Source organism: Cavia porcellus, unplaced genomic scaffold (assembly GCF_034190915.1).
Source record: "Cavia porcellus strain 051 isolate PalLab524CR breed Dunkin Hartley unplaced genomic scaffold, mCavPor4.1 scaffold_7, whole genome shotgun sequence".
In the NCBI taxonomy this organism is placed as follows: Eukaryota; Metazoa; Chordata; class Mammalia; order Rodentia; family Caviidae; genus Cavia; species Cavia porcellus.
Window position 1 is genome coordinate 77,117,683 of NW_026947490.1, and position 72,089 is coordinate 77,189,771.

The 72,089-nt window shown below is 35.9% G+C and overlaps 1 long non-coding RNA gene across 1 annotated transcript; it reads right to left on the bottom strand.

Annotated features, from left to right (window-relative positions):
* Positions 1-7,954: 7,954 nt before the first annotated feature.
* Positions 7,955-53,280, bottom strand: LOC134476743 (uncharacterized). The gene is made up of 4 exons (XR_010048549.1): positions 52,685-53,280; positions 51,483-51,649; positions 49,974-50,089; positions 7,955-8,071 (listed from the first exon to the last, which is right to left on the bottom strand). It is a non-coding gene; the product is annotated as an uncharacterized LOC134476743 (long non-coding RNA).
* Between the last annotated feature and the right edge of the window lie 18,809 nt (positions 53,281-72,089).

Genomic DNA, 72,089 nt, shown 5'->3' on the forward strand with positions numbered 1-72,089 from the left:
GATTTTGATGTCCCTGTTGTGCCTTTGTTACCTAGAATTGCCTTGCTGTTCTAACTCTTCACTGGTTCAAAATGGATTTTATATTTTTTCCCTAATTCTGTGAGAGATGCTGTTGGAATTTTGATTGGGATTGCATTAAATCTGTATAGCAATTTTGGAGTATAATCATTTTCATTATATTGTTTTTTTCTACCTAAGAACAAATGATACTTTTCCATTTTCTGATAGCCTTTGAAATTTCTTTTTTCAGAGTACTGTAGATTTCAATGTAGATATCTTTGACTTTCTTTGTTAAATTAATTCCCAATATTTCATTTTTTGATTCTGTTTTAAAAGGTGTTGTTTCCCTAATTTCTCTATCAATGAGTTCATTATTCATGTGTAGAAAGGCTACTGATTTTCATCACTCATTGATCTTGATGAATATTTTTCATACTAGACATTTACTTCAACTGTTTTCAATCAATTTTTCACATTTTTGGAAGTGTCCAGTTACTTTACATTTTCCTCCAAAGTTTTAATAGTAAAGAAGTACAATTTGGATATCTCCCCTTTATTTCTTAATAGAAGGAACACAGGGCTTCTTTATCTTTCTTAATATAAAGATTACTGCATAATTTCAAATTGTAATAAACCAATTAGAGATTGTGATACATATTTCTTCAAGAGAAGAGTGCTTTGCTGATGACTCAGGGTTAGCCTAATTTTCTTTTTCACCCTTGCCCCAAGAACTCCTTGGTCTAATTCTCCTATATTAGTATTTGGGCAGTCATTCATTATAATGGAGTCCCAAGACAGAAAGACAATTAGCTTTGTAAGTGAGCTTGTTTCTAATTAATGAAAAATAAGATTTCTAGCACCAAAATATGTATTTTCCATGCATTTCAATATACATGTATACTATTGTTTTAGTGTTCAGTCATGATTATGAGCATGATTTCTTTTCTCCTTTTGGTACTATGATCTAAAGTAATAATGGCACATTAAGAGCAAAGAAAACATCTATTGAGGTGGGCTAATAATAGAAATCCATGCCAGACTAGATGGCACTAGGAAACAAGCCAGCCCTCTGAGGGGAGTGAATTGCATTGCAGTCAGAATGATGCAGCACACAAAGTCAGGGTAAAGATTGATGAATGCACAGGCAGAAGACTAGAAAAGTAGGTGGTGTTGGGAATCAAGCTAAAAGCACTCAGCCAGGAGGTGGTCTACAAGGAGCCAAAATATTGAGTGACACAGGACTTCCACTATTCTGCATACTTCAAATCTAACTGTGCCCTGGATGTACTGCTCCAGGAGCTTTACAAGTGGTTGTTGAACAAGCCTACTGGGGAGAAGAACGCCTCAGGAGGGTGTGCTTGTGTTCAAAGAGTGAGTTTCTTCAAGGCCTACAGCTTTTAGTCTGCAAAAGCAGAACTCAGTTCGTTTGAGACTTTTACCCTACCAATAATCACTCACTCGCTCCCCATACTGCCGGTCTGTTCATTGCAGCCATGCACTCATATTTATAAGGACTTGAGTGTGGGCTTTCAGAACCTATGTTAGTTTTGCAGGAATATCTCAAACTTGTCCTCTCCTGCCAGAGAACTGCTTTATACAAGGAGTCAATGCAGGACAAAGGAATCAAATGCTAGCCCAACTATGGAAGGTGCTATGGGGACATGCCATGAGCCCTCAGCAGATCTGGCTTCTTTTCCACATTGCTTCTTCTATTATTATTTTCTAGCAAATTTGCCTTGGGTTTTCCATTTGTCTCTCGAATATCTGTTAGTCATCATGTTCCCAGTAGCTCATCACAGAACATGACTATGATACAGGGATGCGAGGAATTCACTGACTCCTCCAACCTGTAACCACCACTCCTTTCTGATTCCTTGTATACTGACCTTAGGATTCACATTCCAATTTTGTATTTATGTTTTATCTTCTGCTGAATAAAATATTTTTAAATATTTGTTGAACATAGAGTGATTAGACTATGCCAAGTGTGAGAAAAACAGGATTTGAAAAAGACATATTCCTATTTGTAGCTATCTCATGGTTTATAAAGAACACATCCCGCTCAAGCACCATCTCCACTTACCAGAAAACTACTTGAAAATAAACATCTATCTTACAAGAAAACAAGAGGATTTTAAATTCTGGAAATAGAAAAATACGTCAAGCAGCTTTACTGAAGACAATTATAAAATAATGAACTAAGGATTAAAAGTTGAAAAGTACAAACTAAAAATAAGCATAAATTTCCATAATACTGAATATATATGTGTGTGTAGATATAGCCTTAGAGTCCACAGCATGTATACATTAAAGAAACGTAAAGACATTGTCCGTTGGAACTATATAAAATTGCTTAGGCACATATGTGCAAACAATAGGTTGTCCAAACCATGTAGAAACCTGCAATTTAAGGTTTATGAATAGAAGAGGATTTTAAATGAGTCTGGCAGAGAAATAGGAAAGGAATTTGAAGAAGGCAATAATATACTCTTATTCGTTACTTGTGTATTCCTGATATTATGTGAGATACATTAGCATAATTTACTACAATTCTCCATATCCCAATACACCAGGAAGGTTCTCCTCAAAAGCTACCAAAAGAGTTTCACAAATCAATCTGTCTCTGTCTCTGTCTCTGTCTCTGTCTCTGTCTCTGTCTCTGTCTCTCTCCCCCCTTTCTCTTCATGCACACACATACATACAAGCACGCATATCAAATTAGGATGCCAAGTAAAAGGTCAAAGAAATGTTTTATACTGTAGATATGTTTGTGATATTTAACAAATAAGGTTTAACTCCAACAAGAAAATATAGTTTACAACAAATCCTATGCTAAATTCTTTTAAACAATAGAATTTATTTTTCTTGGAGCTTGTCAATGCCCTGAAAGTTTGCTATGGAAATTGTTGCAAAAATTATTGAGCACTGAGGAGAAAGAACTTGAGATTTAAAATAACTTACCATCACCATCCATTTGCATGAACCAAAATTTCAATAAAACCAAAGTTCAAACTTAGGAGGAATAGGAGAAGGAAACTTATCTACTCTGTACTAAAAATGACATCATTGGCATGTTTCATTAGCATTGCTATTACTTTCTTTCTAAAATTATTGCATTATTTTTATAAAACTGATATGACTTTCGTACAGTCAAACTTTTATATTTTACTATTACTTCTCAACTTTCTCAATCATAAATAATTTTACAATCAGGAGTTTTAGGAATTTAAATCACAGACTGAAAAAAATTGCTATAACAGTGATGAACAAAGTGATGTGAACAAATTAAGAGAAAGAGCAGATTCCTCCAGGAGGGGAGTTTTGAGAGACACTTCATTGTGATTGAAGCTGGTTTGCTTTCTTAGGTCCATAAAGTATTTGGGGAGAAAAAAACCTAAAGAAAGAGAGGATGAGCTAGGCCTTGGCTGCTAGAAAGTTTACAGTTAATGTTTTGATCTATTCACAACACACTGAAGGTCATTAGGGTTCACACACATTCTTAGTCATTCTCAGGGTTCTAGCTTACCTCCAATACAGAATGGCTGGTGTGGTGCAACTTCATTGTCATAACTCATTTAAATTTCCCCCATCCAACTCAAAATTTCATCTAAAGTAGCATTGCTACCAACCGTGGAAAAAGTCTTATTCAGCACAACTTTTCCAGTATTTGTAACTTTTTAAAAATTACAGACATTCTGATCTTGTATAACATGAAATACCAATCTAGTTTTGAATTAGATTCCCTAGTAGATAAAGATGTTTAGTAGTTTTCCACATTTTATTAATGATTCTTACTCCTTTTGAAAAATGTCTATTCAGAACACTTCTTGATTGAATTATTTTTCTTTTTTGTAAAGTTTTTTGAGTTCTTTATGGAATCTGAAAATTCTCTGTTATACGAATGTCTGGCATATGTGGGCTGTCTCTTTGCTCTGTTAATTATTTTCCTTTGCCTTGCAGGGATTTTTAATTTCTTGCAGTTTTGCATGTCAATTCTTGCTTTTATTTCATGAGCTACTGGAGTCCTCTTCAGGAAATTATTGCCTAGCGCCAGATTCGGCCTGATTCCAAATCCTGATAAAGACACAACAAAGAGAAAGCTGTAAGTCAATACATGTCAATGGAGGATAGATGCAAGACACCTCAAAAAAAATTCTTACAGAAAAAATTAACAGTACATTTAAAAATCATAAATCATAGAGCTACTTTTCAAAATATACTACAGAGCCATAGCAACAAAACAAAAATGGTACAGGTACAATAGTCACAGAGACCACTGAATGGAACAGAGAGCTCAAAAACAAACCCATGCAACTACAACCATCTGATAATTGAAAAAGTTGTTAAAAACATACATTGGAGAAAAGACAGCCTTACAAACAATGATAGATTTCCACATATGGAGGACTGAAAATTAATCCTCTATATCTTGTACAAAAATCAAATCAAAATGAATCACAGAGCTTAAAACAAGATCTCCAACTTAGATACAACTTGTGAAAAATACATGGGAAATACCTCAAGATACTGGCTCAGACAATGATTTCTTGAAGAGACTTCCAAGTGATAGTATTTTGGTTGATAGAATCCTAGTATTTTTGGAGATTGTTAAGCCTGAGATTTCATCTTAATTTTATGAATCAATCCACTATACTCTTGGCATTGTCTTCCAAATGCTCTTTCTTATTTTGTAAATCTTTGTGATTTGGGCAGCTTGGTAATTTTGGAATCTTTAACTACTGGTTCACTTTTGTTCAGCAAGCTTTTCTGTAATTCTCTTTTCTTTTCCAACATTTCACTCTAAGCAATCACGAGGAGCTAAGCCTCTCATTCAACCCTTTGCTTACAAATCTCAGTTAAATAACCAATTTCATTGCTCACAAATTCTACTTTCCAAAAGTCACTAGAACAGAAACAATTCCAGAGCTCTATGCAAATTGAAGTTTGCTTCTCTTCCAGTTTCAGTAGCATGTTCTTCCTTTCTGACTGAGATCCCTCCACAGTTGCTTTGCGATAGCCTGGTTATCTGTGTTCTTTCAAATTCATGTTAAACTAGTTCTCCTTATGATTGTATTAACAAATGGAATCTTTGGGAAATTCTTGAATCTCAAGGATCCTGCCCTAATGAATGGTATTAGTACTCTTATGGAAGAGATAACAGGTACAGTGAATCTTCTTCTGCTACCTGAGGCATAGCAACATGACAACATTTATGAAGCAAAAAACCCTCACTGAACACTGAATCTTATGGTACCTTGATCTTGGGCTTCCTAGACTCAATGATTATGGAAAAGAAGTTTCTTTTATGTATAAGTTACTCAGTCTGAGGTATTTTGTTATAGTATCAGGAATGGACTGAGATAGTCATTTACTATCCACACTTTTAGATACATATAATTCTTATGTGAAGTATTTTCTAAGAAGGTGAAACTTTACAGGTTTCCTCTTTTAAGTTTTTCTGAATTCTTACCAAAATCATGTCTGAAAATTTCTTTATGACCGTATCATATTTTTTTCTAGCATGTGTATTCTTATGGCTCATATCATAAAGTTCTCCCAAAGGTCCCATGAGCTTGCAGGCAGGGTTTGTGGAAGGTGACTAGACATTGGGAGCACTACAGTCATCAACAGAATCATGCAATGGTGAGTTTCACAGCTGAGTATGCTGCTCAAAGTAGAAATAGAAGATGCAGGGAACTTGGGGAAAGTGTCACCCCCACCGCCCAAGATTGCAGTGAGCTGTTAGCTAAGGCTGTGTTCTTGCCTGAAGAGTGGCCCGTGGAGGGTGTTTTTCCGACTTCCTCTATGTACTCTGGGCAGAATTAAATCCCTCCCAGATCGTTGCACTGAAGGGCTCAGTTCCTTAATGGTTAAAGGTTTCCTACAACTCTTTTTTTTTTTTTTTTTTTTTTTTTTTGGTACCAGGAATCAAACTCAGGACCTCTCAGTTGCCAGGCAGGCATTTATGCTTCTGAACTAAATCCCCGGCCCAGTTTCCCACAATTTCTTGATGTGTGAGCCTCTCCTCTGGAAAAAAAGTTCCTGGAAACTGGATTCCCTTAGATGTAAGAAGCAAATGAGAGAACTCCAAAGACAGAAGCCAGGATATTTTAAAATCCAATCTGAGAAGCGACATCCTTTTGCCTCTGTCCATTCACTAGACATGCATCATTACATGAAGGATACCAAATAGAGAAAGATCACACAAGGGCACGGAAAACAAGATGTGGATATCACAAAGAGTCATCTTTTGGCTTCTTTACAATAATAGCATAAGGTTTTTAAAACAGAATCTAAAAGATTCTACAGATTGTATTTGAAAAATGCCAGGAAAAGAGAGAAAATTTTCTGACAACGATAAGCTGGAGCCCAGTGTTTTTGTGCAGTCCTACAATCACAGCTACTCAGGAGACTGAGGTAGAGATTGAAAATTATATTGTAGGCAGGGCAACTTAGTAAGACCCTGTCTCAAAAAAAAAAAAAAAAAAAGATTTAAGCAATTGCCCCTTAAACTCACCGACAACAAAACACAATGCTATATACACAGTTACAATGAGGTACCCTAACTCTGGCTTCTCAATTCTGCATATGAAGTGGATTTTGAAGAACTCTAAGCATCTCTGCTTGTTCTTCAGAAATCACACTCTGACATCTGTCATTTTTCACTCTTAGGATACTATAGGTATCTTGGACTATGATACCTTTTGAACTTTGAGCTTATATCATGAAAATTTCAATCATCATGGCTTGAGAGGATAAAACTAAGGCAATGGTATTCAATAAACATTAAATTAAAAGAAATTTGAAGCAAAAAATCTGCAACCATATCACGGGACTGGTCTGAGCTGAAATGGAGCTGTTACATGGTTGATGAATTCTCAGAGTGGGAGAGGACTCGTAAACACAAATTTTCCATATCATAATGATCTACAGCATGTTTGGGAGCAAAAAGAATTTCATTCATTTGTGTATAGATTCTAAGAACCACACTTCCTTACATCTATGTAATATTTCAAAGCTTAAGGAAAAGTTCTAAAAATCCTAACTGTAATCAGTTCTCATCTGTGTTTAATTACCTGCAAAACCTAGACACATTGGAATCAACCAACCTACCAGTGTTTTCAGTGACCAATTGCTTCTAATAAATATATGTGATCAAAAGTAGATTTGCTTTTTAAGCTTCAGCAATTTGAAGAATCCGTAGAGAAGAAAGCAGTTCTAGAGAAAGCATAATGCATACCTTGAGGAGAGTTACAAGGTAATGTATTAATTAGATACTGCTTCTGATCCTTTCAATATTTTACTTCTAAAGACTATATAAAATTATAGCTTTTCTAGTATCACAATAAGCATAGATTTATTTGGTAGGTGTCTCTTTCCAGCCTCTTGCTGGTTTTTATATTTGATCCCTAAAATGTACTGAATGCTTATTTCCTCTAAATTTACATTGGTTTTACTCTTTCCAGGATAATCACACTTACATATATTCATGGTTTTTAAATGGTCCTCTATATTTAAATAATAAGTGTTCAATTCTATAACATTAAAAAATAATTTGCTGATAATATAATTGAACAACAGTTAGAAAATCATTAGTCACAAATAGATACTGATGAGTTCTTCAGAAATCAAGGTGACATGAATTATTTGTAATCTGTAGCTATGTGGAAAATAAAAACCTGATGTGAAGAAAACCCTTCCCATATCAATGCTCTACAATGAAAATTATAGAGAAAACACCACAAGTCTGTAACAATAGAAGCAAGAGTCCTTGATCTACTAAATATCTTTCAGAAATGTGCATAGTATAAACAAACAAAACTGAAATCAATGAATATGAAATGCATTTAAGGGCAACATTTCTCATCTAAAGTATTGCTACAACAAAAGGATGATTTTTGGACTGGCCACTTGGATTTTTAAAAATACACCAATACTTAGGTGAGACAATCCTTTTGATCTTGCCATAGAAAGGAAGTTTGATTCTTCATTAACCCAGGCCGTTATGTGGACTAAAAATACAGAATCTGTCCCACCCTGCAGATCTTATGCTCTTCAGGCTTTTAAACCACTGAAAAAGATCACAGGTCAGTAATATAAATAGAGCGATATTATGAGATATTCACAATTAGATAAACATACAAAATGTGGCACCTGCACAAGTGAGGAAAATTCTTGTACATTAATTTCTTGCTATTTTGTTTCCATCAGGTGAGTATATAATAAGAACTTAAGCAGAAAAGTTGGTCCAATCCCACAGGAAATGCTTTTTCCAACTTTTGATGATGAATAACCTTTAAACTGCTGTCCTACCATCTTTAAAAGTTCAGGTAACATAGCTTTTAGAGATCACAGTAGAGATTAGAATAGTCTGACGGGGAAATAAAATCAAAGGTTTAGATCCCCAAGGCCTTAACTATATTTTTAAAATTAATTTAGTCTTTCAGCTGAATTATTTTTAATTTTAAGAATATTTATTGTTACAAAAGCATTACATGTGCATGCATGTTGAGACATTGGTGATGAAAATTTATTGTAGATAATCATTTACTTTTGAATACACATTATTTCACATATGAATTACATGAAAATTAAATGACACATATTATTTTGTTGTTGGATATCAATTACTCTTGATTGTCCTCAAATTACATTTTTTAATACCAAAAAACAGTTAGGCATGATGTTACATGACTGTAATTCCAGCATTTGGGAGGCTGAGGCTGGAGAAGCACCATGAGTTCAAGGACAGCTTGAGTTATGTAAGTGAAGTTCAAGGACAACCTGCACTACGTAGCAAGACCTTGACTATAAATAAATTAATTAGTTAAAAATGAAAGCACAGAGCATAAATGATCAGCTGCCTACTAGTTTCACAGGACACAGGCCACCCTTCCTGCTCTAAATGTGTATATATTGTTCATTTATATTCTGTGAAGCTTTTGGTTGAAGTACATGTTTCAGTCACAGGAAAGCTATAAAATTTTATGAAATTCCATCCAGAAACTACTTGCCATGAGAAGTTTGCTTTCAAATATGCATTTCTAATCTATCTGGTATGGATGGAGATAGATGGGTAGATAGATGATAGATAGATAAATAGATAGATAGATAGATAGACAGAAAACTACATATAAAACTTTGCCTCCTCAGCATTTACCTGTATATGTCTAAAAGTTGATGTTACATTCAAACTAACAAGGAATAGTTGTAATTTTTCAAAATGTATCACAAGAGCTAACTTTAATGATATATAGTCACAAATAATTACGTATTTAGTGTATCAGCTTCTTTTTAATTACTTTTAGCTTTTCAATAAAAGGTAAAAATTTTTAAAAATCTGTCATACATTTATAATGACTTCTGATACATAAAATAACTTTTGTGTTCTGAGGTCTTAATAAGTGTACAAAATTGTATGTAAGCAACTATCATTATGTACACACAAAATTAAAAAGGTTAAAGTTGGCCAAGCAGTCATTAAATTTCATTAAGTTGCCAATGATCTTTTAGAATCCCTCTTTTTAACTGTGCAACATGGCTTTATGTTATTAGTCACAGATCAAAATTAAACATCTTTGAACTTTCCAAAGTTGGCATAAGTGCCCAAACAAAATAGCTTATAGTTTGCACCAAACACTTCAGCCAACAGCATCAATGAGAGCGTGTTAATAGGCAAACAAGTTGGAAAAATGATCATCTTTAAACTAACAAAAGATCACAAAAATTTACTGCATGGGGAATCGATAGATCTTATCTGAGAAAAGCCCTATATGTAGTCTATTACCAACATCATATTAAATGAGAAAAAGCTGAAAGTCTTCTACTCCTAAGATTAGGAGCAAGACAGGGATGTCTATTACTACCATGCCTGTTCAACTCAAACCTCAAAATATTAGCTAGAGCAATCAAGCAAGAGAAAGAATAAAAGGGTATATAAAGAAAAAAGACAAAGTATCATTATTTTCAGGTTACATGATTTTATACTTACAAGAATTTAAAAACTCCACCACCTGTAAACTCATAATGAATTTATTGCTCTTGCCTGGCAAGTGTGGGGTTGTGAGTTCGATCCCTGGTACCAAAAAAAAAAAAAAAAAAAAAAAAAAAAAACTTTGAAAAAGAAATTAAGAAAACAATACCATTTGTGATAGCATAAAAAAATAAATACATAGAAATTAACTCAACCAAGGACATGAAAGCCTAAAGAAAAAAATTACATTATACAGAAAAAAAAATTAAGAAAGTCATCAGAAAATGGAGACATATCCCATGTTCCTACTAAGTAGGAATTAGCAACATATACAAAATGGCTATATTTCCAAAACTGGCACACAGATTTAATGTAATCTCAATCAAAATACCAATAGCATTTCTCACAGAGGTACAGAAAAAAAAACCCACAATTTTTATGGAATCAGGAGACTTAGAATAGCTAAAGCTATCTTTGGTAACAAATGCAAAATAGATGACAACACAGTCCCAGACTAGTAGTTATACTATAAAGCCCCAGTGATTAAAACAGCATGGCACTGGCACAAAAGGTATGTGGCTAAATGGAACAGAATAAAACAACCACTACCACATCCAGCTATTTGCTGTTTGACAAAAGTGTCAGAATAATACAGTGGAGGGAAGACAGGCTCTTTAATAAATAGTACTAGCAAAAGAGAACGTCCATGTGCAGAAGACTGAGTCTAGACCCATGTATCTCACTATGCATTAAACTAAAATTAAAATTAGCCAAAGATCTCAGCGTTAAAACAGAAACACTTAATTTGCTGGAAGGTACAACCGGTCCAGCACTGGAAGGCATGGACACAAGCCAGGACTTTCTGAATGGAACCACCATGGCACAGACACATGAAAGTAATACCCAGAATCAACAAATGGGATCACAGCAAATTGAGGTCTTTTGCACAGCAAAGGAAACAACCCACAGAGTGAATGAAGGTAGTCTAAAAATAGTCTAAAAAAATTCCCTTGTATTCCTTGGACAGAGTGTTAAAATGTAGAAATATAAAGAACTCAAAAAAGAATAGATTCCTCAAAACAAAAGACCCAATCAAAAACTGGGCAACAGAAATGAATAGACACTTCACAGAAGAAGTACAAATGGCAAATAAATACTTTAAAATGTTCAACGTCACTGGCCATTAAAGAAATGGAAATTAAAACTATAATTGAGATACCACCCCAGGAAGATCAACTATCAGCAAATAGCTATCATGAATGCTTGTGCATAAGTGAGGAACATGGAATTCTTCCATTTTTAGTAGTAATGTAGAGTAGTGCAAAAACTATAAAATCCAGTGTGGGGATTCCTCAAAAAACTGAAAATGGAAAGTCCACTTAACCCATGGGTCCTCCTATTAGTTATCTTCCCAAAGGGCTTAAAATCATCACACTACAAAGACATACACATAACCACGTTTACATGAGCATGATTTACAATATTTAGATCTTAGAAGCCACACGTATGCCCATCAACAAATGAATGGAAGAGAAAAATATGGTTCAATGTAATGGACTACTACTCTGCTGTAAAGATAGATAAATTTGAAATTGTAGATAAATGGATACAACATGAAAACATAAGCTTAAGTGAAATAGAACAAGCACAAAAGTTTAAATGTCATGAGTTTTCTTATATCATATGAGAGAGAGGGGGAAGAGAGAGAGAAAGACAGGGAGAGAGAGAAAGAGAACCAATGATAAGATACATAAATGCCAAGGAGAGAAGGAGAAGATCAAATAATTCCCCAAATTATTACCTTATTTCAAATATATTTTGCTATATGTGCTAATTGATTCACTGATACTATTTTCTTTTAATTCACTTAAGAGTTCTGTGAAAGAATTTTTTGTTTATGTCTTTTACCCTGAATGACCACTTTTAAAATTGTGCAACATAGTGTGTTACTTATGCTTGCCCCTTTATTTTATTATAAAACGTTTTAATTTTTTCTTAAAAGAATCCCCCCCCATAGTGGCACTTGCCTGCAATTCTCAACATGCCAGGAGCATAAAACAGAACAGAAACTGCAAGCACAGTCTATCAACTTAGCAAGACTTTCTGAATATTTTAAAAGTTTTACAAGGGATTGGTGATGTAGCTCAGTGTGAAGAAGCTGGGTCCCACCTCCAAAAAAATCTACCTCTACTATCAAACTTCGTTAGAGATTCCTACTCTGAACTTCTACTGTTTTCATTAAGTCCCACAAGCCAGAGACAGACAGACAGACAGACAGACAGACAGACAGAGAGGAAAAGAGGCAGACACAGGGACAGACAAAGAACTTAGTGTAGCTGCTACTCTGGTCCCTTCAGTGTTTGCTGAGTGGAGCCCAAAGCCCATCTTAAAAAAAGCTCTCTAAGTCACTCCCCTTTCTTTCTTTTCTGGTCTCCTTATACTGTTGGTTTCTTTATAAATATCACGCCATTTTCTTACAGGGATGTTTAATTAAGTTTTTTCAAAGATGAGAAAAATGCAGTAAAAAGGTCTTAGTGTATACCCTGTAGTGTCCCCTGAATGCGTCATTAATCATAAACATGGTCAAGTAGCATATAAGAATTTCCTTTCTCTTCTGTGAAGAGCAGAAGTTATTATTCAAGTGACTGTCCATGTCCACCAATGATGCTTTTTGGGTGCCCCAATTCAGTAGTTCCTTGTGGGCAATTCTATTTCAGAGTATTTCTAACTGATAGTATTGGTCTTTTAAAAAATTTTTCTCTAGGTATTCTGTTGGCAGTTGGGGAGCTAAATTAGGGTTTAATAGAGGTAGAAGATGCAGTGACGTATATAGCTTTGGATGAGATGTTTTTTCCTCTTTCTTTTATTCTTTCTTTCTTTCTTTCTTTCTTTCTTTCTTTCTTTCTTTCTTTCTTTCTTCTGTCTCTGTTCATATTGCTGTCGGGCTAGGACTATTTCTTAATCAGCTGGGGAAAATTTCTAACTGGTCTCATTTGGACAATTTCATGAAGTGCTCTGTATAATACCACTGAGTGTTATATCTCAGTTGCTGTTGAATAATTTAATTCCCCATTGCATGTCAGTTACATTTGCAGAATGTGTTTTAAAAATTTATAAAATTAGAACATCTTTGGGGTGGAAGAAGACAAGCTTTGCAATCAACTGGAGAGTGTGGCCTCAAAGCTAACCCTGGGACCCAGGGAAAGTTATGGATTTCTCTGATTTTCTCATCTCTATAATACTATCACAGCTACCTCTGCTAACGAGCAATGGTGACTTAGACACAATAAACCTGCAAATAAGATCAGGCATGAGGGAAACACTGTGATGAAGTTAGCTTTTATTATTATTATAAAATTTATTATGGAACAGGTCTGTGAGAAAAGCTTTTGCTTAGCACCTTATTTTAGAGGGCGACAGAGGCTTGGTCACAGAGGGTGGACCGAGGTTTCCTGACCTCAAGTCCAGGGTCCCTTCTCGTTCATCAGTTCCTTGCTTTATCATATCAAGCCCTGTATTATTTGATGTACTGATGCTCCTAAGGAAGTAGGCCCAATGATTTTTCTTTTTACTTTCCATAAATCAGAATATTCCATAGTCAATATACTTTATTTGTTGGTTGCATATTAATTAACCATTGGTGTTTCAACTACAGTAAAATAATTTAAATTTTTCTTACAAAATATGTCACATGGATGTCTGTGATACAATACCAGACTAGTGTCCTTACTTTCCTGATCTGCTTGGGGAATCCTTAAACAAAAAACTTTAAGCAAAGCTATGGCTCTACATGTTCTTAAAATGCTGCTTTGTTTCAGATAACGGAAGACTTGTGCCACAGATACTGTAGTAAATGTTAGTATCTATTACATTCAGTAAAATAAAACTCCACCTTAATTTCCAGGAAGTATTTGGAGTCTCTCTCTTGCTCAATAAGAACATTTGTATTATTTGAAATAAGAACATTTGTATTATTATAGCATTACATGTCTGAAAAATAAGAGATGCTAGCATTAAGATTAAAATACAATATTTTGGTGGTTTAGAGATGTATAGGAAAATCAGGAGCTGATCATACAAAAACTACTGAAGTCACTAATAGATAAATTTCCTGCAACAGTTACAGAATGTTTAAACAAGTTATTTTCGAAAAAGACTTTTATGTCTAACGCAATTTAATGTCTGGGACTGCCAGCTCCAGTAACATGCCTTGAAAGATACCTTTTTTTCTGCAGAAACAAAAGAAAGAGATAAATTGCATCAAGATCAACTCTCATTTCTGGTTTCTTTACAACATAGAGTGCCTGAGGGTGAAAGCAAGATGCAGATTTAAGTATTTCTATGATAAGTTCCAAACAAATAAATTAAAACAAAATGAAATGTCAGTAACAGATTCACAAGCATAGGAAGGCTTGATCCTCTTTCTGTTTATCTCTAACATTTTTAACTGCATTTAGTTTCCTTCCTTTCTTAATTGCTTAGTTAAAAGCAAAGCTTTTCATGGATGCACTGATGGTACAAAATTAAGCCTCCAAAATAATGTCTAGTGGGTATGCCTCGATTTGTAAAACATCTCTGCTTATGCTTTTTCTATACTTCACCTCATCAATGAGACCTTTGTGGCATGACATATTCTTTTCTCCAGCCCTCTTTCCCTGCTTTCTCTCATTCTCTAAAGCGTTCATCCTCTCTAATACATTGTAGAGCCAATTAACTTTATGCACTGAACACACACATACACAATTATAAACTCGGTAAGAGAAAGACTTTAGTTCTCTTTTCTATACCAGCAAACCTCAGAGGTTTCCAGTGATTGTTAATAATCTAACTTTGAGTGGGTTCTCCAGACCTGGGATTGCTGGGGTGAATAAGAAAAGGGGTACTTGGGTTGTAGAGGTGAAAGTGTGGCAAATGTGATTCCTGCAGAGATTTTCCTTACTGCATCAGAGTGAAGAACAGATCTGCCTTTCAGAGTCGACTTTGTTTATCTTTAACTTAACTCCTTCTGCCTTTTTTCTCAGTCCTGAGACCTGCAGTGCTTTTCCGGCCCACTGTCCCACTGTACCTTAGGAAGGTAATAAAAGTTTCCCTTGTTTTAAGAATGTAGAGTGCCCTCGACTCCGTTTACTTCTATTTTACCCAAATGCCCATTCCCTTTGAGTTTGGAGCAATTAGCTTCTATGGTGAGAGCCATAATCTAAACTAATTTATTTTAACTGTTTACACACCTGATTCTGTTTGTTCATTTGTTTTTGTGTTATGCATTTATTAGAAAAGAAGAAAGTCAAAAAAAAAAAGAAAAGAAAAGAAGAAAGTCACAAAATAGCCTATCTTTCCTTAATAAATTAAAAATAAAAGAATAAAACCAAAAATGAGAAGAAAAATAATAATCAGAAAACACAATCCTTTATCAAAATGCCAGCATCATTTTCATAAAAATTAACATTTTCATTCTTACATTTCTGTAGAAACACAAAAGGCTCAGAATAGTCTAGACAACTTTGATAAAGGAACAAAATTAGAGCTCCAACCCTCCCCAATCCCAGGACTTTCACAAAGCTACACCAGTCATGACAAAACAGCTTTGATACTAAGATAGAAAAGCCACCAAAGTGCCAATATGAAGTCCCCAAATAGATACTCACATAATGGACTGATTGCTGGCAGGGTCTCTCTAGGGAGCTCTGGCTGGCCTTTAACTTTGTAGCCCAGACTGACTTCGAACTCAGCCACCCTCCTGCCTCAGTCTCCGGAATGCTTGGATTACAGGTGTTTGCCACCATCCCATCCCCAGCTGATACCCAAATTCTGTTTGTCATTTTATCTGTTTTGACAAACTCAAAAATAGGAAAGTTTTATAATAAAAGTTTCTCAAAGCCAAGTGAGATATTCTTGACAGTTTTATGTATCTTTGTAGACAAATCTAGAATGGCCAACATGTTCCATGTGCCCCCACCAAGTTTAACCCTAGAAATGCCTCAGCTACAGGCAAACTGAAAAGTGGTCACCCTAACTATGGCTGGGTGTGCAGGCAATGTTCCCTGCCCTGTGCACTGAACTCACATTTTCACATCTCCTCCTCTGCCTTCTGCTCCTCAAAGAATTCCAGTTTTGCGCAGTAGCTGCCATGCCATTGGCAGTGCTGGCTTTGCTGATAGTGAAGTGGAGAGGAAGAGCTGGTGGGAACCGGATGTCTGTACCACTCCAGTTTCCTGGATATCAGGAACTTCTATGCTGATCAGGTATAATGGGTGTCAACTGCGACGACTCCCTAAAATTATTGATGTACCCCAAAACAAATACAATGAGCCTCAAGTTGAATTCAAATGTTACTGTATAGTTATTAAGAAAATTTTCCTGGAAATATATCCCAGTCTATACAATATATCCTACTTTCTAAGTGGTATGTCTTCTGTGAAAAGGGTGATTTGACAGGCTGTATTTGAAGGCCACAGCAAAGTTGGTTGCTTCTCAGTTTGCAGCACAGAGGAGTAAACATCTCTATTCATTCAGAAAGTGTCACACTGGAAAGTTTTCAGAGACAACATTCCACCAAAGACTTAGACCTAATCAAAGAGTGACAGAAAGCTTCTCTTCTCCCCACATTGGACTATAAGATTATTAAATGCTTTTTTCCTGTAGTTCATTTGACGCAGTACATCATGATTTTTTAAAAAACACATACACTTCAAAATAAGAAGCACAGACTGAACAGACCAAGCAAACATCACAAGCACTGTGAGATATGGTGGTGATGCTAGAATTATCAGACTGGGGAGTTAGAAAGCTGTCGTTAATATGCTGACATTTTAGTGGCAAAAGTGGCCAACATGCAAGAACAAATGGCGATGAACACAGAGAGGTACATATTCTAGGAACTCTATAAAAAGAAATGCTAAAACTTAAAAAATACACTGTGATATAATTGAACCACTTTGGTCAACTCCTTTGGTAGACACACCCAGCTCGGAAAGAAGGTGAGCTTGAAAATGGCAATACAAACTTCCAAGAGGGAAAAGAAGAGAAAATACTGTTAAAAAATCAACAGAACATTAAAAACTGTAAAACAATTACGTGGATATAAATACATTGAATAAAAATACAAAAAATAAATAGTAAAGGAAAGGGCAACAATATTTAAATGAAAAAATGACAGAATTTCCCACAAATTAATGTCTGATACAAAGCGACACATGAGATGAGCTCCAAAAACTCAAGTAGGAAGCATAAGTAAGTGAAAACAAAACTTACACATAGACACGTAATAGTCAAGTTACAGAATGCCAAGACACCACAACTGGAAAGAAGACAGAGGGGGAGAGTAATCTCCTACTTCCCTGAGTTTCAGACAAGAGAAACTCAGAAACCATGCAAGTCACGAGTGTGAGTGGTGAAGTATTTCAAGTTTTGAAGGCTGGGGATTTAGCTCAGCAGTAAAAGTGCCTGCCTTGCAAGCAGACAGTTGTGGGTTCAATCCTTGGTACCGGTAAAAAAGGAAAAAGATAAATAAATAAATAAATAAATAAACAAACAAGGTTGAGGGGCTGGGGATTTAGCTCAGCGGCATAAGCACCTGCCTTGCAAGCAGGCGGTCGTGAGTTCGATCCCTGGTACCGGTAAAAATGAAAAAGACAAAAAAAAAAAAAAAAAGGTTTTGAGAAAAAAGGAAGAACCATTGAACTGGAATTCTGTGTACCCTGCTAAATGATCTTTCAAATGTAAAGGAAAAATAAATGACTTTTTCAGGAAAAACACTGAAAGAATTTGTTGCCAGTACATATAACTTTCAATATATGTTAAAATTCCACAGGCAAAATAAAGGGATACATAGATCAGAAATTTATAAGTACACATACATAAAGAAGAACAGCAGAGAATCAATAAGCAAAGGGAAAAAAAAACTTTGATTTTTTTTTTCATTCTACAGCACATTGAAAGTAACAACAGTAAATTGGAGTTTACCTGGGTATGCTTTTGTATCTAGATATGGCCGTGTGTGCTTATGTACTGGGCAAAGCAGTGACAGCAAAAATAAAAAGGACCTCAGTAAATAATTTAGAATGTTATTTTATAGTATTTGCATAATCCACTAAACAGTGTAGTATTATTTGAAAGTAGCTTAATTTTAGTTGTATATTGTAAATTCTAGGACAACTGCTAAAAATGAGAAAAAATGTTGAAATAATACACTAAGAAATGAAAGAAAATGAAAACAAAATACTCAAAACTACAAAACACAAAAAAGTGTCAAAATCAAAAATAAAACTGAAGACCAAGGATGACGAGTGAAGCATAGCAACAAATATGACAGATATGAAGTCATCAATATCAATATTCACTTGAAATAATAAATGGAAACTTGTAATATTGGTATAAATACTGCAAAAGTAAAATGACTGAAAATCAATCTTTTATTCCAGAGTAAGTAAAATAAGAACAAATTATATATAAAATAATTAGAAGAAAAGAAAAAAACTTAAAAATAGAAATTAAGAAAATTTAAAACAAGAATTCACCAGAAAAAAAAATAAAAATAAAGTTGGTCTTTCAGGAGATCACTCAATTCAGTAAACCTCTAGTCAAGTTAACTCAGAAGTAAGAAGAAATAAGTGCTGGATATAAATAATAAAAGGGGAGACTAGGGGAAGGGGATTTAGCACAGCAGCATAAACGCCTGCCTTGCAAATGTGTGGTCCTGAGTTCGATCCCTGGTACTGATAAAAAAGAAAAAGAAAAAAAAAAGGAGAGACTATTCCCACAGACTCTAAGGACATGAAAAAACAAAGTATGACCATGAACAAGTATGCCAAAAATTTTATAACTTAGATGAAAGGATATTTTTGAAAGACACACTGCTCCACAACTCACATAAGAAGAAACAGAGGGGTGAAGGGAGCAGGGAGAAGAGATGAAGGTGTTATATACCAACCCCACATAAAGAATGTAAATAATATGCATTACCTACATGTAGTAATGATATCTGATACCTACATGTCCCAGTTTCTTACAATGAATGTATTGCAAATGTGCACTAATAAAAATGGAATTAAATTAGTCTAAGTCATTTTAGTCTGTAAAAAAGCATAAATAGTCTGACTAGGTTTACATGTATTAAAAAAATTTTGTGGGGGATAAGTATTTTGTTTTGTCTTTCAATGAATCCTAGACCTCAAATATGTAAGCCAAGTACTCTACCATAGACTTGCATATCTAGTGGTTAAATAAGTTGAATCAATAATTAATAGCTTTCCAGACAAAAAGAATGAGTCAACATGGGTTCACTGGTGCACACTACAAATATCTAGAGAAGACACTACAAAAATTATCTATGGTCTATTCCAGAAGATAAAGCAGAGAGAGTACTCTCCAGCTGATCCAGTGATACCAGTGTTACCCTAACACCAAAAACAGACAGAGATAATACAAGAAAACTACACAGCAACATCCGTGGAGAGTATTCATGTAAAAGTCCTCAACGAAATACTAGCAATATGAATCCAATAATGTGTGAAAAGAGTTACACAAGGCAAAGTAGAACTTATCTCAAGTCCAGGAGGTTGATTATCTATTTCAGTATCACTGTCACATCAACATTGTAAAGAAAATTTATGCAATCATATCAATAGGTACGGGAAAAAGGCATTTAAAAAATTCCAACACCCATTTAGGTAAGAACCCTGAACAAACTAAGGCTAGATCTTTTTCAATTTGATGAAGCATGCCTACAAAAATATCTAATGCTGATGTCTTATTTTGTAGTGAGAGATGATTTTCTGATGTGATCAAGACCGAACTGGAAATCTTAAGCACTAAATATGACATGAAAACAGAATTAACAATAAATAAATTGAGCAGGAAGAAACGATTAACCACCATGAGAAAACAAATGAACTACCAAGCAATTAAAGGCATGCAGGAAACTTGAATCCATATTACTAAGTAAAAGGAACCAATCTGAAACCCCGACATACCACGCAATTCCTGCTATATCACATCTGGAAAGTACAAAATTATTGAGGTCATAAATAGATTAGTGGTTACCCAGAATGAGTGGAGATGAAGGGATGAACAGGCAAAGCACAGGATTTTTGGGAGAGTGAAGTTATTCTGTACTCATTTTAGATTAGAAAAAGCCCAGAGAATTATAACAGGGGCTGCAGATTGGGGTGATGACGAGGAAGTAATGTGGATTCATCTTGAAAACAAACACCTTGCTCTGCCCTGGTGCAGAATTTTGGCAGTGAGTGAGGTTGTGCCAGAGCAGAGTTAGGAGATGCTTGGAGACTGAACTAGCTGTTCAATTATGCTGCGAAAGTAAAACTCATCTTAAAAAATGAAGCCCATAAATTTGGAAAAATGAAGCATATAGCATATTATGACAACTGTTCCTTGAAATAGTTGTCATGTATGTGTGCACATGTATGTGTCCATATGCACACACTGGGCCACAATGTAAAATACATTTCTTTTCACAGTTCATGGTCACAGCCTCTTTCTAATCCTGTTTTTCATTGATTCCACCGTAACTTCTGTGATTTTAAGATTAAGAAGATCATCACGTAGATTTTAGTTATTTTCATACTTGGTTTATAAGCTTACAACCAATTCTTAAGTTTCTTTACTTCTCTTTATTTTTAGCTTTCCTCCTACTCCTGCTCAGAAATAATTCAAAATTTAAGGATAATCGTATTACATATACTTTATCTAATTTTACATGAAGTATAGTAATATTTTGCATTTAAATGTAGATTCATGAAAACATACTATACTTTGTAGGTTTGTATAAATATTCCACATAGTATTTTACAATTTAATATTCTACATTTTTTCTTTACTGTTATTAATTAAGGACCAGCAACAGTTCTAAAATACATAAATTCAGTATTTTAAATGTCCCTTTCAGTAAAATACTTTTAGAAAAGGAGAGATATAACTTGAGAAATAAAAGTGAGCTACAAATCTAGCCAGTCATCACAAGCCAGGATCAGAAAAATAAAATCTCTCTCTCTCTCTTACACACACACACACACACACACACACACACACACACACACACACATTCAGATGAACTAAACGTACACATATTTCAATTACAAGCCAAATTTTCTTGAGAGACAAGTGGCAGGGAGCATTGAAGCCAAAAGCAATGTGACAACACGGTGGCATACGATGGTGAGAAACAACTCAACCCTGTAATTAGTTTCTATCATTAAAGTTCCATCAATATCACTTAGCTGGGTGGCTGTGACAGGACCGGGATATTACCTGCAGACGGATTTCCTACCTCAAAGGCTAGAGCACTGTTTGCATATGTAGTTTAGAATAAATTATGAAAAGGTGAAAAATATGGAAAGCGTCACATGTAACTCGCAAATAAGTTGCTGAAGCAGAAATGTATTTGCTCAGTACTGTCTGTGGTAAATATAAAGTACTGTATTATTTTTGCTCTTCGAATGAGAGTGAAAGTTAAGATGTTTAGTGTTTAGGACTCAAAGTTGAACTGAGAAAACAATGCACATTTTAGACCAATTTTTGCAAAAATCCTGACTTGTTACTTGCTATTATTGATTGATAACAATGAAGTATATATAAAGTTTCCTCGAATTGAGGCCATTGTTAAACAGTAAGAAAATGAGTTATGGGATCAGATGTAGCTAGCTGATAAAAAGATACTTAACTAAGAAGCTATGGAAAGCAGGAATACACAGGAACACATCCTGTGAGCTGTACCAACATGGCTAAATAAGGCACAATTATCTCTAGAATTAGTGGATGTCATAACAGAAGATATGTGAAGAGATTTAAATTCTTCCCTCGAGCTAAAAATGAAGTTTTCCTCATGCTAACTAAAATCTAGCAAGCAATAGCTTCAAAAGACAAATCTGAACTCCCCCAACTGAGAAATACTATAGCACATAACACCATGCCGAAATATATTCATGTATCAGGTGTTTTGTGTCTTTAAAATTCAGGTACATCTCTTAAAATGACTTCCAATTCCCAACCCAAATGTCCCTTTTTTTTTTTTTTTCTTTCTTGGTTTGAAAATCTGAGTCAGGGTCAGTAATGAAATGAAAATGATTGTATGCTAGTTTGTGAAACACTACCATATGCTGGACTTAAAAGTATTTTAATATATGAACTATATTAAGATTTTAAATCTTTCCTCCATAACTAATTAATTTAAATGGCAAAATGCCTCTTTTTCAGACATGCCTTTCAAATTAAATTGATAGCTTGACAAGCATAGCTTATACACACTTCGGGCATATGTGTAAATGGTTATGTTTTCTTCATCTTAGCATCTGAAAAAAACGGTAAGATATATAAAATGCAAAAGACTGTGATGAAGAGATTTATGTTTCTTCTTAACTTTGCTTCAGAAAGCTCATCTTAATTACCCCTGAATTATTTCATGGTGAAACTAAAAAATCAGCTGATGTTGAGTTGGTGGGATTCAAATTCCATGTGAGTAGATATATTTCAGAGCTCAGTTCTACAGCTTATGCACCAGATGTGGTAATGCTGATGTTTGCTCAACAAATATCCTTAAACGTCTAAAATACACACACAGCTATCATGTCAGACACTGTGGGAAGCACTAGAAACATAATAATTACTGAGAAAAAGGAAAATGAATACACATAAATAGAAAAGATAAGTGCAAAGAAAGAAATAAGTAAGAATCTGTAAAGAAAGTTTACAAGATCAGATTTATGAGTGAAAGTCAAAATCCCTGAAAGAGGTTACATTTAGGCTAACCCATTGTGAATCAAGAAGCCAAAGAAAGACCAAAGCCTGCGCTTTCTCAAAGTAGAAGAGTAGTTTATATACACTCTTGATTCAGGAGAGAGTTTATGATATTTTAAAAACTGAAAAGCCAATCATTTAGAAGTCAAAGCTAGTTCTTAATATTTCTGTTAAATCACAGAGAAAAGTTGATATCTTTTTTTTTTGTTTTTTTTTTTTTGTTTTGTTTTTTTATCGGTACCAGGGATCGAACTCACGACTGCCTGCTTGCAAGGCAGGTGCTTATGCCGCTGAGCTAAATCCCCAGCCCCGAAAAGTTGATATCTTATAATGTAATGGAAGTAGAGGCCGGTGAAAGGATTTTGAGATATTTTTCAGGTGAAGTTACTACCTAAAACAGTTTATTTAAAGACCAGTCATTTCAGAATAAATTGAAGGACACATAATTGAGGGACAAAAGCAAATTGGAGGCTATAATAAAATCATATAAATTAACACCCTAAATATCGGTCGCATTATGTTTTGTGTAGGAAAGGTATTAGCATCTATAGAAATAGAGTCATTCAAATGAACTCTAAGATCTACTTGTTTCCTACCATTTCCCTTTTTGCCACTGCCATGGTGATTAAAACATATAATAAATTTATGAATAATGAAACAGAACACAGTGGTTAGTAGATAAACACACTTGTGTTTACTGCAGAAATTTTCACAGTACTGTATGGACCTGGCCATACTAGAGGTTCCCAGGTTATTCAATAACAATATCAAGGGTCCCTGCTTTTGGTCTTACAGTTCAGCAAAACTAAGTTCAGAAAGATAAAAACACTTCACCATGTATAAATTCACCCTGAGCTCAGTGGCAGAATGAGACCATAATTTAGGGCTTCTGATAACCAGCTTTTGAAACTATGGTTATGAATTTTAAGTACAAAAATCACTTCTAGCTTATGTGGAGATTCCTCTAAAAGTGAAAACTAGAAGTTGCATTTGCCCAGAATATTCCCCTTTTTGGTATTTTCTGGAAAAAAATAAACGCATCATATCACAGTAATATATGCACATACATGTTTATGCAAAAGCACGTTTTATAATAGTGAACTTTTGGAAACAGTTGAAATGCCCATTAATCAATGAAGGAATAAAAAATGTGGTTTTTTTTATTTAAAGAGAAAAAAGAAAGGACATAAAAAACAAAGCAGTAAAAGGGTACAAGTAACACAGAATTTCAAGAAAAAATTTACAGTAAGAAATCACTAATTAATAGGTTACATATTGTCTTCTTGGAAACAGTTGTCAAATTATAAAATTAAAGCATGTAAAGTGGCCATTCATACAGTGATATAGGAGACAGTTCCACTCAGTGATCCAACAAAAGCTCAGTAATATGGTTTTCCATCCTTCACACTCAAACATACCTGCAGTTATATCCCTTAGTCCACCTTACTTTCCTCTCTTTTTTACAATAACAATTAGACTTTTTGGGTTTTATTACTCCCACGGTTCTTATTACTTTTTTTGAAGAGGATAAAACCAAACGTGACTAAGCAAAACAGAGTCAGTTAGAACAGAAGGATGGGCATAGCACATGATACAAAAATAGAATACCAGGTGATCAAAAGTGGTTACCATTGTGCCTCTTGCTATTTTTAAATTGAGTTGCCTATATCATCAGGTATAATAGAATTGATCAAAACAGTACAGAACAAGACCAATACAACCTACACTGGATACCTTACAGGACTTCAAAAAAATCTAATAGTCAAACCATAATGGGCATCATAGTATATCTTATTGCCTTCAAAGTGGTTGCCTCTACCCTCAAAATTGATGCTATCAAACAAAATAGAATATAGTGTAATCAGACAGAACAAGATGGGGAGAGCAATACTGGGGTTCAAATCAGGTGAATAGGAAAACAAAAAAGTTACTATAATATATCCCACTATTTTTTAATATGGTTTTCCATTAATTAAAAAATGAGAAAAAAATAGATTAATTTTAAAAAGGGGGGAGATTGAGATAAAAGAGGACATTTGAACAGAACAACGCTGGTCAGAACCGAACAATTTAAGCATCATTGTGTTTCACCACCAGATAATCTAATATAATAGTAGTCACCATAGTGCCTCTTTCCTTGTATTATTTGAGTATAAATTTGTATGATATAGCATCAAGCATATCAAGACAGTGTGAAGCCATTCAAGAGAATGAAAGAATTACAGGGTATTTAGAACCAGCTAATAGAAAACAAACAGCCGTTTCTATATTATCTCTTTGTGTATAAAAAATTCTGTTTATACTATTGCATATATATTAAAATACAGTAAGATACAACATGTTAAAACCAGTGGAAACAGATGTACAACAGCTTGATGGGACTTCAAAACAAGATGATATTAAACCAGCACTAGCTTTGATGTCGTGTTATTTTCTTCAAAATAGCTATTCATACTATCACAGATACTAAAAAAGAACAACTCAGGTTAAAACGATTGCAATTAATGAGTGAAAACCTTATATGGCTTCAAACCAATATGATTGGGAATCATGATTACCAAATACTTTTATGTATTCTTATCATTTCTTACACTAGGGAAACTATCCAGTATTTATACATGTGAGTTTGATTCATTTCATTTATGAGTATGGTCTCAAGCTGCATCCATTTATTTATAAATGTCTCAATGTGATCATTCTTTATAGCTGAGCAGTACTCCATTGTATAAAAATACCACAACTTTTTATCCATTCTTCAGTTGATGGACACTTAGGTTGTTTCCAAGATCTGGCTAATATAAAGACTCCTAGATATAATAAATAAATTCAAGAATATAGCCGGATATAAAATCAATACTCAAAAATCAGTAGCATTCCTATATGCTAACAACAAAGTCACAGAGAGAGAAATAAAAGAAGCCACACCCTTCACACTAGCAACCAAAAAAATGAAATATTTAGGAAATACTCTCATGAAAGAAGTGAATGACTTATACAGGGAAAATTATAGTACACTGAAGAATGAAATTGAAGATCTCAGAAAATGGAAAGACATTCCTTACCCATGGATAGGAAGAAAAAATATTGTCAACATGGCCATTCTGCCAAAACTTTTGTACAGATTTAATGCAATCCCAACAAAATTACCATCAACATACCTCATAGAACTCAATCCTAAAATTGAGAAATCAATCCTAAAATTCATCTGGAGTCAGAAGAAACTAGAATAGCAAGGACAGTTCTAAGCAGCAAAGGCAAGGCAGGAGGTATCACAATCCCTGACTTGAAGTTATACTACAAAGCAACCATAGTAAAGTCAACATGGTACTGGAACCAAAACAGAGCTGAAGATCAGTGGAATAGATTAGAACTACAACCACACTCCAGGGTTTTACCAATTTGTCTTCCAATAGATTCAGTGTTTCTGTTTTAATATTCAGATCTTTGATCCATTTAGATTTTATTTTAGTACATGGTGGTAGGCAGCTTTAGTCTTTGGCAAACGGAGAGCCAGTTTTGCCAACACCATTTATTAAAGAGACTATCATTCTTCCAGTGAACCTGCTTGGCTCCTTTATCAAATATAAGGTGGTTGAGTGTGTTTGTAGTTGCGGTTGTATCCTCTAATCTATTCCATTGATCTTTGGCTCTGTTTTAATTCCAGTACCATGTTGATTTTACTACTGCTGCTTCGTAGTATAACTTCAAGTCAGGGATTGTGATGCCTCCTGCCTTGGTTTTGCTGCTTAGAATTGCCTTTGCTATTCTAGGTTTCTTCTGGTTCCAGATGAATTTTAGGAGTGATTTCTCTAGATCTATAAGGTAAATTGATGGTGTTTTTATTGGGATTGCATTGAATCTGTATAACAGCTTTGGAGAATGGCCATTTTTACAATATTTATTCTTCCTACCCACGAGCAAGGGATGTCTTTCCATTTTCTGAGATCATCTTCAATTTCTTTTTTTCAGTGTATTATAGTTTTCCCTTTATAGGTCTTTCACTTCTTTCATAAGAGGAATTCCTAAATATTTCATCTTTCTGCTTACTAGTGTGAAGAGTGTGGTTTCTCTTATTTCCCTCTCTGTGATTTTGTTGTTAGTGTATAGGAATGCTATTGATTTCTGAGTATTGATTTTGTATCCAGCTACATTACTGAATTCATTTATTATATCTAAGAGTCTTTCAATGGAATTCAGGGGATCTTCTATGTAGAGTATCATGTCATCTGCAAACAATGATAATTTAACTTCTTCTTTTCCTATCTTTACCACTTTTATTTCTCTCTCTTGCAAAATTGCTCTGGCTAGTACTTCCAGTACTATATTAAATAGGAGTGGTGATAAAGGACATCCTTGTCTTGCACCTGATTTTAAAGTAAAGGCTTTCAGTTTTTGGCCATTTAGTATGATGCTGGCTGTGGTTTGTCATAAATGGCCTTTATTATAATGAGGTAAAGACCATCTATTCCAATTTTCTGTAAAGTTCTTATCATGAATGAATGTTTAACCTTATCAAAGGCTTTTTCTGCATCTATAGAAATGATCATGTGATTCTTACTTTTGGCTTTATTGATATGGTGGATTACATTTATTGATTTATGTATGTTGAACCATCCCTGCATTCCTGGGATGAATCCCACTTGGTCATGGTGTATAATCTTCTTGATGATTTGCTGCATCCTCTTTGCCAATATTGTATTGAGAATTTTTGCTTCTGTGTTCATTAGGGAGATTGGTCTATACTTCTCTTTTTTAGATGGGTCTTTCTCAGGTTTTTGTGCTAGAGTAATATTTGCTTCCAGGAATGACTTAGGGAGGATTGCTTCCCTTTCAATTTCATTGAATAGTTTGAGGAGTGTTGGCATTAGGTCTTCTTTGTATTTCTTGTAGAATTCTGCAGTGAATCCATCTGGGCCTGGGCTCTTCTTTCTAGGTAAGGACTTAATTACATTTTCAATTTCATTAATAGACATTGGGTTATTCAGCAGTTTTACATCCTCTTGATCTAGTTTTGGTACTTCATATGTTTCTAGGAATCTATTTCTTCTATGTTATCAAACCTTTGAGAGTAGAGATATTTGAAATAAGTGTTGATGATCTTTTGTATTTCTGTAGAGTCTGTAGTGATTTCACCTTTTTCATTTCTTATTGCATGAATTTGAGCTTTTTATTCCCTTTTTTAAATAAGGTTGGCTAGGGGTTTATAGATTTTATTTATTCTTTCAAAGAACCAACTCTTTGATTCGAACCAACTCTTTGGATTGTTTTCTTAGTCTCTATTGCGTTGTTTTCTGCTCTAATTTTTATAATTTCCTCCCTTCTTTTGGCTTTGGGCTTGACTTGCTCTTCTTTTTCTAGCTGTTTGAGGTGTAGCATCAGGTTTTTTATTTGTATTCATTCTGTTTTCCTGATGTGGGAACTCAGTGTAATAAATTTTCCTCTAAGGACGGCTTTCATTGCATCCCAGAGATTCCGATAAGTTGTATCTGTATTTTCATTTTCTTGTAGGTATTGTTTAATTTCTTCTTTAATTTCCTCTGTGACCCACTGATTACTCAATAGTGTGTTATTCAGTTTGCATGTGTTTTGGGGATTTTTGCAGTATCTTTTATCATTAATTTCTAATTTCAAAGCGCTATGATCCGATAACATGCAAGGGATGTTTTCAACTCCTTTGCATTTGTTTAAATATGTTCTGTGAGCTAATATATGGTCTATTTTAGAGAATGACCCATGTACTGCTGAGAAGAATGTGTATTCTGATGTTGTTGGGTGGAACATTCTGTGTATGTCTATCAAGTCCATTTGTATACATGTGTGATTCAGTTCTGTTATTTCTTTGCTCATTTTCTGTCTGCTTAATCTGTCCCCTTGGTGTCAAAGTCATGTTAAGGTCTCTTGTTACAGTTGTGTTACTGATAATTTGAATTTTCATTTCTGTTAATAGCTGTTTTATATAACTTGGTGCTCTGGAGTTTGGTGCATATATATTTAAGATAGTTATCTCTTCCTCTTGGAGTTTTCACCTAACGAGTACGTAGTGACCTTCTTTGTCCTTTAGGATCATTGTTGGTTTAAAGTTCACATTGTCTGCAAACAGAATGGCTGCTCCTGCTTTTTTTTTTTTTTTGATTCCTGTTGTGTGAAGTATTGTTTTCCATACTTTGACTTTCAGTCTGTGAGTATCCTTCTGGGTTAGATGGATTTCCTGTAAACAGCATATGGTTGGATTTTGTTTCTTGATCCATTCTGCTAATCTGTTCCTTTTGATTGGTGCATTGAGACCATTTACATTAATGATTATAACTGTTACATGCTGGTTTATTGTTGACATGTTATCTCTCTGCTGTTGCATCTTTATCTTTCTGTTCTGTTTAATTATCTGCTTTGCTTAGTGTTTTTTTCCTTTGTGTATGTAAACTGTCTCTCAGTATTTTTTGCAGTGTTGACTTGGTGTTCATGAAGTTCTTCAGCTGTTCTTTGCCATGGAAGTATCATATTTCACCATCGATTTTGAATGATAGTTTTGCAGGGTACATCAGTCTAGGTTGGAAATCATTTTGCTTTAGGATTTGGAATACTTCACTCCTGCTCTTCTTGACTTTATTGTTTGTGCTGAGAAGTCTGCTGTGATTCTGATAGGTTTCCCTTTATAAGTGATTTGTCTTTTCTCTCTGACAGCTTTGAATAATCTATTCTTGTGTTGGATTTCTGGGATGGTGATTATTATATGTCTGGGTGTAGTTTTATTTTGGTTATGACTATTTGGAGTTCTATAGGCTTCACTGAACCTGATGTTGGTTTCTGATCTCATGCTTGGGAAATTTTCAGCTATTACTTCCCTAAATATCTTCTTGACATCCTTTATGTTGTCCCCTTCTTTTTCATTAATCCCTATCAATCTTATGCTGTTTTTCTTTGCATCATCTAGCAGTTGTTGAATTGTTATTTCCTTATTCCTTGTTATTTTTGAAAGATCTTTCCTTTCCTGTTCACTAGCTGCAATCCTGTCTTCAAGGTCTGAAATTCTATCTTCACTTTCATTGAGGTGGTTTTTACAGCTTTCAGCAGAGTTTTTTATTTCCTGCATATCTCTGTGCATCTGCTTTATGTATTCTGTTTGTTTCTTATATTGCTAATCCAGGCATTCTACCTTTTTGTTTATTTCCTCCAATTTTTAATTGTGTTTTCTTTAGATATATTCAGAATCTCTTTCATTTCTTTTATCAGTCTTCTTTTACCTGGGAGATTGTTTTGAGTTTGAATTCCTGTAAAGCTTCCTGAAGTTGCTTGTTTATTTCAGTAGCTATTATGTCCGATATTTGAGATGTATGGCATACATTTTCTTCTATATACATCGCTCCTAGGGTTTCTTGAGATGGGGTAGAGGTTTGAGGTTGTAATTTGGTCTTTCGTTTTGTCATTTTCCTATATTTCTGTGTTTCAAGTGTTATTTGAAAGCTTCCTCAGTGTCTGTTGGAAATCCACTTCTATGTTCACAGCTCCTGGGACTCTGGCACCCAGTTCCCCCAGGTCGCTGGGCCTCTGGAACCAGTGGCCCTCTTCTGCCTGTTTAGAACTCCATAGTCCCTAATAGGCTGGGCTCCAAGGATACTGTGCGCCAGCCTGCTTGCTGGAAACTCCACAGTTCTCCGAGCACAGGCAGAATGGTAAGGCGGATGTAGGCACCTCAGACCCACTTAGCCACTTCACTGCACCCAGAAGCCTGGAGGGTCCTGAACAGTCTGGGCTCGGGCAGAGTACTCTGGGCACTTACTGAAGGCCATGGGCCTCTGGAACTGGTGATGCTCGCCTGTTTGCTGAGAAATCCACAGTCCTCCAGACACACAGGGTGGCAGATGCAGGTGCCCCAGGATTGCTGCTAGTGAACAGGAAAGGAAAGATCTTTTTAAAATAACAAGGAATCAGGAAATAACAATTCAACAGCCCTCACTCTGCACCCAGAGGGTGCAAGAGTCCCAAATAGGCTGGGGTCCGAGGATAGTGTGCACCTGCCTGCTTGCTGCAAACTCCACAGTTCTCTGAGTGCAGCTGGAATGGGGAGGCAGATGTCGGTGCCTCAGACCCACTTAGCCACTTCACTGCACCCAGAAGCCTGGAGGGTCCTAAACAGTCTGGGCTTCGGGCAGAGTGCTCTGGGCACTTACCAAAGGCTGTTGGCCTCTGGAGCTGGTGAGGCTCACCTGCTTGCTGAGAAATCCACAGTCGTCCAGACACATGGGAAGGCACCCCAGACCCGGCCAGCCCTCACTCTGCACCCAGAGGGTGCAGGAGTCCCAAATAGGCTGGGCTCTGGGGATAGTGTGCGCCTGCCTGCTTGCTGGAAACACCACAGTTCTCCGAGCACAGCCAGAATCGTAGGTAAAGATTTAATTACATTTTAGATTTCATTAATAGAAATTGGGTTATTCAGCAGTTTTACATCTTCATGATCTAGCTTTGGTACCTCGTATGCTTTTAGGAATCTGTCTATTTCCTCTGTGTTATCAAACCTTTGAGAGTAGAGGTTTTCAAAATAGGTGTTGATGGTCTGTATTTCTATAGAGTCTGTAGTGATTTCTCCCCTTTCATTCCTTACTGCATGAAATTGAGCTTATTCTTCCTTTTTTTAATAAGGTTGACTAGGGGCTTGTCAATTTTATTTATTCTTTCAAAGAACCAGCTCTTTGATTCATTGATTTTTTGGATTTTTTTTTTTTAGTCTCTATTGCATTGATTTCTGCTCTGATTTTTATAATTTCTTCTATTTTTTTGGCTTTGGGCTTGACTTGCTCTTCTTTTTCTAGATGTTTGAGGTGTAACATCAGGTTATTTATTTGTATTTGTTCTGTTTTCCTGATGTGTGAACTCAGTGCAATAAATTTTCCACTGAGCATGACTTTCATTGCATCCCACAAAATCTGGTAAGTTGTATTTGTGTTTTTATTTGTTTATAGGTATTGTTTAATTTCTTCTTTAATTTCCTCTGTGACCCACTGATTACTAGAGTGTGTTATTCTGTTTCCATATGTTTGTGGGAATTTTGCCGTATGTTTTATCATAAATTTCTAATTTCATAGCGCAATGGTCCGATAGTATGCAAGGGGTAATTTCAACCCTTTTGCATTTATTTAAATAAATAATTTTGTTTTGTGAATTAACACATGATCTATTTTAGAGAATGACTCGTGTACTGCTGAGAAGAATGTGTATTGTGTTGTTGTTGGGTGGAATACTCTGTATATGTCTATTAATTCCGTTTGTTCACAGGTGCGATTCAGTTCTTTTATTTCTTTGCTCATTTTCTGTCTGGTTGATCTGTCCATTGGTGTCAATGGTGTGTTAAGATCTCCTGTTACTGCTAAATTAGTTTTTCATTTCTGTTAGTACTTGTTTTATATGACTGGGTGCTCTGGTATTTGGTGCCTATATAGTTAAGGTAGTTATCTCTTCCTCTTGAAGTTTTTCCCTGACCAGTATGTAGTGACCTTCTTTATCTCTTCTGATCACTATTGGTTTAAAGTTCACATTGTCTGCAAACAGAATGGCTACTCCTGCTTTTTTGGGTTTCTGTTGTATGAAGTACTGTTTTCCGTCCTTTGACTTTCAGTCTGTAAGTATCCTTTTGGGTTAGATGTGTTTCTTGTAGACAGCATATGGTTGGATTTTGTTTCTTGATCCATTCTGCCAGTCTGTTTCTTTTAATTGGTGCATTGAGACCATTTGCATTAATGGTTATAACTGTTATATGTTGGTTTATTGTTGACATGTTATCTTTCTGTTGTTGCATCTTTGTCTTTCTGTTCTAATTGTTTGCTTTGTTTAGTGGTTTTTTTTTTTTTTTCCTAAATGTATCTAAGCTGTCTTTCAGTATTCTTTGCAGGGTTGACTTGGTGATCGTGTAGTTTTTCAGCTTTTCTTTGTCATGGAAGTATCTTATTTCTCCATTGATTTTAAAAGACAGTTTTGCAGGGTACATTGGTCTAGGTTGGAAATCGTTTTCCTTTAGGATCTGAAATACTTCACTCCATGCTCTTCTTGACTTTATTGTTTGTGCTGAGAAGTCTGCTGTGATTCTGATAGGTTTTCCTTTATAGGTAATCTGTCTTTTCTCTCTGACAGCTTTTAATATTCTATTCTTTTGTTCAGTTTCTGGGATGGCTATCATTATGTGTCTGGGTGTAGTTTTATTTTGGTTATGGCTATTTGGAGTTCTATACGCTTCACTGATCTTGATATCAGTTTCCAATCTCATCTTTGAGAAATTTGCAGCTATTACTTCTCTAAATATCCTCTTGACATCCTTTATGTTGTCCCCTTCTTTTTCATTTATCCCTATCAAACTTATGTTGTTCCTCTTTGCGTCATCTTGCAGGTGTTGAATTGTTATTTCCTGATTTCTTGTTATTTTTAGAAGATCTTTCCTTTCCTGTTCACTGGCTGCAATCTTGTCTTCAAGGTCTGAAATTCTATCTTCACATTCATTGAGCTGGTTTTTACAACTTTCGATGGAGTTTTTGATTTTCTGTATATCTCTTTGCATCTGCTTTATATATTCTGTTTTTTTTTTTCTTATATTGATCATCCAGGGATTCTATTTTTTTGTTTAATTCCTCCAATTTTTGAACTGTGTCTTCTTTAGATATGTTCAGCGTCTCCTTCATTTCTTTTATCATTTCTTCTTTTACCTGAAAGATTATTTCTAGTTTGAATTCCTTTAAGGCTTCCCAGAGTTGCTTCTTTATTTCGGTTGCTATTATTTCAGGTATGTGGCAAGTATTTTCTTCTATGCACATTGCTCCTGGGCTTTCTTGGGATGGGCTGGATATCTGAGATTGCATTTTGGTCTTTTGTTTTGTCATTTTTGTATATTTTTGAGCTTCAAGTGTTGTCCCAAGTGAGGGAGAGGGATCCACCAGGCTGGGACTGGTTCTGTGGCTTGCCCGGACTCACTGCTTCTGACAGGAAGCTGCAACCTGGCCCCCAGGCAAGGAAGAGAGTTCTGCCAGGCTCGGACAGGTTTCCCTGCCTCCATTCGACTTACTTGTTCCAACTGGAAGCCTCGACCTGCTCCCCCGGCTTCTTGTCTGGATCAGTAAGTCTAGCGCAGGCAGGGAATCCCATCCTACCCTGGTGGAGGATTTAGCTCAGCACCCTAAGCACCTGCCTGGCAAGCACAAGGTCATGAGTTCGATCTCTGTTACCAAAAAAAAAAAAAAAATAGAATAGAAAAAGCAATCCTGGGTAAGAAAGGCAAGGCAGGAGGCACCGTAATTCTGGACTTGAAATTAAACTAAGAAGCTACTATGATAAAATCAGTGTGGTAATGTCAGAAAAAAAAAACAGACATAAGTATCAATGAAACAGATTAAAAGATGTAGACAGAACTACAAAGACTGTCAGTCACCTTTCTTTGACAAAGGAGCCAAACATATTCCTTGGAAGAAAGATAGCCTCTTTAATAAATACTGCTGGAAATATTGACTTCCCCACACTAAAGAATAAAACTAGACACATTGATCACCATGCAATAAAGTCAAAGTGGATCAAAGGTTTAAATATTAAAACAGAAATACTAAATCTACCATAAGACGAGGTAGGCAAAAATCTTGAAGACACAGGGGTAAGCAAAGAATTCATGAACAAAACCCAGACTGAATGAGGTTTACTTCAAAGAATCAACAACTGAGATCTCATCTTATTAAAAAGCTTTGGCACAGCAAAAGAAATTGCCAACAAAATGAGAAGACAGCGTATAGAGTGGGAAAAATTTTAGCTAATTGTACCTCAGACAAAGGACTTCTATCTAGAACACACAAAGAACTAAAAAAAAATTCAGAACTCCCAATACAAAACCCAATACAAAATTCAAAAATGAGCATCTGAGATGAATACACACTTCTCAGATGAAGAAGTACAAATGGCAAATAAATGAACAGTATGCAAAAATATAGATATGTGAATTCTGCAGGAACAGGCAAAATTAAATGATAAATAATTACAGCAAATCTAAAAAGATCAAAATACTTACAACATAGGAAGTTCAATGGCCAGGCTATTTCACATATAAATAGTATTAATATCTAAAGAAATATGTAGGTCTGTTTCTAAGAATTAAACTAATAGGTTCACTGTATAACATTGATATCATAATGTTATTGTATTTATTAATTAATTTTACTTATGGGTGTATCTGTAAATCATAATATGAACCTGTGGAAAATGCTTATAAATTTTGAAGGACATTAAAGAACACTTACATGATGGAAAATTTCTGTGAAGAAACAATGAGAATTTAATATTTCTTTCGTTAATCTATGATTGCAAAGAAAACAAATTACTGTTAAATTCTGAAAATTTTTCTTAATACATTTTAATTATGCTAAAGCATTTCTGTAAACAGTAAAAGTGTAGAACATTAATAAAATAATTATTTTCTTGCTAAGCAGAAACATTTTTAATGATTTGTCAATGATTTAAAGATATGCTATCTTTAATGCTCACAAAAATTCTGTCAGGTGAGAATTTTTATTTCTCATTTGACAGCTAAGAAAAGCAGAGAGGCATTGTGTTACTTGTTCACAACATAGTTAGTGAAAGGCAGTTAAGGAGCTGGACCCAAATCTGTCACATCTATGAATACCTCTATGTTATACGCACGTCCCATGCCTTCAAAGCTGTACCATTTAGAGTGCTACTGGCCTCAAAGTAAAAGTCTGCAGAACTGATCAGAAATCTGAGCAATGGATTCACAAGGATCAGTGGAGCTACATTCACGAAATCTATCATCAGAAAAATTACCTTTTTTAAAAGTTCATACTTTTGACCTTTCCCTTTTCTGTTCCACTAACAGCCAATCATGTTCCACCCAAAGCCTATGTCCTGACCTGTCCCTCTGCCTGACACTGGCTCCTGTTTCCATTGCTGATGACTTCTCACTTATATCTTAAATATCACTTTCTCAGAAAGATCTTTTTAAGCACCTAGATAAAATGAAGTGTGAAAACTGGAAGGTAAAAATGAAGCATCTTCCCTCAGTTATTCTTCTAAGTTTGTCTTGATCCCATTATTGTGTTTTTGTTCTTACAGTAACATTATTTTCGGAAACCAAGCTTGCTTCTTTCTGTATTTAGCTGTTAATGGTCCCCACTCTCTTTCCCCTCAGGCTCCTGATGAAGAGCCTCTATCATGGCACCTCTAGTGTTTCCAGTGGTAGATGGTGCATGGTAGGAGCGCAAGAATCTTCCCGAAATGACTCAGTCATCTAAAATGAATTCATAAAGAACAAAGATCTCTTGGTGCAGGGGGAGCATGGAAGCTAGAAGCATCGTGTAGTAAACAGGGAAATTAAAATTTTCATTTATTTAGTAGCATTTTATACTATTTTAATATTTTCTTAAACAACAGAAATGCATCATATGCATTCTTGCAAAAAAAAAAAGCTTATTGTCTCAACTAAAGTTCTTTTTCTGACTGTATGCACAAAATAAAGTCCAGAAAATTAAAGCTGAAAGGAACAGGAAGGGGTGGGGATTGTAGAAAGAAATACAGAACAAGAAACTGTGATCTCTGACTTAGAAAGGATTTTCTTAGCATTAAAAATGAATTATTTTCTGAAGAAAAACACAGATATATAGAAGCACATGCTTATCTAAAAACTTCAAGACACAGAAAACATCAGAAAGTCATTAATAAATAATGGCTATACTTTTAACTAGCATAATGAATGAATTTTAACACTTATGTGCTCACAGAGAAACTGAAGGGGAGAAAGGACGTAAATAAAACAACTTAGAGAAGCAAATATAAAATAGCTATGATGCAATACATGTGTTTTATACTTAAACTGGCTAGTAATCAAATAAATGTAATTTAAAACAAGAAGATTCCATTTTTGTCCTGCAGAATTTGCACTGAACTTGATGCTGACTAGTCTCAAGAGTGTGTGGCAAATGAAGTATTCCTTTTCACTGTTGCTGAGAATGTCAATTGGCCCATCTTTCCCAGAGAAGAGTTTGCTGATGTATACTAAATCTGAAAAATATTCAAAACTTTTAACTTAGAAATTCACATTCTGAAATAAGAAGTACAAACTAATGAAGAAAGTATGAAAATCCTTTAATTCAGTGATGCTCATTTTGATATTTATTTAATGAAAACTGAAAACAAGATAATAGGAATTACACAGAGTGTAAGAATGGAGGAGAATTACATTTGAATCATGTCAAGCAATAATTAAAACCATTAAAATTGTACATACTAGAATTATATATAGAATTCTCAGTGAGATTAGGAAATATCAATGGTATGTAATTTGGGGTAAAAAAAAAAAAAACAGTAGGATAAGCAAGCAAATTCAGAATCCTGAAAAAACAGAATTATATCCTAAAGAAAATACACAAAAATATTCTCAGTTGTCATATGTGTCATTGTCTATAGGTAAATTTATTACATGCTCTTTATTCTCTACATCTTCCCATATTTCACTTTTTTGTGCATTATGCCACGAAAAATGATATTCTGATGATAAATAAAATAACTACAAAGACAAGTTTTGTTTTTATGATCTTTAAATATGCTACAGGCATGCTCTTTGTTTAAAAGTAATTACCAAAGTATTATAAAAGTGGCATTTCTCTTTGACAATGAAGAAAATGAAATGTATCATGTTTTTCATAAATATTTTATCAATCAAACTCCAGTTGACATATTATCATAAATATTTTATTGATGTTTTATGATATTTTAAGACAATTGAACGAGGAACTCACTGTGTGTTTTTTAAAAGTTTGAAAATGTTCTTGTAAAATTTTAAGCATTAAAATAGAAGTGACACTTGTATAAATTTTTTTACCTTTTTAAATAAAATAAATGCCCTACATGAAGAACACATAATAGGCAAAACAAGAAAAAGTCTGCCAGCCTGAGAAGAATACCAAGAGGAAATGATGACTCTAAAGAATGAAAATAAATTGGATTTCTGAAAGTCTTTTAGTTCTAATAATCTGCAATGTTATTAGTATCAGGGAAAATTAAAACACAAACTTTATATTGTCAGAGCAGCATCACTTTAATTGGTTTGCTTTTAGTATAATGGACACTGAAATCACATTCTCAGGATTTGTTTTTTCTGAAGACTAGAAATCTGACCTGAAGCAGAATTTGTTTCGTGAATTACATTATTCTAAATTACTTGTTTCCTGTGAGAATCTGTTTTAATTTACTAATAAGGTAGAGACCATAAAATAACATTTACACTCAGATTCTAGAATGTATTTATCTTATTTTTCAGTTACCTCTGAACCTCCTAGGTTGATTAGTATTCTAGTAAAAATGTATTATTTTCTTTATTATTCCAAATGATAATAACCTAACAACCTGCTATCCCCAAGGAAAAAATATCTATATATAAAAACAATGATATGACCAATGAATTTTAAAATGTTATTTAAAACTCTTTGAATATGACAAAATTGAGACATGCTTAGAAAATAAAAACATGTAATTCACAAGTTAAGAAGAATTCATGGAATAAAATGTGAAAGGGTTTTGGCCCCAGCCGGATACTGTAGCCGGTAAAGCCAAGGAGCTCCTATCTCCCCCTCCCTTAAAAATCTACCTCTGGCGCCAAACTAAGACCAATGGGCTACCTGTGCATCCCTAATGCCCTCTTAGGTTCCACCCCAAGCCAAGGTTACTTATGTGCCTCACTCCACGTGTTCCACAGAGAGATCCCGGCCGTGGGTGGAGATGCCACGCCCCTGGGGATCGGGCGTGTCTCTCCCCGCATTCCCAAAATAAAGGTCATTTATATTTCGTACTTCTTATCTTTTCAGCCACCACTGGTCCTCCTCCCCCCACAGTTCTATCAAAATATTCTCCTAAAACAGAGATGTAGTCTTAAATATTCTCCAAAACTGTGTCTTTAGTCTCAATAAGGAGATGGGGAATTGTGGACCTTTAGATGACATTTTGTCTCTGCAGTCACAGTGTCTGTGTCACACATGACTGTCCTCCACAGCCTCTTCACACCACCATGCTGATCCCCAGAAATGTGACCAAGACCCACGGACATGGCAACAATGCATTGATATACTAGAGTAGGAAGCCAAACAACAAAATCAGAACAAAGATCTTTATTTCAAATGTTCTATTTCATTCTCCATTAAAATTTTGCATTTCTTATTTTTAAACATTTTAATTGGCAAAAACTGAACATGTCTACTGTGTGCAACATGATGCTTTGAAATACCTACACCTTCTAGAAGGAACTAGTTTACATCTGCTTTACCACTTGTTGTGATTTTTGTAGGGAGAAGTCTTAAATTCTACTCCCTGAGCTATTGCTAAGTATTTTGCTAATTATCCTGTAAAAAATATTGCCCATCCTAACTACTGAGCTCTTTCTGCATTCTGTTAAATTTTACACCTCACCCTGTTCCCAATTCTCAATGATAACTTCTCTTACACTGTGAATTGACTTTATTTGCCAAATTAACCCTAACATTGTTTTATTGTCATTTGATTTTGTGGAAAGAAAGCACCATTAATTTCAAAAGATGTACATTGACTAACTAGGGTCAACCAATGAGATTTGCCAGCTGTTGGTGACTGACAGGGCTCTGTTAATGTGGGGCAGGGTGGAGGGCATGCTGTTTGGCTTTCCTTTGTCCTTTGGTCTTCACTACCTGAGTAACTGTTCCAGGCAGCTTCAAGATCTGTGCTCTGAGCCTCCACAATCCAGCCTCAGAAGCTGAGCTGGTTAGTATAGGTTTGGCTACACTAGGGGCTTTGGTCTCCACACTCAGACTTCCAGTGGACAATGACATTCACCTCCTCAGGAACACAGCTGCTCTAAGATTCTGGCTGGTCTTAGTCTGTGTGGAAACCGAGAAGTGGAAAGTTATTTAGAATGAACATCACAAGAACTGGTCACAAGAGGTGGTCACTATCGTGCTTTATTAGTGATCCCAGACAAAATTCACCCTAAGCAAACCTCTCTGCAGGTCTAGGCATTGTGGTGTGTTGGGATGAGATGGTGCAGAACCTTACTCCTGGCCGTCATGCCCTTTGATACTGTGGCTGCTACACATCTCCATTAGTGCTCAGCTCTGGGAAGGAAATCACCAGAATATCTCTGAGCGATCACCTGGATCCCCAAATGATGTGACAATGTCCATACCACATTCTATAGAGTGAATTACTCTTAGCAGGTCCACTCTTCCTCTTACCTCATTATCTCTAAGCAGAAACCCAAAGAGTAAGAAAGGCCCATAGCTTAAAATTTAATGGGAATTTCACTGTCCCAAATTAGACGCATTTTCTCGCAGAGAAATATCATTGTAGGCCAGAGAGATTAAAATTATGGTAAGAGAAACCAAAAGTTATTTCCACTGCAGAGTGATGATAAGCAAGACCACTTCAGCTGTGCCTGTGTTTCGGATGCTGGTTTATTCCTAACGGGAACACAGAACCCTTGACTCAGGGGTGTCACTGAGGGGGAAGGCATCAGCAATGCTTTCCAAGATCTAATCTGACCCCAACATTGAATTGGTCAGAACGATTGGGAAATGTGAGAGGCTACTGTTTATTTTAGAGATGAAATAAAGAAAATGAGAAGCATGAGAAAATTGCTCAGGGACAAAAGGTGGCTTTGAAGGGAAAAGAAAGGCTATGTCCTGCGAGCAGAATGGGCCACTGCCAGAAGACAACATTGGCTCCAGAGTCACTTGCTACCATCCTTCTGTGTTTTGTTGTTGTTGTTGTTGTTGTTGTTGTTTGTTTTATTTTGTTTCATATGGGGAACTGAACTCAGGACCTTGTGCTTGCCAGGCAGGCACTTTCTTTGATAGTTGATCCAGGTGGTCCCACTTTATCTCACAGTCAAAGGTTGATATCAAGTGCTGGGTTTGGCGCTTTCTCTTTGCAGGAGACTGGTACCAAGTACAAGGCTTGGCTTGATCCCTCGTCAGGCTCAGGTGCTGCTGTTGTGTGCTTGCAATTGGTAAGTCCCCTCAATTGATGGGTGGTGTATAACTGTTCCGGCCACATCTCCCCAGCTGCTTCCTGAAGGCACATATTCTACTTCACAACAATTAGTGCTCCATCTCTGCAGGGTCTGATCTCATTGCATCTTCAAGAGCATAATCCATTTTACTATTATTCCAGAAGCTTCCAGACAGGACAGCATTACCCTGTTCAGTGATGCTGAAGATTCATTCTCAGAATCTTAGGCAGCATGTCTATGATTTGTGCCCCTGGATTCCTTGAGATGCCAAGTGAATCTCACTTTGGGGAATGGAACAGAGTGAAAATGCTTGGATTGTGTTGCAGCCAGGAGAGATAAATATATATTCAAAATTCAAGTCAGTTCCACTAAAGAATCACATCAACTTTTAGGACAGAAAATGACTGAGTTTATCAGCCTGAGAGCAAATGGCTGCTTGATTTCAATAAGAAAAACAAAAAACAAAAAAACACCCAATGCTTAATGGTTTCTTTTGCCATTGGGATGGATGCCTGACAGTGTAATGACTCGAACTGGAGTTGTCTCACTTGTTCTGGAAAGCAGAGGTCGAGGCAATGTTAGGAGTGAGTAGAGGATTACTTCGTGGTGGGAGTGGGGAAAGATAAGCCTGCAACATAGACAGGGCAAGAAGTGGGATCAGGCTAGAAAATGCCACTAAAATTAACACAGCCCTGATACCTGTGAATGGGAAGCAAAAGAGGAAGCAGAATTTTTTAAGGAATGCCTCAGACCACAGCACAAATCTGACTTCCAGCCAGTCTGACAGGGTGCCCCAGAGAAAAGCGTCTTGTAGAGGAACTCAGGATTTGGCCCAGGCTCTGCAATCATGCTGTGGTCAGTAATTGGCTGGAAGATGGTGAAAGAAGACTCTAGTCTCAGCCAAAAGCTAACGTAAGTGCCCATACTGAGCTAAAATGGTCACCTGAGGAGAGCATTCCTCAATGCTCACCAGCACCTTTCTTCCAAACGGGAGAATCAGGCGATGCATCTCCAGGCTGCTACGGTCCTCTCTTGCCCCATGCAAACCTGCTTTTCCACCCACAGAAGACCAGCACTCAGTTTTCAGGGACTTTCCTCCTGAGGGGTGTGCAGCCCACAGGAGGCTTTGCAGATGCTTCCCGTAGCACAACTGATGCTCATCACTGCCCATCTACAAAAATCATTCCCACTATCCTTCCTCCTCATCTACTGTTTCGACTTTCAGGGAAGTTAGCCACTGTTGGGTCCCAGATATGCATTCTCATAAGCAATTTGAGTTTGTCTTCCAAGACAGGCTGATCCATAGTTGACTCCATCCTCTATAACATCTGTCAGGTGTGAGTCCAAGAACAAGTTATATACATTCTGTGAAACTGTTTCCTCATGAATGAAATGTGAGAAAACACAAAGGATATTTGAAAGAGTACGTGAAATATGGTTAAAAACAAAACAACCCTGTTTCTGACATGTAAATAGCACCTGATAAAATATTTTGATTATGATAATTACCATGTTAAAAGATGCCTATATATTTAAAGGTTTCTCTCCTCTCATAAAAACAGAAAGAAAAAAAGAAAGAAAGAAAGAGAGAGAGAAAAGAAAGAAAGAAAGAAAATCTATAACTAGTATGAATTGAAAACAAACCTACTTCAAAAATTAGCAAAAAAGTAATATCCTTGATAAAGTCATTTCTTTACATTATAAGAAGGAAAAATAAACCATGTAAGGAGGAAATAAAATTCAGAATTCCTTGGACACACTATTGAATCAGATTTTGACTGCAAACCCACTGTAAGAACACCCAGCTTCGAGAACAGAGTTCTAATTGCAACCCCACCTCAAGCACTGCCAACTGTCACTGATTTCCCTGTTCACATGCTTTTGTACTATGGTCTATATGGGTGCCCACTTGTCTGTCTACTTAAATAGCTTCCTTTCATCAAAACTTGCTATTATTGATGCCCTAATAGTCTCAGTGAGTCACGGATTAGCTAAGTTTTCTTTTACATGTTTCAGAAGAACAAACAAAGCTTCTCTACCAGTTTTTTCTTTTGATCCCTTTAGTGTTCCCCACAGATTACTCCAGCTTTTCTTATAATCTACTGCTGAGCTACAGCTGTCTCCTAACTTGCTGATTCTTCCCTTTAATATGGATGGCTTCCTTAGCCTCATGTTAAACTCATAAATGCCTGTCACATAGGAAAGGAAAAGTGTTTTGCCATAAAATATTTAGAAACTAATGTAACACAGTGTTTGCTACAGCTTTTTTTGTTCTAAATTTTCTAGCATTCACAGACCTTTTGGAATGTTTAGGCATATCCTGGTTTCTTCAGGAGCATCAGGAATAAAAGTGTAGTCAATGAAGAATTAAAAGTTTCAAAAGATTATAAAGGACTTAGAAATTCCCACAGGCACCGTACTGTAAAATTGCAGGAATGCCATTTCCGGCACTCCAGAGCCTTTAACTCCACTGTCTCCATTGGGAAATTCTGGAACAATCTTCACAGGAAAGATCAGAAAAATCTGCATAATTTCCAATCTTCATGATTGGGTGCCAGTTTCAGCCACTAAAGTGTCATATTCCAGGAGACTCCTCAATCCCTGGCAAGCTACATTAGTAGTATGCTTCTGAAGTAATCATTAGAAATATAGATGATGGATTCAAAGAACACAGAGCAAGCCCTCACTCTGTTCGTATCACCTTTAGGAAGTAATTAACCTGAGTTTCCTCTAATGTAATAAGAGGAATAAATGCATTTTTTATACAAGTATGTTCTAAAAGGAAAATCATATATAGTTAACTCTCTCTGGTTACACATTCTGCATCCATGAATTCAACCAAGTATAGGACAAAACTATTAAAAAATATTGCATCTATCTAGACTTTACCTTATCATTATTTCCTAATAAATACAGGAACTATTTACATAGTCATCATATGGCATTAGATATAAGTAATGTAGAGATGTATGTTGGAGGATGTATGTTAACACAGGACCATTTTCTATAAAGGACTTGGACAATCAAGGAATTTAGTATCCACAGATGTCCTGAAACCAACGTGACATAGATACTAACGGTAAGGGATGACTACAATGAATTAAATTATAAAATTATTTAACACAGCTTTAGGCACATTATGAATTACATATGCATAGCTTTTGTAATTCTTCACTATGGATTCTTTGGAACTGATTGTCTTTCAAATTTAACCTACCTGCACATGTGGCACATGCCTATAATGCCAAGCACTCAACAGGCTGAAGCAGGAGAATTGCTATGAGTTTGAGGCCAGTCTGGGCTACATAGGAAATCAAGGCCAGCCTGAACTACACGCCAAGATCCTGCTTCAAAACAGATAAATAAATAAAAAGGAATAAATAGATAAATAACTAAAAACTAGATTTGATTATTCATCTTTGCCAGTGTTGATAAAAGAGGAAACACTGTACGTTTACTGTTGAACATCGTAAACTAATTGCAGAATTGAGAATTTATAGATTCCAAACAATTTCTCTCCTAAGAAATTAAATCCCTGAAACAATCTGTGTAACTGAATCCTGGAACATGCTTCATAAGAAATGCTGTTGGGACTGTTTTGCAAGTTAGGCAGGTAGACAGATAAGGAAAAAAATGGTTGAAAGGTAGAAAAATTGTGGTTAAGAGTGATTTCCTGGAGTCAGAAAGATCTGACTTTCATTCCTGGTTCTATTTCACAAATTGCACAGCCAAATTTTTTGAGTTTCAACTTTCTCTTCAGTAAAGTAGGCAGGAAAATACTGATCTCGTGGGATTTGGGGGATTCTTAAAGGAGATGATGCTTATAAATTGCTTAGTACACTCTGTGGTTATTTGGGGGGTAAGTAGGTATCATAAAATAACAATAGTTCTTGTTTACTATATGTCATACTCTGTTCTAAAGATTGTCATGCATTAATGAAATTAAAATTCAAAGTAAAACAATGCTGAGAGACAAATATTGTCACTTTCTTCATATGGCAAATTTAAGAATTCAACCATAGAAAGATTAAGATTCTGTCAAAGGACAAAACTATAACAAGCAATTTAAAGATCCTAGTTGTCTTTTATTTGTGATTTTAGACCTAGGCAACAATTTATTCTATTTCATATAATGTAAGATAGATCTGATGAGCAGAAGAGGAGGATGGATTTATAATAAAATAGGACTGAAGGAAGAGAGGCAGAAATTCAAACACAAATTGGCCACTTCAAAGTCAATTTTTGTAACTTTTAAAGAAAAGGAGACTTTCTTATCTCACCAGTTAAAACAGGCTTGTTTGGAGATTTGGCTTTTACTGATTCTTTCTTCTGATTTCTTGGTAGAACAGATAAACAACTTAGTTTTGACCTAGTGGAATAAAATTTCAGTGTGAGCAATTCCATTTTGTGTTTGCTCTGGTAGTCCAGAAGGTGGATCCAATCAGTGGCTTCCTATAATTTTTATCAAAGGATGCAAATCAAAACTACCAGACTACAGAGTTCAGGGTATTAACACTACACATTTATTAAAGTGTCGCAATGGAAGAACACAGAAAATTAGTAAGGAGAAAGACAGACCTTGAAATATCTGCTTTGATAAGTAGGAGTTAGATGACCAGAAAGAAATTATTAGATGAAGTAAACTGAATATTCAGGGAGGAATGACACTAAAATTACACTAGCCTTTGTAATCAAAGGACAAGTTTCCACTCATCTAAAAATGTGTACTCAGGAAAATCGTTGCTGTACATGGACATTTGTAGTTGCATTGCTCTGTTGAAGTCCTGAGATGTCTTAGCCACTTGGAGGTTACCCTTATCAATTAAATCTTCCATATGAGGCTTTAGCAGAAATCAATCTTTGGAATGCAACAGTCCTGGAGAGCTGGGAGTGTGACCTCATTCCCTATAAGTAAAGCTAGTCTGGAGTATCCCTGGTAAGCTCTAGCCTGAGGTACTAGGGCAGGATTGCAGGAGAAATTCAAGAGCCACTCCAGACTATCACAGAAGAAGCAGTAAAAGCTTTTGGAAAGCTTTGGGCTTCTCACTGAATGGAAAAAATCTATTATCTAGAAAGCCAGACATGGAACTGGAGAACAAGAACATTCTTGTGACTCAAAAACTGATTGTCCGACATATAGGAAGAGAGAGAGGAGGAGGGAGAGGGACTGGAGAACAGAAGAGAGCAGAGAGAGAGAGTATCTCCCATCATACAGAAAGCTGACACCAAAACCTTAAAGCAGGAGGAGACTGCTTAAGTGTTGGCATGTTAAGATCTCAGTCCCTGACTAAGGCCTGAGTCTCAAAACTTTGCTGTAACTAGAACTAATTAGAGCTGCCTCAAAGCTCAACACTGAACTAAATATCTCTTATATTAAAAGATAAGCAATCTACACTAATATACTCCCTAAAGTAGATGCAAAAACTTTTCTAAGTATTTATTTAGAAAGTAATTTATTTTGATCTTCATTGTACACCCAGTATTCAGAGAATAATGAAACAGGGTAAAAACATCATTGATGTGAAAAGCCAGAAACTCTCAAGAGAACAGAGATGGTTTGTAGTCCAGCAACCATCAAATACAGCTGCTTTTAAAAAATAGATTAGTCATGTTTATTTATATTTCTGCATCATGTATCTATGAATTATATATATATCTATTAAGTGGAAAATAAAATTAATAGAAACATTAGCATGAGAAGACGTCAAATGTCTTTGAATAAATCCAACAGAAATTTTTCAAGACCTCCACATTGCAATGCATTGGTGAACGTGATTTGGGAAGAATACTGAAAACTTTTATCATGTGTTAATAGAGTATAAGATTCAATAATGTTCATATGAGCATTTTCTACAAAGTAACATTTAGATTCAACGTAACACAACCAAAAATTCTGACACTGCCTGTGGAAAACAAAGGTACCTAGAATCTTCAAAACAATCTCGAAAGAAAAATTGGAGGGCATCCTGTATTTAACAATAATTCTTGCTGTAAAACTACTTATTTAAAAGTACTGTAATAGAATTTTAAAAAACCCTAAAGATCATTGAAATACAACAGAAACAGGAATAATTACATATCTATGTGGGTAGCTGATTTTTAAACAACTTGCTGTCATTCCAACAGAGAATGCAGTTTCCTAAGGAGATTATACTTATGTTTTGAAACAAGGGAATGACAAAAATTTACCTCTGGATCATGCTTAGATGTAAAATTTCCCCTAACGTGGCGTGAATTAGAGGTGATTGCATCATGAGAGTGCTGTAATCATCAGAGATTCAGCCGTGAATGAGTTCAGTAGCTGAATGTGTTGTTGAGAAGTAGGGCCTGGTTGTGTGTGTGTGTGTGTGTGTGTGTGTGTGTGTGTGTGTGTTACAGATTTAACACATGAGTTTGGGCAGGCTGGTAAGTCTCAATCTACTGATCTGAGACAGTGTGAAGGCAGGAAGAAATCTCTCTTTCTTAGAAGTCAACTTCTTGTCCTACTAAAGCCTTCAGATAGGGTGAGGTCCATCCACTTTACAGGATATATCCTGCTTCACTTAGAAACAGACTGAAATGTGAATGTCATTGAATTCACAGAAACACTCAGAATAATGTTTGACCAACACTCTAGGTTTCCATTGGTGTAAGCACGGTGATATAGACAAGCAACCTACACTGATTCAGGCAAAGGTTTCTTTCTCGTGATCTAAAAAGCCTTAATTATAAAAGAGACAAAATAGTACATTAAAGTTTATGGAAATAAAATTCTCCAATCATCAGCATACATTCTTGGTAAAATAAACATGCATTTCAGGAAAGGAAAATACTGAAATCAAATTTATAATAATGGAAATGTATTGAGTATACTTTCAAATTTGCCCACAAATCACAACAAAAGAAATAATTCATATAAAAAGTGCCCTGCAAAGGACATTTTACTAAGATATACAATAGTGTTTTTCATTATAGAAATGGGAAATTAAAACCACAATAATATGCCATTTTAATAACTGGAATCAAAAAGTCTAACTGTGCAAGTGGTGCTCATAAACTTGAGACACCTGGAACCCTCTATTACCTTCATTTCTAGTAAACATTTCTACCAAAACACCGAGTATAAGCCCAAGTGGTATCCAAAAAGAAAACACTCAAATATAAACCCAAAACTTGTGCAAGAAGGCTCGTAACAGCCTGATTCACACTAGCTAAAATTAAGCAAAATTAATGTCCATCAAAATACAGTTGGCAACTGTACAGTATAGTCATGTAAACGGTATTACTCAGTGACAAATATAACATATAAAACAACATGCTTCATTCTTAAGGTAATGGTAAGTGTCAACTTGAGTGCACCAAGGGATGCCTCCAACACTATTTCTAAGTGTATCTGTGTTTTTCCAAGAGCCCAACATTGGGATCATTAGGAAGATTCACCATCATCAGTGTATGTGGACATCATCCAATCCATTGTGACCCAAACAGGTTGAGGACAAACTCACATCCTCTCTTTGAGCTGGGACATCTATCTTGCCTGAGGTTTCAAAGCTTCTGGTTCTTGGAGCTTCAGACTCCAAAACTTAGATTATTGGCTTCCATACTTCATTGAACTTAAACATAATTAGTCTCACAATTTTCCTGAGTCTCTAGCTTGCAAGCAGCAGCTAGCAGAACTTCTCAGTCTCCATAATTACATGTTTCAGTTCCCATTAAAAAGCACCTCCTCTCTGTCTCTGCCCTTCTCTCCCTCCTTCCCCCCTTGTACCTTCCTTTCCTTTCTGTGCCCCACTTATCTGAATAATATTGACTACTAAAATTATGTAAGGTGAGACACAAAGGAGAACACTTGAAATGATTTTCTGTGCATGTAGTCCAAAAACATGAAAAAATAGACACAGGAAACCTATGTAATAGAGGTGAGAGCACCTCTGCCTCTAACACAGGGGAATTAGTTGAAAAGGGAAGAGAGAGAGTTTGGGGACAGTGGCAAAGTTCTATATTGGTACATACATAAAAATGTAGTTTTCAAAACTCACAGACATAAACCATTAATATGTTTTTATCATAAGTGAGTTATATTTCAATTAAGAGAAAGATAGTAACCTTATCTAACTGTGAAGACACTGATTATACACCAAGAAATAGTCACATACATGATTGACTACTTTTTAAAATATTAAGAAAAAATCGATAATCCCATTTTTTTCTATGAAGACATTTTTCATACGGAGATGACTGAGGGTACTGTTTCATTTTGTTTCACCAGTTTCTGAAGACTCACATACTATATTTTATAGTGGTTTTCATTTGACAGGGTGATGGTTCAGTAGACAAGATCATGGCAATTTTAGGAGACTGCCTTTATTAACATACACTACTGCTTTTCAAGGTTCTTGGTTTTATTTCACTATTATAATTATTATTATTATTATTGAAAAAGATTGTATACTCATATAGATTAGAAATGAGGAGGAGAAAAGGTAATTTTTTCCATTTCAAGCCCTCTTGGTTGCTGATTCAGAAAAAGCTAAATGGAGTGTATGTGTAGATACAGAATATAAACTGAAATGGGCAGAAGTTGTTGGGTTCTAAATGAAATAAATACATTTTTATGATGAGTCAAAAATATCTAAGTTATTTTAAAATTAGCAATATATGGGGTGTTATTTACATCAGAAAAATATGCAAGTCATAGGATATGGTTGAAATTATTTGGCACAACTATGTTACTGTAGAGACATGTAAAAATGAAGACTACCTATTAAAACAAGGGAAAGAAAACAAAATGAAATATTGAAGAGTGCTAAGTTTAATACATCATGCAGTAAAGTGCAAATTGGACAATCAAGAAAACAGCTACGGAAAGTGGCTGGTTTTACTTTGCTTCTCTAACAAATAATCACAAAACACTACAAATTTATTTACTGTTACTTCTGTAAGTCAAAAGTTCACTTTGAGTCTCCCTGGGCTAAAAGCAAGGCATCACTTCAACTACATTCCTTTCAGGAAACTATAGGTAAAAATATATTATTTGCCTTTTCTATCTTCAAAAAGCAGCCCTGGATTTCTTAGTTCCTGGTTCCTTTCCTCCATCTTGAATGGCCAGCCATCTTGAAGAATGACTTCCTTTCCTCCATCTTGAAGAATGGCTGGCCATTCTTCCTTCCATACTTATGACTCCCTCTAACAATAAACCTGAGTGGATAAGGAATTTTCAGATTTTGAGCTTTATAAGAGCTTTTGTGGTCAGGTAAGTCTTACCCAGATGAAGTCTTCATCAATCATCAATGCAATGTAGTTTGCCACATGTGGGAAAATACATCCAGTTGCTCATAGGAAGTCACTGTTCTGCATTTCTGCATTTCTCAGTACTGGGGCTAGGACAGGTGAAAAACACAACAAACCAGAAGGGGAAAAATGATCATTTTGCTTTAGTATTATTCTTTAACATAGTTGTAGAAATTCTTCCATTGTTTAGAACATTTAAAATGTTCATTTTTCTCTTTTTTACAGTGCCAAAGGAAAGAACTTATTCATAACCACTAAATTACTTTCACATATAGATAATTAGAAATATTTTTTCAGTAAGCATACCATACAGGATCTTAGTAGTATCCCATTAAGGTTTATTAGTAAAAACAGTCAGAGAAAAAAAAAAGTGTCTCCAAAAGATTCACAGATAAATTTGTCTATTTTATCTGAGTTAATTATCTTATAATGTGTGTTAAAATAGCCGTGTCAGAGTGAGGTAATTATTTTAGGTTACTATCTGACTTTGTTATAATTTACGGTTGCTGTAGTATGAGTTAATAGGAAGAATGACTGAAACAGAAATTCTCTTAACTGGTTAGTGCTCTCGTATTGACTTTGGGTGTTGTAAGTTGGGAAGAGGAAGACAAGAAAGAACACATGAAGCAAGAAAGTTAAAAGGGACATTGTCACTGGAGCTGCAGCATTACTAAGATCTGCCCAAGTCCCATAAGAGTTTATAAACTTCTGACATAGTGAAAAGTAATGTACTTTCATCTTTAAAAATGATGTGATTAAAATAATTTGGATAATGGGGCTTTTATAAAAAAGAGCATACATGAAAATTCTAGAAAAGAATTTCAGATTTACATAAATATAGAAATATAGAGATGGCTTACAAATACCAAAGTGTTTAGTCCAAGTCTATAAAATTATCCTTTATAATCTATGAAATATTCAGTTATAAAATTTGGATTCATGCTACTTGAATATTTATTTTCTGTCAGCATAGATAAAAATTTGGAGAATATCATTATTAAACATAATGTGTTTTAAAATTAAAGTTACATGGTTTAGTTCTGTTTAAATCTTCATGATTTATAAAGCAGTAGGAAAAGCTTGAAATTCTGGCTATAACTACTAATTGTGAGTTCTTCATTTAGTGCATATTGAATTTTTATACTGGTCTTCTAGAACTAAAAATCCTGATGTTATTTTAATAGATTCACTGGTCCTGTGATGAAAAATACTAAGAAAGGTGAGAGCACCCGTAGCAAACAACATTATTACATCCTTTCAGTTTGATTAACTTTTAAAATCTAAAATGATTATTTTCATTAGTTCAATTCTAAAAGCTGGACTTGAAAGCCTTCAAGAGTCTTTGTGCTCAAAACTGTGTTTCTACTGAGTCATCATTTTAAATTATTTTATTAGTATAAAAACAGGAACAATCTCACAACACAGTCTTTCGTCATGCCAGCCCTTTTCATGGACAAGAGTACAAAGGAAAAAGGCAATTACCTAGGGACAGGTCGTTCCCTTCCCAGTAGTTAGCTGTGCTCTCAAAGCTTGTTCCTTGGCCACTTGAATGCATTAGGCTCATGGAAGCTCAGCAGCCAGCACCAGGACTCAGCCAGTGACTCTTGTTTAAAAGGAGGATACTTCGGTCTGTAGGGGGAAAGGCGAAGCTGCCAGACAAAGAGAGAGCAGACCAAGCAAGCTTCATCAAAGTGACGAGAGGATGAGGTAAGAGCAAACACTGCTGCTCCAAGGTCTTGGCCCCTGTAACAGCAGCCTCTTCTGGCAATATGGTCACCCTTGAGCATGGGCACAGTCCATGAACAGCACTTGCTTCAGTACTGCTGAAGAGGTGGCTTTGTTACCTCAAGGGAAATCCTAAATAAAACACCAGCCAACATGTGTGGTCTCTCAGTCATTCCCATCTGACTCAGTCCAATCTGCTCCTTCTGTTGTGAACTGTCCTGTGATATCTTGCATTATATTAACCACATCAGAGCAACAACATAAACACCTCAGATCAATTTATTAACAGATAATCTGGTTAATTATATGATTCATAGTGAAAACTGTTGACACTTCTGGACTATGTACACCAATTAACTGGTACATGCATGACATGTAGGCTTCAGAAGAAGATGAAAATATTAAAAGTATCTCAGAACATTTTAGTTTTTGTGGAACATTACCCATGAAAGCGATAACACACTAGAAAGGAAATGAACTTATTAAATTCTAAATGATATGGCTAGCTTAGGATCTGATTTCGGCCCTCTGTGGTATCTCCAACAATCCTCACAGCTTGGCTGTTTTGCCAACCTTCCATGGTCACTCTAGACTGACCACTGCACTGTACTGTATTTCCTGCTAACCGCCCCTTCAGGTGATGCGCAAACCTATGACTTAAGCACAGAACACCATTTACTCCAAATCAGGAGAAGCCTATCCTTAACCCTGCAGTCTTTTACCTATTCTTCTAAAATGTTACATCCTTATCACCTATGATTGCTTTCATACTACGGCAGCAAAGTTGAATAGTTCAGCCGGAAACACTGTGCCTCACAAATAGTAAAATATTTACTACCTTTCATAGAAAAAGCTTGTCAATCACAATCTTGAATGGACATGCTCACAACATAGCCTGCAGCATTTCAGAGAACTTCACAAGGGCTGGGAAGCGTAGCTTGACACAGAAACTTACTTACGGCTGCAAGCTGACAGGACCAGTCTCGGCGTATTGAGGTCAAACTAACTGATAGTTTTCTTTTCCTCCAAATTCTGTTTATTTTCTGCTTATCTCTTCATCTCAGAGTACAGATCCAAATGGCATGCTTCAATATGAGAGTTTTCTTCATCTCCAGCAGAAGTCGCACAACTCTGGTCCCCCGTTGTGCTCAATATCAATCCTTTTCCAGACTGCCAGATCAGTAAGTGATAATATCTACATACTAAAGATGAAACTGTATCTCCTCCCTAGAGATATGAGTAAAGTCTTAACTTATAAATCCAAAGAATGATTACATTGACCATACAATCTACTATTGTTCTCAAGTATTTATTGTCTTGACTCTCAGCGTCTTTCCGAAGGGAATAAAATTCCTCGTGCGGTTGACTTGTCTTAATAATGTGAACTGCCTTGAAACAGTAGATTTCAGGAATTTAATATTCTCATAGAAAGATTAAGAGCCTTTCCGTGACTTTTATCCTTTACACTTTTCCTTTTCATTTGAGAGGAGTGTAGTACAAATAATGACTATTGCCACCACTTTCATCTTGCAATGAGGATGACATGTTGCAAACAGTCAACTCACAGCTGGCCTAGCAGGCTGATAACAATGTAGAAATAAGCTTATGTCATTATAGGAAACTGTGTTGCTATTATCTGTGCTATTTGTTACTTAGCTCAGTAGAGAAAAGGAAATATATAGAAACTGTAGCAGAAGTTCAATGGTCATATAATTAAAATCTACACGATGTATCATTAGATTCCATACCAGTTAAGAAGACTTCTATCACTTGTGATTATTTAGCATGCTTTGAGAGAATGAAATACAGACTTTAGACCAAACAAAATACCCTTTTTTCAGGCCCTGAATATTTTAATGCAATACAGTGAATCTTTCTTCTGTTATTTCTACCTCTGAGCAGGAACACTGTCCACTGATACCATATGACCCCATTGTTATGAAAGGTTCACAAGCATACAATGACAAAATGATACATGACAAATCTGAGTATTATTAATAAGATTTTTCTATCTTAGTTTTTTTAGAAACATAAAAATAAGCAAGAACATTGTATCAGTGAGGTCCACTAGAGGCATATCTATCTATACATAGATATCTAATCTGTATCTCTATATCATCTGTACGTATGGCTTACAATTGCCTTCTGTAGAGTCAGGTGTGGGAGAAGGTAGGATGGCAGTCTATCTGATGGAGAACTGGAGGAGCCAGTCAAAGATCAAAGACCTGGAACTCACTCAGAATCCATTGTGGATCCATATCAGTCAGATGGTCTGCACTAGATGACTGAAGTCTGTACTAAAGGGTCTATCATCTCCTCAGACCAAGCCAGAAACCCAGACATTATTATATGGCCTTTGGGGGATCCAAACTATGGCGGGTGTGGTGCTGTGCATGTGCAATCCCAGCACTCAGGAAGCTGATGCAGGAGAATCACTATGAATTTGAGGCTAGCCTAAGGCTACAGTTACTTCAAGCTCAGGCTAGAATTCACAGAAACTCTGTCAAAACAAAACAAAATAAGTAAATAATTCAAAACTTAACATCTCTTGTGTGTGCGACTCTCAGTACACCTCATGCTCCTATGAGACACTGAGGCTGCTGCTGATCTCACAGGAGGTGGAGCACAGGGCTGGCTTGAGTGACAAGAAGCTCACTTTGAGTGACAAAGCTTTGGTTCACTTCTTGCTACATAGTCTGGTCCCGAACAGGTCATGGTGGCATTCTGTGATAACTTGGTTAAACCACGTTCTTGTAGTTTAAAATGTGTTCTTCTGTCCCCAGTGAATTTCCACCTCCAAGAACTCTAGGTCAGGATGCGTTCTCTGACTCCATCTGCGAACTATACCGCCCTCTTGCTTTTCTCTGTGCTCCTGAATCTTAGCAGATCCCTCCCTCACTTCCCTCCTGTACTTGCCTCCCTCTGGGATACCGCCATGAAGGAGTTTCCACCTTACACTGTACCATTCTCAGGAAAATATGGTTCAGATTCTCCAAGTCACTCTGGCCCCTTCAGTAAGAAATTTATTTTCCTGCATTAGAAAATGTTAATTGTTGCAAATTATATAGAAGCAACAAAATGGGCTATTTATGCTTGTAAAGTTGAATTGCTCAAAGCTGCCTGCTGACCTTGGGAATTCACCCAGATTTCAAATTTCACACCTACCTTGTCTGCGACCAGTGCTCCCGAGTCTCTCCCAGCATGCCAGGGTACAGTGAGTCATCCACAGTGCTGTCACAATGCCCTTAAGATCTGAAAACACAAGTGGTACAGTTTCAGAGAAGGACACAATGCCACATTTCTGTTTTCACTGTGGAAATAGGCCAGTTCACAGTAGTTGAAATTCAGTGGCGCAGAAGTTTGGAATCATGCTTTTACAATATTAATAACATTTTCTGATAGGTCCTTGCTCCCATTTTTGGGACTCCTAGAAACACAAATCAGATTCAAATAGCCCAAAGGAGGAATAGAAAAAAGGAGGAATTCAATGCTACTGTCTTTGCTTTTTAAAACATAAATTCTCAAAGAAAAAAGCTAAGAGAACATCTTAGAGCAGAAGACAGACAAATCTGCTCTCCTAACCCTCATCTCCTCTCCAATTAACTCACAGCAGTAAAGAAGAAAACCACAAAGTGACTGACACAGACAGGGACCGTCACTGGACAGCCACACACACAAGTGCTTACAGAAATCTAGCTGTTCACTTTTAAACTCTGAGCCCTGCTGGTGAGCACTTCTTAGATGCCTTCCAGTCCGTATGGGCAGAAGCGATGTACACGGCTGCTGGGATGAGTTTCTATAAATCCACACTTTGTCTCTTCTCTAAAAGAAACCTTGAAATGGTGCCGCTGTGTGATGGATAGTGCTTGGATGATGAACCAGGTGCTATTGAAAAGATGCCTGCGAACTGTTCAATTGGAACAGAGCCTACCCAGAATAAGAGCCAGCAGGTTACAGGGTATTTTCTTTCCTTTTTTACTTCTTTTACCTCCTTTATAAGGCTTTGATGAGCCCAAAATAGACACAGAGAACAGAAGAGACCTTCTGTACAGACAGTCTAGGGAGGAGACCAAGACCTAGGGTATGAAAGGATTCACGGGGTGACACAGGCAGCCTCACAGAGCTTTCCGGAGCCCAGTAGAATCCAAAGCAGGAGACAAAGAATACATTCAGTGCAGGGTACTTGTGCAGTCCCTCCACACTGGTGCAGCCAGCCGTGTTATGTTTGCAGCACCTCCGTGGAAAGACGCCTGGTAATATTTTCACTTTACACAATGTGCACTGTGAGCTTGGCATGGTGCAAAAACACTGAGGCAGTTGCCAGGCTAGAAGAGCTCTTTCAGAAAGACTTACATACAATGACCACACATGGGGTTGGCCTTAGGTCAAGGTGCTTTACATCTGTGCCTGACAGTGCTTCCTTTCTTTCCGGAAAGAATCTGGTTTTGATGATAAGTAGCATGGTCTGCATAAAAGCAAAGTATGTCTACACAAGCTGATTCACAATTATTCAGCATTAAGGATGAAGGGTCTAAGTCCCTTAACATTAGCTACAACCTCAAGAAAAATGATATAAATTCAGCTAAGATTGTATTTCTGCCACCAAACACGATGCAGAGCCTAAATGGAAGGTAAATTTATATGTATACAAAAAGTTGTATTTCTTACATCCCTGAGTTGTACTAAGATTTTTATGTGTTAGCCGCAGGTATCTCTCTCTCTCCCTCTCCCTCTCTCTGTCTGTCTCTCTCTCTCTCTCTCTCTCTCTCTCTCTCTCTCTCTCTCTCTAATATAGACTAGAAATCTAAAATCTGTTTTCACTAGTAGATTTTGATCATAGTTCTAAATCTCTCTGAGTCTGTATTTCTTCATCTTCATCTATAAAAGAAAATCATGATCCCTGGTTACTTATTTATAAGAATTAACTAAATTAGCATGTTTAATGTTTGCATGACAGTGAATCTCTACTCAAATTTATGCCTGTTAGCACATTTTAATTTATAGCAAAATGTTTCAACATATAAAGTGGCTACCTTTTTCTATACACCTGAACATGCCTGCAGTATATGTATGCAAATTACATGTAGATAGTTTTCCGTTCTCTTCTTACTGTTTTTAAACATTTTGGGGCCAGGAACTTAGGTCAGTGGGATAAGTGCCTGCATGGCAAGTACAAGTTTATGAGTTTGATCCCCAGTACCAAAAAAAAAAAAAAAAATGCTGGGCATGGTGGCACATTCCTGTAATCCCAGCACTTGGGAGGCTGAAGGAGGTGGATCATTGCACATTCAAGACCAGCCGGGGCTACAAAGTGAGCCCAAAGCCAGCCTGAACCACATAGTGAGACCCTGTCTCAAAAAAATACAACAAACAAACAAACAAATTTTTCACATTAGTAATTACATTCAGTTTTTAAGGAAATCTGAAATAAACCTAACATTTCCCATAGCTAAGATTTCCAAGAACTTTTAGGCAAACTAAAGGCAAGTTACTCAGACTGGCCACAGGCTCACAGTGTGATCTACACACATAATATTGCAAGCTCTGGACTTTCAATCATAAATACTCCTTTTACCCAACATGTACCATCTTGAAGCAGCACAAAAAAATGTGAAGCTTTTCACTATGACTCTGCCTTTTCCAATTCTTCACCCAGTTGACCTAGTGGAGCTCTTTCCATCTGTCTGCATGTCCCTCCTAATATCCATTCTTTCTCAAAGTAGCAGAATCATCAGATGGTAGACTTGGAGTTGTGAACCTACAGGTGTGAACAGACATGAGGATAATCCTTCCTCCAAGATCAAAGGGGAAACAGGAGAGGATGATAATCCACAGTAACAGAATCCCTAGTCACTGACATTTGCTAGGAACGGTACCTTACATTTTCCATTTGTCATCTCCATAAGGACTGCCACAACCATAAGAGGCAGCAGTCCCTGTTACCATTGTGTCATGGTTGAAGAACCTAAGGCAAAAAGGGGGGGGGGCTTTGAACTACCTGCCACAGTACTAAATATATTATATTTATTGAATGTCTATAAAGATCTATGCACTGCTTACATTTTTGCATATATGTTATCTGGTTTAATCACCATAACATGGCTGTGAAGTGGTACTGTTTTAGAGATGTGTGTTCACAAATGACTTGCAAATTATACTACCACTGTCACCACTGCAGGGAGGCTGGACTTTGACTGCATTCGATCTGGCTTCAATATATGTGCCCATACCCACGACATTATAATTCAGAACTGGTAAATCTTGCACATTTCAAAGCCTAAATTCTGAAGTCCAGCATTGCCACAGATACCAACATGCTGTTCATCATCATGCATCCCAGTTGGATGCCTTTCTTATAGGGGTCTTTGCCTCGTAAAAGGTAATGCATTTCAGGATATTTAAAAAGATCTTAACAGAACTTTCTTAGCACTGTTTGTTGTGAGGGAAACTTCCAGTGAAATGACAGCCCCTTCACATGGCAGGGGCCATATAAATTCTCTGAGGGGTGCAATGCTATGGCTTCAGCTGAAACACCCAGGCCAGAATGTTCTAGATGTTCCAGCCTTCACTCATCATGGACTGATAGAAACACATCTGAATTCAGTCTATTAGTCTCCTAACATTCTTGCTTGGCTACAAAGCAAGTCAAACAGTACATAGCTGAATATTTTCCAAATCCATGGCGTACAGTACTGGGGGATTCAATGTGGTAAAGATTCCATAACGTTAGACTGTGGATATTAGAGCCACACTTCATTTCAAAGATTTAAAGCTCAATTCTATCACTTAATTACTAAATTATTTGGGCAAGTATGCACATGTACCAACTTCATATGAGGAATATAGACATTATTTTTTCTGGTTCTGGGGATCAAACTCTGAGTCTTGAGCTTGTAAGGCAGGCACATATGCCCCAGAGCTAAATACCCAGCCCAAATATAAACATTTTGTACTGAAACCATACCCTCTGCAATGAAATATTCTAGAAAAATCTATATTGCCTTTATTCTTTCATCTTTTGAAACAAGGTGGCAATAAAATCCACTTTCAAGATTATTTTTGAATGCGATAAGTTAGCAAAAGTGTACTGCAAAGTGAATTCCATTTTCATGGTTTGACATTATAATTATCAGGATATCAGAGAGCTAAAAACTGCCATTCCATATTTGTGTGTGTGTGTGTGTGTGTGTGTGTGTGTGTGTGTGTGTGTTACCAGGGATCAAACTCATGACCTCACACTTGCCAGGCAGGCACTTATGCCAGTGAGCTAAACCCCCAGAACCACTCAACTTATTAATTCTTAGTCTCATTTATCAAATTGATCACAAAGACTTATAGAACAGGAATTCTCAATGTTTTTGGCTTCAGGAACCAGTTCCCTGGATGACAAGCTTCCTGTGAGCCAGTCAATGAAGTGGAAGTTCAGGACGATTTTAGTATAATTCATGTAATGTCTATAACTTTATAAAGCTATATTTTGTATCACCTAATGAAATCATCATACCATACCCCATCTGGGACCATGGGGTACGATGAGATTAAAAGTGTGCTGTTTATGCCCTGTGCGCTCCATATCTCATTTTGGTTGCTGTCACTGCAGAAATCCTTGATTCACAATGATTAGGAACTTGGAAACAGAAACAGGCTTTTCAGTGCTTTTGTGGCATTCTTGGAATATTTTGCCTTGACTTTAATCTGGAATGTATGAAGACTACTTGGAGTTATTTCTCAAGTGTATTTTTAAGGTCATTGTCCTTTACAGTCCCAAGCAGCCAATCCTCTTCTAGCATGGACAAAGTCTATTTACCAGGCTCACCCTCCAATGTGTCATGAATCCATTTCTTCCTGGCTCATTTGTAGGTGAGAAGTAAGGCTCAAGCTTCAGGGAGAACTCAGACAGGTGATACTGAAGAAGCTGACAGAAAGACAGCCCTGAAGAGGTCCTGTTCCATGCTCTGCTAAAGTTTGAAACATGTCAAAAATGTCAGCATTAACTTACTGCTCTAAAATTCCAGTTTATCTGCTGACTTGAACACAGTAATCATTCACCCCTAAAGTAGCCAAGTGAAATTACTGAGAAGTTGCGTATGTCATATGGTAAACCAGTTATACAATCCGTGCTGTGGTAATGAAATCTCTGACTCTCATAAATCTCATAACTCAAAACTCAGGCCACGATCTTTTAGAAAACCACCTCGCTTTTGTGTCCAAGAGAAGACATGTGTCTGCATCTGTCTTGTCAAGGAGCTTCAGAACATGTGTGAGTTAAGAACACAAATTTTAATATGTGTCTTTCCTCACATCTGGCAAAATGTTGTGATGTTAAGATGCCCCTTTTTTGGGTAGCCAGTATTTCTCTAAAAATGACAAAGCGTGTAGACTCAAATTCAGAAGAGAAATCTTTGACTCAAATAGTAAACAAGAAAGCTGAAGTTATGGTAGCAGTATATGTGATACCATCACAAAACTGCCAATTCAGTTTTCCTGATCTGTGATTCATCGAAGACTTAAATAGGTGATTGGCAGCAAAAGAACACAAAACATATCTGCATGCACATCCTCCTGAAAACGGCAGCACATTAAGACAAGCATCATTGCCTTGTTTTCAACTCCAGTAAACTCATCAACCTGAACTTTGTACCAGAGTGACTCATAATCCCCTCTAGGAGTGTATTCCTATATCCTTTACTATCTCATCCAATCCTGCTAATGGAAAGAGACAGTTAACTGCCACCATTTGACCTGAAAACACTCCTGAAAGTTCACAATAGATATTCTGAGTATCGAGCAGGAGTAACTCTTCAATACTAAAAGGCTGTCTAGTTTTAGCACAAAGAATCCCGCCTGAAGTAAGGATACATTTGATAATGTGGTGACCTTCTCTAAGGAGACTTGGAGAATGTGAATCATTTGCGGAAATTAACCCTTAATATAAGTGGAACCCTTGGTATTTTCTTTTAGGTGCAGCTTTGTTTTTGTCAGCAGAGGTAGAATCTTCTGCTGTCTCATCACTGGACCATCCCCCTTTTCAAAGAAGCTATGCAGTGGGATTTTTTTTTTTTTTTCATTTTGGCTAGCATTCGCTTGTGGATTATAAAAGCTGAGACTGAGACTGGTATGTGGTGTGGGGAAGAGAAGCAGACACAAATAGTAAATTAAAAGATGAGCAGACCACCTGCAGGCTTAAACCTGCCACCACATGGAGCTGTAAAACTGCAGCTCATCAGCTCCCTGCACTGTGAAACCTGCCATGGGAGGAAGCTGGTCACCAGATGAAGCTTGTCACTTGCCACTCATGGGTAGGGTTTTGATACGAATGTGTGAATAACTGATTTATTATTGTCTTGATGCAATCAAGCCTTTCTGATGAGTAGAGAGGCAAGAGAAAGAGAGAGGGGAAGGGAAGGGAGCAGAAGCGGATAAGAAGGTAATTGAGATGTTTTATGTATGTGTACCAAACTCCCACAAGGCAAGTACACATGTGCTGACATGAAATGTCAGCAACATGAAAATGTTCATCTGGATACACAGTTGCTCCCAAGAGCTAACAAGCTTGGCCTTAGCTCCACCTGATATCCCCAAGCCTCAGAGTCACCTAAAGGGCAAGCGACCCAGATCTCTCCCATTCTTGGTTCACGGTGGAGTTCGTGATCCTCCCAGAATGGAACACTCTGTATCTGACAGAAGCTGAGCTCAGCAGTTATACAAGGTATGAGGAGACACTGTAAACAGAGATGAACCTTTAGTTGTTCAGCAATCACACACATACTGCTGCGTGGTGTGGTTCCCCAAGGCCCCTGACAAGTACCATTGTGTGGCCCAGGGGCTAGGGACCCCTCCTGCACAGCTAACTTTGACAGCATCCATTCTTTCTTTTCTTTAATCCTCCTTACCAGTCTTAGCCTGTGTTTCATTACGCCTCTCTCTTCCAACTCTTTGAAAACTGTATTTTGGAAGTAAAAATCATCTAGAGTCTGAGCTACAATCAAGTTGGTTAGGATGGTGAGAATACTATTGTCACATCAGGGTCAATTTGTTTTGATGATTTAAGGAAATAAGAAATTTGCAGAAAATTCTGATTAAACAGTGGAACCATTTGAAAGTCCTGAAGTTGATTTGTTGTAGTTTTCTTCAGATTAGTGAATGGCAAAACTAGAAACAAAGAAATTTGAAAATGAGACAATAGTATACTCAGATAAGGTATTTTAGAATCTCTTGGTCAATGATCACTTTTAATTCCCAATCCAAAAAATGCTCCTACTGTACAATTTTCTACATTATAAATCCTATGGAATTGTGTCAGCAATATAATTAATATGCTTTTTTAAATTTGGTAAGCACAGATACTGAATAATTGTGGAATCAGAAAACATAGATTAAAATCACTGACTTTTTTTCATCTTACTTAGCAATATGTTCAAATTTGTTTGAAAAAAGTTAATTAAAATTTTACTCAAATATGTAGTTACATAGTTCATAAAAATAATTCTTATATATAAAACATACAGAAAGAACAAGACTTTATCTATATAGAAAAATTGTTTTTGCTTTTCCCATCCTAACCCTGGTATTCAGCAAGTGACTATTTTAACTTAAAAATATCTATTTACAATAAAAATCCATGTTCGAAAAATATATGTATAAAATGCTTCACTAGACACAACTAATAACTAATATAAGAATATATACACTGTCAGTTTTGTAATTAATAATATCATTTTAAATTTAACTTTTCTACTACAAAATATCCTATCAATTCAGAATTTTATTTTTCTGTTAATATGTCACCTGTAGTAAAAATTTTTGCAACTTAAAATTCAATGACTCAATTCAAAAGCTTTCAGTAACAGTCTTCTATAATAAGCCACAAAATTATGCTTATTATAGAAATAATAAAGTTGTATCTAAAACCTTTCCATATTGCTTCAGATTTTAAGCTCTTAAGGGAATTAGAAATGATTAGATTCTATTTCTAGCAAAGTTCCAATTGGGAATAAGGATGATTTAAAAAAGGAGAATAAACCTGGTTATTAAAAAAAAGTAACTCAACTAGATTTTGAATCATATGCACTCATGTTTTCCCCCCAATGGTAGTAAAATCGTACCATAAGTGTATGACTTATTAGCTAGTTAGAAATCTAGTAAAAATATAAATATAAAATATGAGTATGCTTAGCATAAATTCAATATTGCAGAAATATGTAGAGAAAAAATCAAACATGAATAAAATCCAGATGGTAAAGATTTTGTTTTCTAATATCAGGAAAGAATAACATTCTCCTGGCTTGATTTTATTTTCAAGTTGTTGAGTTATTATCTCTTCATCAACTTTTGAGGAAAAATGTTCAAATACATGCAAAAAATATTCATGAAGAACCCCATACAGACATTCTCCTCCTAATTTCCAGTATTCTAACTACAGCCAAAAGAAGAGACAGTACAACTTCTGTCACCCCAGAATCTGGCCCAGGTTGCACTGTTTTGGGGACGGTTATGGCCATGACCTTTCTTGCATGGACAAGTTTCCAGGGAAGCAAAAGGAATGGACAGCAAGGAAGGTGAATGTGGACTATATGGGACCAAAATCAGTTACTAGGATGTGAAGGCACCTTCCCAGGAACCCATGGCCAGCTGGTCTCCACCCACCACATTAGAATTCTGGGAAATGACAAGCACCCAGCAAATCAGTGGCTCAGAGAACACAGATTCTTCTCAACTCCATGTTCAGAAACTCAGTACCTTGAGATATGACCGGATACACAAGAAATGAGCAACAATTTCTAAATCAAGACTTAAAGATGATCAGTATAAATAAAAATGCATTTATGTTCTCAAGGTGCCAAGTTTAGTTGTGATTTTTTTTACAGTAAAAGTACGTTAAAATCATTTACAATCCTTTATATAATGAATTGCAACACAAAAAGAAGTTTAAAAACCTCTTTAAAGAGTACATAAGATTTTATGGTAATCATGATTCCCCATTACATTGCTTTGAAGCCTTATAATGTTTTCATTCATTAGTTTGGATGGCTTTATTCTGTTTTGTTTGATTTTATTATGTGTGAGGGTACGAAAAGCTATTTTGAAGAAAACAAGACATTATGGCAGCCATTGCTGATTTAATATCATCTTGCTTTGAAGTCCTACCATGCTTTTGTTGTTCTATTTCCATTGGTTCTATCATGTTGTGTCTTACTGGATTTTAATATGTGTGATAGTATAATCAAATTTTTATGGAAAAGGAGATAATATAGTAGCCATTGTTCATTTTCTGTTATTTGGTTCTGAATGCCCTGTAATACTTTCATTCTCTTGAATGGTTTTATACTATTTTTATTATGTTTGATACTACTGTATGTGAAGGTATGCTCAGCTATTTCAAAGAAAGAGACATTGTGGTAGCTACTGTTAATATTGGGTTGTCTTGGGATGCAGTACTGTGTTGCTTACATTGTTCTGTTCTGACCTGCTTTGTTCTGTCATCTTTTGTCTTAATCTCTTTAAAATAAAAAAAAAAATTTAAAAAGAAGCTTCTATTCAGGTCCTTTGTCCACTTTTGAATAGGGCAGTTTGTTCCTTTGTTTTTGAGTTGTTGTCTTTATAAAGTTTTATTGGAACACAGAATACATGAAAATAAGACAGACCAGGAGAGGACAAAATGGAGGGAGGAAAGAGAAAATAGAGAGAAAAAATTTAAATGTATTGTATTACATGCCTTTCCAATAAACTAAAATTTCACATGGAATCATATTAATTATAAATATTTAATATTAAATTTAATAAATAATATGAAATTGTCTTATTTCTAAAGTTATAAGTAGGTACCTGCAAGGTAAAACTAAGTAATTCAGCTAATATGTGGGCTGTAGAGAAAAATTCTATGTATACCAAGAAAGAATAAACATGGAATATTATATTTTCATTCTCTAGTAGTATATTTAGGACCAAAATGTCTTTGTATATCTCTGAATCTTCTTTAATTGGAATTTCTTTAGTTAGACTTTAATATTTGTTTATTTCTTCTAAGATTTTAGGAATATGTGCTCTTAGTATGAGAACAAAACTTGCCACTAAGATATCGCCTCAAATTTAAACAAAAAAGTGGCCTCTTATCTATTATTTGTACTAGGCCTGTCTTATAATTTAATCCTAATGCAAACATAAGCTAATATTTACTTGCAGCATGGATCCATTAATTAATTTGTTTTTATGAGTGTTGACGGAATCTTAGCAACATTATTGTACTTTTTTGTATAAACATTGCAGCCAAGGAAATACATCTTCCAATTATCTGTGTAATTATCTTATTAGCTGGCATAGATCATTATTATTGTTGCTGCTACTATAAAGATTTTTCTAAGCCCTATAAAATTTTATTTCAGTTTTCTGTTCCTCAAAACAAGTCTTTATCACAGCATTTTTGTGTTCACTGTAGATGAAGCAAAGAGTAAGTAAATTGTTTTTCTGTGATTTTATTTTCTATATGATGTCAAAACTCTTCTGCTGTAGTATCAATTAATTTCTGATTAATAATAGTTTGAGGGTAACCATGGTCATTACTGTTCGTGACAATTTGAGATGGTCATATCAGTGCTTCTCTCAACAGACAAGTCCGGTAGATAGTACAACATCATAGCTGATCCTAATTTATATGAAAGCCGATAGCTTCAGCCAAGAGGCTTATAACTGATAGCCTGCATGACGGAGATGATAAATCCCCTACTTATCTCTCAAAATGCAAGTATTGCTGTAAAGCAAAATTCAACCGGGGTTCAAGTGTGATCTGTGGAATCTTCCCACAGAAATATTTTCTTATTTGTTATGAAATTTCTGCCATGCAGAACCAGACTGAATAAAATTTCAACACTGTTTCTCTTGAGTTGTTGTTGTTGTTGTTGTTGTTGTTGTTTTGGAGGAGATGCGTTCAAATTTCACATTAGATAAATGATTATTCTATCCTTTCTTGCAGAATCCTTGGAAAGGGATCCATTGACAAAGCCACAAAATTTACAGGAAATGAAAACAAAGTATTGAAATAAACGTCTGATATATGCAGCCCATAAGAATAAAATGTGACAAACTTCAAATTCAATCTTTCTGGACTGGGCTGTCAGATCCATCTCTCTCTCTCTCTCTCTCTCTCTCTCTCTCTCTCTCTCTCTCACACACACACACACACACACACACACACACACACACACACATACACACACAAATAATAATAATAATAATAATAATAATAATAATAATAATAATATAAAAACCCACCCAGGTGGTATTCTTTCCAAATGTATATATGTCGCAGTTCATGTGTTAATCAGAATCTTTGAAATTCTTCATTCTACCTATATTGCATATGACTCAGTCCAAGATTTCCTAAGATCATTTATGATCTTTTGTGTGCTTCATGTTTTATCCCCAACTTTTGATTTGCCATATAAAAATGCATATAGTATTTTCAACTAAACAGTCTTAAAAGACTTCTTAAATACAAAATGGGATGGTGTATTTTAACCAAAATCTCATTAAAGTGGACTGGCCATAAATTATAAGTTGTGTGATCCATAAATTCTATTTCCATCTATATAATTCCCATCATTACACTAAAGACTAAAACTCCTCAAAACCATTTTAGCACATGAGTAATGGAGCCATATAAATATCATAAAAGTAAACACAATTAAGAGCACTGAATTTTAATCAGCGTTTATAATAGATGTTGAAAACATGACGCATGTGTTTGCATTTGGCATTGTCTTGCTTTGCCTCTTTCCCTAATGCTTCTGTCTTAAAGTATTTTATAGTGTCCCCATCAATCGAACAACTCCAGCAAGCATATAGCAGGACTGCTGCAGCAGAAGGACAAAGGACACTTTCCCCTCAGTTGTAACAAATTGCTTTCATTATGAGCAAATGGTGCTGGAGCATTAGTCTACTTGAGTCTGGGCCTGGTGACAGCCTGAAGGGTAGACTCAGTATGTAGTGTAAACAATCAGATGGAGTCTTACAAAGTGTCCCAGAGCCTGAAAACTTTAAGCACAACCAGGAGCTTGAAAGGGACTGTTTGCAACCATAAAGTACCAATTTGTCAAGACGTTTAATAGTTGTCACAGCTTCAGATTGTGTCCATGATAAAAACACTTCTGACTAAGGCGGACTTCACAAAGGAAGAAAAGCTCATGGGATATTCTTCTATTAATTACAGACGTCATTTTATGGATATTTTAAAGGATGAATACTGTACAGATATCCTAAATGAAGTATCTAATTTAGCTGTCTCAATTAGCTATCTATCCATGGCTGTTTTATACTATATCCAACTAAATATTAAGGGAAGTTTTCATTTCATAAGACTTCTGTATCTTTTAGGAAAATCTTGAAAAATAAAAATATGAGACCAAAACACAAAAATAAAACAGATTTTAACATAAGTGTAAAATGATGTAACAACTGAAACACAAGAAAAAATAAAATTCAGTATTCAAAGACAGCTTATAATTTGGAATCATTTTTTTTTTCTTATACGCTTCTTGTTAATGCAGTTTATAAGTAGATTATAATTTATAGACATTCCATACTGTGACTTTTAGCTCTTTTCTATTTTTAAAGCACCTTTGATTTTGACATAATTTAGAGTCCATATTTAATCCTTGAACACAGGTTATAAGCCTGAACTCCATCCACTCTTCATAATGCTGTTTATGACTATGATTACTACATTATGTCTTTACCACGCATTTATAAATCTGTTTTCAGCATCCTGTAACTCAGCAGTTTAAACTGAATCAGATTTCCAGCTGCAAATGATTTTTTTTAAAGTAAGATTAAAAACCAGCTAAACAAGAAGAGTACTTCAAAAGCTGTTTGGCCTTGCCCTAGGCAAGAAACTGAGAAAAAAGAAAGGAGTTGTAGAAGTACATTTTGTGTTTGAATAAGAGATTGATTTGGAAGAGAACTCCAGGCTAGCTGAGATACAAGATCATAATTTCCTTTTCTTCCCTACTCTGTCAATAAAAGAGCATTAAAGATTTTTTCCTTTAAGGAACTTTTGTGTCTGTCATCACATCAAAGCCTTTTCGCGGTGTGCACCGTGGTTTCTCCACAGGAAGCGGTATGGATTATCTGGAGCTCGGGAGGGAACCACCGAAAAATCGCCATTATTTAATAAACCCTTGTGGCATCCCAAGGTAGGTGGCAAATAGAATTTTTGTTTGGTCTCTTCTGCCACCTCACACACTTGTGCTGGGAGGAAACAGACAAATAAATAAATATATTCTTTTTAAATCAACCCAAAGAAGATCAAAAATAGCATGTGGATGGCTTAATTAAAACACCTTGTAACAAATAAAATTCTTCATTCAGAGTCACTATTTTATTTCAGTTGTTTACTTCGTTCCTACGACTGTTTTAGAACAGCCTACTATGTGTAAGTTCATAGATCCAAAAAAGTTTTCTGGGAAAACGAAACATCATTTATCTTTTGTAGTCAACTCTTTTTCAAGTTTGGGCTCAGTGTCCAGAAAGTGAACAGATAATACTTCTGGGGTTTGAATTACTGCTCTGTATTTTGAAAGCACATCACACGACCTGGCTGCGTTCTGGGAGGCCGTATCCTTCATCTGGAAAGAACACTTTTGCTCTGAAGTTTGTTTGGTGACATATTCCACTTCTTCTCATCTCCAACTCACGGGGACTGATTCTGATTGTGTCATGAGCTCTGAAAACATTTACATATTCTCTAATTTCTGTTGATATTACATTGAGCTTTCACATAGAATTACAGGCTATTGTTCTCGCTGGATACTTTTGACAAGGTCAAAAAATATTCATCCATTAATAGATTGCTTGGTTTTTTCTAATTTAGCTATTGCAACTTGTGTTGTTATAAACATGGGTGTGCATATTTCATCATGGTGTGAATGGGACTCTTTTGGGAAGTTACCAAGAAGGGGGTTATCTGGGTTAAACAGAAGCTCTAGTTCTAGGGTTTCTTTTCTTTTCTTTTTTTTTTTTTTGAGGACTCTCCTTATTGATTTGCACAGTGACTGTACCAGTTTACACTCCCACCAACAGGGGAAAAGGGTACATTTGTCTCTACACCCTCACAAGCATTTATTATTGGTTGATACCTTAATGAAAACCATCCTTTTGGCAGTGAGATGGAATCTCAATTTTGTTCTAATTTCCTTTCTTAAAATGATCACAGATGGTGAACAGTTTTCATATATTCACTTGCTGTTTGTACTTTGTCATCTGAGAAGTTTCTGTTTATTTGAATGGATAAAGAAAATGCAGTTTTTATATATAATGGAGTACTACTCTGCCATAAAAAGGATAGATTTGAGACATTTTAAAATAAATAGATATCCCTACATTTTTGGAGTGAAATAAATCAGGTACATATGTTTAAATATCAGATTTTTTCTCTCACATGAGAAACTGAAAGCATAAATAAGGACCAAAATGTATGATAGATATTAGAAAGTCAGAGGAAAATGTTCAAATAGAAATAATAACAATGTAAGAATAAAAAAGAAGGAAAGGAAAAGGAAGAAAAGAATGGAAGGGAAAAGTGGAAACAAAGCTCTTTTGAATGGGAAGGGAGTGAGAGGCTGAAGGGTGGGGAGGAAAATGAACACAGAAGAATTAAGATACATTATGTGCAGATACAAATTGTGCTCAACATGTATGACAAATACGTACTAATAAAAAATAGAGTTAAAAAGAAAGAACTGTAGCAAACTTGGCCAGAAGTATGTAAGAGATGCATAAACAGAGGTGAGAGGCTTTTAGGCTGAAACCCCTAGAAATGCAGTTAGAGATTAAAAGATTGTCTGCAACTCCAGCTAGTATCAAACACACTGCCTTAAGGTATGAATGATCTGGGCCTCATAATTCCACAGTCTGATGTATTCCTTAGGTGGGTCCTAAATTCAGTCACATAACAGACCACGCCGACCTTCCCCAGTCCTCCTTCCCCTTCTTGAATTCCGGCACCAGTCTCTGCCCTTTTTGCCTTTTTTCTTGCTTCCTGATTCTATCTAAAGAAATTCACAGAGGCTGCAGCTCAAGGTGTCCTGGTGAGACTGTCTCACAGCGAGGGGTCTCCGTTAAGGGCTGTCCCTCTGCACCTTCTTGGAGTTGGGATTGCATGCTGACTCTGAGCAACCTTTCTGTTTTTATGCCATGCCAGCCCCATGAACTGCAACAAAGAACAACAGAAACAAAATGTTCATTTCGAAGCAAACATTTCCTGCAGTAACCCCCTGAATTACAAACACTCCAGTTCACATAGATGCGAACAAATCACAGAGACAGCTCACGTGTCAGCCAGACCCTGCAATAACCATGCTGCTGTGTACTCAGTGCACAGCCCAGTAAAAGTGCGGTGGGGCAGGGCTCAGTCAGAGCCCAGGATGTCTGCAGAGAGGTGGAAGCTGTGTTGACAGGGAGGGATGCTAAGAAGGTAAAGGCGGTAACCAAGGAAACAAAACTGAGGGTACAGAGAGGCAGCAATATGGTAGGTGTCACTTACTCTTATAATGTGAATCACTCAACCTCTGGCACAGCTCTAGAAGCCAAAGGCAAGATCACGGGACGTGTAAAGTAAAAGTTAAATTAATTTATTTACATTTATTTGGTACTGTATAGTCATCTTAACATAACTGCAAAAGTACAAATAGTTTATTCATTGTATTCGTGTTGGTTTTTTTAATGCTTTACAGTGTGTATTTGTGTCCAAAGTGTAAAAAATTCACTTTGTCAGACTCACAAACGAATCTGACTTGTGAATGTTCTCCCAGGACAGAAGTCATTCCCAAGCCAGGGACTTACTATATTGCTATTCTATTCATCTAGCATAGTATTGACAGTGGTCCACGGAACTGTCCATCACCCCACGGGACACCAGAGAGTACCAACCGGTATCAACCAGTGTGCTAACTGAGGCCACCAGGCCTTCCAAAATACCAGTGACAGGAATGTTTCTCCAGAAGTTTTACAAGTCAAAATTGAAAAATATAATTCAAGTAATCTTAGAGCTGTTTAATTTGCTGAAAGTATATAAATTTCTAAGAAGAGTTTTATTCGGAGCATATTTTGTCTTTATTTCAAATTTTATTTTATGAAAAAAATAAAAACAAAATTGTGTAACTAGTGGGAGAATACAGTAATCGGTATGTTATGTATTGTTATCTTCAAAGTAGTTTCTCATAGTACAAGATATGGGCGTAAAATTTCTCCAGTCAATATTAACACAAATGTCAGAGAACTTGTTTGCAATGAGCTAAGGAGAAACTAGTGGTATAACTATCTTGTATTTTTCCCCTTTTCTATTTCTGCCCTTCTCCTACCCTCGTTCTTCTTTCCTTCTGAGCAATTTCTTCCCATTTCACAGTTCCATTGTGCATTTTGGTCCCTTTCAGTTTCTCACACCAGAGAGACAACATGATGCTTACACATGTGAGTCTGATTCGTTTCTTTTGTGAGAATGGTCTCAAGTTGCATTTTAAGCATCATAGCAGTGATACATGTGCGCTCATGTTTAGAGCAGCATGATTGGTAATAGCTGAATCTTGGAAAGAACCCAAAAGCCCATCAACTGAGAAGTGGATAAAAAATGGGATCTTTTGGTATAATGGAGGACTACTCAGCTACAAGAAGGATAAACTTGATACATTTATTGACAGGTAAAAGGATGCAGCTTGCAAGCAGAGACTACTTTGATGTTCAAATGTTTTTATCAAAATGTCCCTCTCTTTATTTTTGGAAGAGTTTCAAAGTCTTATGCAGAAGCCACTTGGAAGAATACTGCTGCTGAGACAGAATAATCCATGGGGTAAACTGCTCCAGTTTAAATTTTTAAGACATTAGGAAGAAGTTGTTCTCAGGATCTAATTTTTAGTTGAGCAACTATTAAAATAAAATATTTAAAATATCTACAATAGATCAAATATATATATATATATATATACCTATTTTCATGTAAAGTTTTTCCATAATAAGCAAACGATACCTCTTTATTTCTGATCAAATGAAAAATAATCACAACACTGCCATATCTAATTATCTAAATGATAAAAACTAAAATAATTATGTGACACAATCTCTCATAAATGAATCTAAAAACCAATGGCTAATATATAAATTAATTTGATGAGAATAGATACAGAGATAGTCTGCCAAAATAATGCGCATACCAGGAAAAGAACAACTTGTATAAATAAATTAATACTAAATCTATTGAGACGTCATAAGATTATTACAAATTTTCTTTGACTTCTACAATTATAAGAGGTCCTCAAAGTGGTGGCCATTTATTAGTAAGGCAAACTGCTTGTGTTTATCCACTTTTGGCAGACTCTG